This window comes from Lipophrys pholis (genome assembly GCF_963383615.2).
Source record: "Lipophrys pholis genome assembly, chromosome: 19".
In the NCBI taxonomy this organism is placed as follows: domain Eukaryota; kingdom Metazoa; phylum Chordata; class Actinopteri; order Blenniiformes; family Blenniidae; genus Lipophrys; species Lipophrys pholis.
The window spans coordinates 2866006-2935961 of NC_137647.1; the positions used below are offsets into that span (position 1 = coordinate 2866006).

The window sequence follows — 69956 nt, forward strand, 5'->3', positions numbered from 1 at the left end:
TGGGAGTTGTGACAATGAAATGCAACAGGTGGTTCTCCGCAATAATTTGTTCATTGAGTCAAAACTTCAAGAAGGACACGTGACCTCATCAGAAATATGTTCACTGGCTCAAGGCGAATGAAAGTAATCGATATTTAGATTTATATGCATTGCGATCTGTTGCCATTGTTAATAACTATTTGAATATCTACTGTCATTAGGAATGAACTGTGCAACTCAGAACGTTTTGAGAAATATAGTTCTTTGCATTTCTAAAAGGTTAATGAAGATGAGTCACTTAAAAAGTGTGATAAATTCAGATTTAAAAATACAAAAGCCCATATCTATCTATCCCTCTATCTATCTATCTATCTATCCCTCTATCTATCTATCTATCTATCTATCTATCTATCTATCTATCTATCTATCTATCTATCTATCTATCCCATGCACGCACAGGAAGAACATGCAAATCACCCATCAGCAATAAATAAACGTAGAGAAAAAGAAAAAAGGTGCAACTTCTCATATTTGGACGGACTTCAAGCAACGGACGAAAAGATGTTGCAAGCTTGCTCTGTGTACTTTAAGAATTTTTAAAACAAGGAACTATCCCCCTTTTTTTTCTTTTTTTTTTTCCAAACAAACTAAACCACAAACTTCAAAAAAAGCAATAATTACTCAATGTGGGCCGCTGGCCCCTCCCGCCTCCACCCGTCCAGTTCCCCCTCGGAGGGAGGCAAGTGCGTCAGTGCAGGGCTGGAAAAGAGGAGAAGTAAAGCCTTCAGACTTTCAGGAAGGAAACACATCTGGGGAATAAGGAAAGAGAGAACGGGTGAAAAGAGGAATTAGCGCTAGAGGAAGCGCAGCCGGCCAAAAATAGTGGGCCTGTGCGGCAGAGCGCGTACTCCACCTCCTGCCACTCAAGCGTTAGTCAGCCTGACCTCTCCTTCAGCGGGTGACTCACTTCTCCAATGAGCCCCCAAGTCAGGGACCTGCTTCCTCCCGGGTCCTCAGTTTGAGACCCCCCCCCAGTCTTTATTTCTGTAAAACACAACTCCTGTGACGACTGATCGTGAGAACACATGTCGACGCCGATCAGAATGAGCTGAATCTTTTCCGAGGTAAAACAGGAGTTGAGAAACCGCGATAGGAGTTGTGAAGGAAAAACAGCCGGTGGGGGAGAATGAGTAAACATGTGCATTCCTCTGGCCGGGAAGGCGTGTAGAAAAACAGGAACTCTGACCATGTCGAGCACGGTGGTGCCAGATGTGAGGCTGGTGTCGTGGCTGGGCCGGGCCGGGCTCGTAACGAGCGGGACGCGTACTTCAAACCTCCCGCAGGTGTTTGAGTGACACTGAGTCGCTCTTCTGGGGCCGGCCCAAAGCAAACAGGAAGCGGTGGGCAGCGTTGGAGTTTGACTTGTGGCTGCGACACTGCAGCAGGGAGGAGGCGTGAGAGCGGCCGGCCCGTCGATAAGGTGGAACGGGCGTACGTGTGCAGTGGCATGTTGTTATATCCAGAAGAAGTCTTCTGACAGAAACCTGCTAAAGTTACGCCACACATGATCGTCAAGGAGTCAGCGCGCTAAAATCTAGATTCCAAGAAACACGATTCATCTCGGCCTGATGAGCCATAACATTAGGACTACCGGAAAGTACAGTGAATGAAATTGATGTTAAAATATTGGCTGTGTTATCAACAATATATTTCTGTGTTAGAAAGCTTTAATTGTAAATACCTGCATAATTTATCTTTTCTAATTGACCCTCACAAATAACACCCAGCAAGAAAACACTGGTAATAACAAAATATTAGCAGTTCAGCTGGAAACTGTATCACCACACAAATAAAGGAATATGTGGCTTTAAATCCACAAGAAGGTCAAAACTGACCTGATGGTGTGTTTAACCAATTCTTAACCCTACAATGATGTCATCATGTCAGCTTAATTTCGCAGCGTGTTACGTGTACCCTGCCTTTGTGAGTTGCACTAATGTTGAATAAAGCAGGTAGACGTTGGATTGAAGTTAATGCCCGCTCCAATCGATGTGTCGGGAGGCCCATGCTGACCTCTGCCTGGACCTTCTCTCGTCAAAACTCGACCCCGGATCAGCGGAAGTAAGCGGGCCGATCTGATGAATCACATTTTCTCTAACATCCTGAAGAGAGTTGGGTTGGTGTGAGTCGCTTATCAAGGATGGAAATGGCAACAGAGTGAAGGAATATCGGCTTTCGACAAACTTTAGATATTCATGAGCTTCTTACACTGAAACATACGCCCTCTCGAACAGTGTATGGGTCTAGATATAGACTGGAGCTAAAAACAACGGTTGATATTCAGCCAAAAGCAGATATAGCGCCAGAAAAGTTGGGCAAAGGAAGCTCACTACTGTCTGTCGAGACAATATTTGTGTTGCTTTGCCGCTGTGTCTTCAGAGCAGTGTGTTGTTGAACTCACGCAGTGAGGTGAAGCTCCAGGGAAACCGGCTCTGCTTCAAGCTGTGTTCTGCTGCTGTTTGTCAACTAGAGCCATCCAGTGGTGCTTTAAGGAAATCTGACCCTGGGTTCCTTCTCAAATAAAAAAAAAAAGAATCCGACTCTTCTATACATTTTTCTGCATTAGGAGTTGAGGGCTTCTTTTTTTTTTTTAATATATGAGAAAACGATGCATAAATCTCTATAATTTACTGTAATTTCTCTTCATTTAAATTTTTCTCTTCCAAAATATTTTCAAAATGCAGTATTTAGGGTGCGGCTGTGTTTCAGTTGGTAGAACAGGTTTTGAGTCCGAAATTGAAGGTCACTGAAGGTCAAACACGTGTGCATGTAAATGGGTGAATGTGACCATTTATACAGCATCACGGCAAAGTCAAAGCGTTTTAAACTCTCGGAGTTACGATGTGTTTTCTGTTTCTAATACCAAGATCAGCGTCTGCTCATTACAATCTCAGGTAAGTAAATGTAACAGCCATCGGTTATCGGTCAGGGCTGTCAAAAACATTTTAGTTCGAGGGCCAGATATGGCCCAATTGCATCTTCAGAGGGCCAGATGGGTAAAATAGTGTCATACTAACCTTTAAATGTAAACTTTAAAGGTTTTTTGTTGTTGTTGTTGTTGTTTGTTTTTTTGCTGTTGCACCAAACAATTACAGCAAAGAAATACTACAATCACAACATAAATCCAATTTTAAATATACCCTGTGAACTGTCTAACAAACATCCAAAAACCATAAATCACTGTTTTCTCTAAAGGTTTTGCAATTTGCTTGGTGGTTTTTTGGGCCCTTGTTATAGATGGTATAAAACCTTCATTCTTCAAACATTTCTCACCTTTTTATCTCTCAGAAAAGCTGCAGACCCTTAAGGAATTTTTCAGATTGCCACAGTGGACCATTAAAGATGTCATATTATGCAAAATTCACTGTCTAATGGTTTTCCAACAAATAATTGTCCCCATACCTGGACTGACGCCCCAGAAGTGAAGACAGTCTGTCCTCTCGCTCCCTGGCTTGTTTCAGGTTTTTAAAAGTGTGTTGCTCCAATCACCCAATCAGAAATCAAACCCTGTATAGTGTCATCAGGGGTTTAGCCAATCCCAATCAAGGTAGGCCCTCCGTTTGACTCCTCCCACAATTAGGCAGCTCTGCTCTGGAACATGGCACCACGAGAGGAAGTACTTCCTCCTCTTCCCAAGATGGACATGTGTGGGCGGAGCCAGTCCAGCTCACACAGACACAGCAGATTTTGAATGCAGCTCCTGTGATACAATATTCAAATGGAGGAAAATCAAGGAAAAGCGAGAAACTTCGAATACAAGGTTTCTGGACCAACAACACCCATGTGAAAGTGTTGAAAAGCTGTACAATAAACAACTCAATAAAATGACTGTAATGTTCAGCGGAGAATTATTAATTTCCATATTGCATTTCCATAATGGCGGTTACCTCTGCGTGTGTGTATATATATATATATATGTCATTTTACAAATGTGATATTTCAAAAATATAAATAATAAATCCAAATTTATATTTACACTTTCTGATGATAAAAAGTAATTAAATTATCGTTTATGAAAATATAGTCATACAACATCTATGATATTTTTTAAGTATATATCTAATTAACATGCCTGAAAAGGAGTAGGAAGAAGTAAACTTATCAAATCCTACAACTTTTCCAATATTCAATTGTTATATTTTATAATCATCTTTCTGTAGTAACAATAGTTAGTATTATTATACATGTAAATATTGCAATAAGAATGTTATCTAATTTGTCCTAACTCATTCATTGAGACACGCGGACCCGAGCGGTAATCGGTTCCCATGGAAACGTCCCGCGTACGGAAGCCCGCTTGGATAACAGGAGGCGAAACGCGAAGCGGGTTTGTTTCTTGTGGCAGCGGGGAGGCCATGGCAGCCGGAGAGTGACTGACGTGGAAGTAAAACTTCCAGGGTGATATTTTAAGAAAAAAAAGTGTCGAGGTCAAGAAGCCTTCTTCTCCACAGCGGGTTTCTCCCCCCCCCCCGAGCAGGGCACCATGAGTCTGGACAAGGCCGAGCTGTGCGACTCGCTGTTAACATGGGTGAGTTTTCTTCTCGCCGACTTTTCCCCGCGGCTAACAGGTGACGGCAGGTGTTCGCCGAATAACAGGAGACGCAGCTTTTTTTTTTTTTAAATTTGTTTAAACTTGACGGGCTCACGCCGTCGATAAACGGTTAGTTTGACGTGTGGGCAGCCGGCGGAGACGAAGGTTGTGTAGCTGGGGAGCTACCTGGTTAGCCAGACGAGCTAACTAGCTGGGTAAACATGAGAAGTTGGATCCAGACTGACTGTCGTGTCAGTGACTGGAGACAACAAACACGCAGCTTCAGGCCAGAGAGAGGCTTAAGAAGTAATGGAAGGTATCTGACACAGTGACTCTCTCTTGCAGAGGAAGATCCACCTGTTTTGGCACCTTCTCACCAGAGCTTTTAGAGCTAAACTGAGCCTGCAGCTGTTAGTAACATCATTCTGATGTGTCTCGATTGGATTTAAAAGTGTTGAATTGCTGTTTTAACTTGAATGTTGCTTCAGGTTCTAGCTTCCTTCAGTCCCCTTGCAAGCGTGAAACAGGTTTGTGCTGATTTGTGTTTGGCTGTCTAAATCAGGGCTGTCAAACATTTGAGTTGAGACTGTGTTGTATTTGGTGCTATATAAATAAAGTTTAATTGAGTTTCAGGGGAGTGGAGGTGATGGTGGGTGAAAGAAGTGAGCAGCCTGATGTTTGCAGACCATGGAAGGACACCAGAGACAATCCATGTGCAGAAACGACATGCAAACTCCCACATAAGGCCGACAAACACAAGGCCCAAAACTGGTCCTCAGGAAGCTCCAATCTGGCCAAACTAAAGAGTAATAGACACAACAATGAGACCTGAGATATCGGTGATGCTGCAATGAAAGCTATCAAAAAGAGTCATGCTGTCAGTTTGACTGTAATAAAGAAACATGCAGAATGCAGCAGCTTTTAGCAGAAGTTTATTGGACATTTCACTGCATTTTGCACCAGAATGTTTCATTAGAAATGGCTTCATGTTAAGATTGGAGCAATTTTCCAAAATAATTGTTTGTTTGTTTTGGTGAAAATCGACATTTTCATCACATTAACTCAATGCTGCAACAAAGAAAAACTTGAAAGTTTAAATTTAAAGGTTTAGAGTATCCACAGGAAAGCATTTACAGTCATGTTAATATCAAACATTGTCACGTTGGATCAGCACGAAGTTGCTGCACGTATGTGGTTAATTTTAAGATGCGACACTGCACGACACTTTGTCTGAGATCAAACACACTCCGGGGAGACAGACCGGTAGATTAGTGATCAAATAATCTTTAATTTCAAACAAACTTTTTTCTTTGTTATGGCGCAAAGTATACATGAGGAAAATGTCTTTTTTTTCACTAAATCAAACGATTACTCCGAAAAATTATTTCAATGTCAACATGCTATGTTTCCATACTTAATTGCAAACATTTTGTGATTTAATCACAATTAACTAATTAAAGGAGTTGATTTGCGGTTGTACTTATTTTTGTAGCTTGTGGCAACATGTCAGTAATCAGACGCACAAAATTAAAGGGAAAAAAAACAAAAGCATCCAAGTTGACAAACTCATCAGAGGAAAGAAATTAAAATCCTGAGCTTGTAGAAGTTGGGGGCAAGAGAAGGATCCCTGTTACCATTAAGTGCTTGTGTTTATTGCAGTTCTCTCCATTTTGCAAATCGCATGTTAACCCAACTTTTATGTTTTAACCCTTACACTTCGGTGTGGTTACCTCTGCCCAGATAGATGTGTGTACTTCTCACCACTATAACTCTCCGGCCATTCATGATGTCGACAGAACTACAACAGATATTTATGAGTTACTGGGAAGTGGGAAAGAATGCTTTTAAACGGAGCAGCTTTCCACTATGAAAAGTGTAGGACTGAGGAATCCTCCAGGAGCCAGTCTGAAGTCATTCAACGTGGCTGGGATCCTGGTTTCAGTGGAAATTGAGAATCGTACTCGCTCCGTGTGCAAAGAATTGATGTCATCACTCCCTCTCACCGCTTCAGTGATGTCGTGCTGCTGTTTGTAACTATAGAGCTCTTCTGCTTTCAGTAATCCCTCCGTGTCTTCTCTCCCAGTTGCAGACATTTCAGGTCCCATCATGCAGCAGCAAGCAGGACCTCACAAGTGGAGTGGCCATCGCACACGTCCTGCACAGAATGTGAGCTTCAAGTCGCATCGTTTCAATTTCTTTATTTCAGCTACCCTGTATGATCAATTCAAGATGTTTTGTTTCTGTGTACGTTTGAACGTTTGTTTTTGATTTTTTGGGATTTTTTTTTTGGAGTTTATTTTGAAGAAAATCACTTCAGCTCAAGTCCCTGACAAATGTTTTGAAGTCAAACTGTTTCCCATTAATTTGTAGGTCACTTTATTAGGTCTTCAGCGTTTCTCTCATGCAATGCAGCTTTAATGAACGTTGATTTGCCTAAATGTCAGTGAGCACAGAGCAAAGTCCTCGCTGCCCCGTGGCCTCCTGTGAATCTTGTTATCTGGAGTCTTTGGTTTGCTCTCATTAACAGAGACCCCTCTTGGTTTAACGAGACGTGGCTGGGCAGGATCAAGGAGGAGAGCGAGGCCAACTGGCGCCTCAAGGTAACTTGTGAAGCGGCAGGATATGACAAAACTGTCCCATGGCTTCCCACAGGGACCAAAACGTCCTTGATTTCTCCTTAAGAATGAGTATCAAGGTTGTCGCTCTAAATTTCGTTTCCCCCTCGCAGGTCAGCAACTTGAAGAAGATTCTCAAAAGCATGCTGGAATATTATCACGACGTAAGAAGATTTACATTTTTCTTTAACCACGACATTCAGGAACTTGTGACGTCTTGGAAAAAAATTAAACAAAAATAAAATATTTAATCAAGTAGAAAATCCATTAAAGCCAGAAATTCATTTTAAAATGGAGCGGCTGGAACGTGGACATATGAAACGCTCCACAAAGGAGAATTTGTCTTCTGTATTTCACTTTGTCTCTTGAACCGGTGACCTTTTAGCGACGAGGTGAGAGCAGTAACTCCACTCACTACTGTAAGTGTGAACAAGGAGGAAACATTTTATTATCACAATATACACATTCCCACTGTAGTATTGCATTTTTTTCTCACCTTTTTTTTTCATGTTGCTGGCGTTAAATTTAAAATGAGGCTTTGGTATTTCAAAGGTTTTATGGAATGTGTGAACATTTTGTAAAACTAACACCAAATATAAAAATGTAGAATGTTTTAATCAGTCAAGACAGAATGTATGAAGACAAGAAATTTAGTTAAAATCAATTTAGTATACAATTAAAATAATACTTATTAAAAGGTGAGCATCCATGAAATATTTGTAGTTATTGCACAGAAAATATTCAGATAATTTTCTGTGTTATTCATTAAAGTGTCGGCTTATAAATTATAACCTATAGATATTATAGGAAAACTATTAGAACATTTAATAAGGTCAGTTTAAAAGAAAAAAAATGGAATCCATTATTCTCGCAAAAAAAAGAAATGCATGAAAGTTTCAAGTTTGATTGTAAAAAAAAAAAAAAAAAATAAGTGACATGATAAACTTTCTAATTATCTTCTACTGCTGGAGCAACGTTTACCTTCAAAACAGGTTTATTTCACGTGCTCATAGAATATAAAGTCAGATGATTCCAGGGTTCAAATAATGTGTCCATGTTTGGTTTTCAACACAACATCTCCACTCTTCTGGAGGACCGTTTGTCTTCTTCGCTGCCTCTCGTCCTTTAAAGCCCGAGTTGTTTGTCCTCACCAGGCGCTCGGTCATCAGGTGTCTGATGAGCACTTGCCTGACGTGAACCTCATCGGGGAGCTGGGAGACGTCACCGAGCTGGGCAAGCTGGTCCAGCTGGTGCTGGGCTGCGCCGTCAGTTGTGAGAAGAAACAAGGTCAGAACGAAAGCAGAGGCTGTGGAAATAACTCTGGATTGGACTGAAAGTCAAACCATGTGGCGGAGGCGGCGTCGCAGCGCTGCTGGTGTGCTAATCTGACTCTGGCTGCACCTTCAACACGCTGTTGTCTTCTCCCAAACAGAGCAAATCCAGCAGATAATGACACTCGGGGAATCTGTCCAGCACGTTGTGATGACGGCCATTCAGGAGGTGAGCGAGCCTCCCCGCCGATCCGCTCCACTCTCTCCGCTTTCAGTTAATCCAGCTCTTAGTCACGGCTAATTCACAATCAAAGAAGTCAGTCTGGGTAAACATTGGAGTTGAGCGGCATCCCGGAGACCGTGCTCACGACTGTCTCAAGTATATGTCGTTAAGCCTTTTAACAGACAATAACAGTGCTGTAGGAGCACAGAATTGTGGGTAATATGTGGTCAATGTTTTACCAGGGAAAGGAGAGAAAATAAACCCTCTCTTGTCACATGTGTAATTCGAGCAAGTGTCTTTCAGCGGCTCTTTCTTTCTTTTGTTGTAGCTTTTATCAAAGGATCCTTCATCTGAACCGGGAAGCCCAGACACCTACGGAGACTTTGACTACCAGGTGAGCCTGCGTGCCGCCACTCCAGCGCCGCCTTTCTCTTCACCCCTTTCTTGTGTGAATGTTTACCGCCTCCTGACGTTCCTCTCTGTGCATTTGCAGTCCAGGAAGTATTATTTTCTAAGTGAGGAGGCAGACGAGAAGGACGACCTGAGTCAGCGCTGTCGAGACCTTCAACATCAGGTCGGTTGACAAAACAAGGTTCATATTCTCCAAACAAGCTCAAATGAACCCAAAAGATATGGACCACAAGGCCGTATAATGATAGAAATCTCCTCTTATAGTAAAATTCATTGATGTGAACAGAGGGAAGATCTTGAATGTTTCAAAAACAAAACATAATTTCACCAGGTTGAGACACTGGTTTAAGCCAGAGGTATCAAACATAAGAAACCCTGGGCCAAAACCAGCCTGCAAGACGTTCCACCCACCAAGAACATCTGAGACTGGAGCTGATATATCTGTGATGCTCTCATTAAAATTGAGAATCTTGAGATCATAGGAATTAATAGATATTTTCATCACGTATACTCGGCACCACAACAAGGAAAAACTTTGACGTTTTAGATTTAAAGGTTATTATGGCTTTATTTTCCCGGTCTGACCCACTCTGGATGAAATGGGTCTGTTTACGAACCAGGAACAAAAATGTGTTTGACACCCAGAATCTGACTCAGCAACTTTTTTCAAACACAGACTTAATGTTTTCACAGTGCAGAGACACAAAATTGTTGATATAAAGGGTTGTTTTTTTTTCCTCATCGTCACAATGACTGTCTGTTTTTATGAAATACCAGTGCAAGTAATTTCCCACACAGGTTGTCTGTTGATTGCGTAAAAAAAAAAAAAAGATCTTCCTTGTGTTGGAACAAAAAGCCTCACCCTTTCTTTTTCATGTGGGGTTAATTTTACCAGCAGTAAGACGCATTAGCTTCCAAAAGCAGTAATTTAATATGTGAAACTGTGAGTTGGCAGTATTTTTGACTTTGTCATCAAGTGTTTTTGAACTTTAAAGGTGTTGATGTGAGACGAGCTCAACCAACGTGTAGCTTCAGCGTACAATCGGGGTATTTTCGTGTCGATCTATCCGACCTGTGGTTTAATGGAGGCCACCGATGTACTTTGCTTGGAGCACTTTGTTGAATGTGTATGTGTACAGCTTTTGTGCTTTGGCTCGTATTGATTAGGCCCGCCGGAGACTTTGTTTGTGTTCCTTTGGCTTGTTTTTGCACCACTGACTGTGAAAGGACTAATTTAGCTTCTTTTCTTTTTTCTTTTTTTTTCTTTCCTTGAAAGCTCCATTCGAGTCGATAGTTGCATAACATCAAGATAAAACTGACACATTGCCTTGGGATGGAGCAGTAGCCAACAATAATTTGTACTGCGCTCTTCCCACCTGTTTGTTTACTTACCCGGCCCACGCGTTGGGGATTAGTCATTTGTGTTGTTTTGAAAGCTATTTACTGTTACTGCTCCGGCGCTAAAGCATGCAATCTGTCCTTAAAGTTCAGTGTAGGGTTTTGCTGTTTTCAAACTGGAGCCATGTCGCCAAGGTAAGTATCCACTGGCCTTTTCTTTTTTTCGTTGAAATCGGCCCTCATTCAACTCCACCCCCCCCCCAGTTGAACTGCACTCAACCTCATCAGCTTGAATCTTTTAACTTTCGTCTCAACTTCGAACATAAAGAGCAAAGACCTCAGTGGGCTGTGCAGATCCGTCTCTTTTCATTGTGACGATGTGGATTGTGCCTGGAGGGTCGCACTAACAACTGCACCACTGAGCGAGCGCCAGCTGCCTGAGACCACTGCACACACCAGCTGACTAACCAGAGCATGTGAAACAAGAACAAAGCATGTGTTTAAGGACCTATTTGCATTGAAGGCTCTCGATCTGTTGCTGTGCATCTCGTCCTCTTCCTCTGCCAGCTTGTCGGAGTATATTTTTTTTAAAAGATTGGTCATCGGTGAGGACTTCTCCAACTCTGCTGATGTGTTTGATCATTTTCTACCCAGAATTCCGCCTTTAAGCCCAGTTTTATTTTTTTATTTTTTTATTTTTTGCAATGTTTGTGTTGTGTTGTTGTTTTCGCCTCCTATAGCTGTCGGTGGCTCTGGAGGAGAAATCGTCCCTACAGGCGGAGACGTGCTCCCTGAAGGAGAAGCTGAGCTGCAGCGACTCTCTGGACGCCTCCGCCACCGCCATCACTGGCAAGAAGCTGCTGCTGCTGCAGAGTCAGATGGAGCAGCTTCAGGAGGAGAATTACAGGTACAAGTCATCCGAATACACTCTCGCTTGACTCACCGTGGTGCCAAAAGCTTCAATAGTGCACAACAACCGTATCAGTCGGACACGTTTCTGAACAGTTTAGATCGTTTCCTCCAAGTCGCATATCACCTGACATTATAACGACTGTCTTATCGGATGCTGCTGAGTCATCAGGTTTCCCTCAACATCTCACAAGAAGTCCACCCAGTTACATAAACGGCTTTGAATCTCAGATTGGAGAGCAGCAGAGACGACCAGCGTGTGCGGGGGGAGATCCTGGAGCGGGAGGTGACCGACCTGCAGCTGAGGAACGAGGAGCTGACCAGCCTGGCGCAGGAGGCGCAGGCCCTCAAAGACGAGATGGACATCCTCAGGTGAGGCCCGGATCCATACAAATCCCACCCGATCGGGTCGAAAGCCGAGCGTGGCCGTTATAGAATGAAGCATACGGGGCCTTTATGCAAAACTTAACAAGTTTGTTCTCGGCAAAACTGCAGAAAGTCGCACGTGGTGGGCGTTGAATCACATGAACGCTGAGGGTTTCTCTTCATGCTCTGCAGCTTTTTTTTTATTTTTTGCTTTTTTTTATTTTTTATAATGCAGTTCATTCATTTATCAGTACTTAGTGATAGTTTCCTCTCTGGGGGAATGTGAGACACATACACTGTAAACTTTGGCTCGTTGGGATTGCCGAGTAAGTAGCTCAGCGGTTGTTGTGAATGAAACCAGATAATCCTGTGAAAAGTCAAGTGATCCTGCTAACGAGTGTTTAATGGAGCCATAATCTTAGAGCTCCAATCGTGTATGAAGAGATAAAATATACACCATTGTGTACAACGGTATTCTGAAAACGTGATGAAAGCTATAATATAGCAGATAGAAATTCTAAGTTTCAGGACAGTTTTTAAGCTTTTTATTTTTGAAAGAAGTTAAAGGGGACTTGACTTAAAGAGAGCTTAAAGTACGCTGCTTTTCCATGTTTCCTGTCCCGTTTAAAGAAAATATTACAAGTTCTGGTCTCACACTTGTCAGTTTGGACAAGCTGGTGTCAACATCTCATGTATTTCTTTATATGATAAACACATTGAGCCTGGGGTCAAATAACGGCGGTGTAGTGGTATGCAAGAAGTTCTTGGGTTTGTATTTGGGCCCGTCTGTTTTAAAGTCTGAGTTTCTTCAAACCGTTATGAAACCTCAATAACACACTTTCATTGTTTTCATGTTGAAGGCTCCTGCTTTTCTCTGTCTGTTTTTGACTTCACTGTGACGTTTTAAAGAGCGAACCACTCCGGAAAAGAGTCTGCAGCCTCATTTTGACGTCATCTGGGGAGCTACTATTATAAGGGCCACTATAGGGAAAAATCGACATCTTTTCACCTGTGAAACACAAGCAAACTCTAAAAATAGACACACGTCTCCTTTTAATAGAACTTGGTGGGCTGAATGCTGTGATAAAGTGCAACGTTGAAGTTTTGAAAGAGAAACTAACACGTTGTTAGTCTTTCTGAGGATTTGTTGACAGTATTTATAAAAAAAATTAATAAATTTGAATCTCACCAGCCTTTTCTTTTTAGGCAATAGATCTATTATCAATTTGCTCTCACAGAAACAACCCCCACGCTGCCCACACACAGACGTCCATTCAGCTCCTCTCCCTGACATCTGTGTTGATAATATGAATTTCATGCATTGACACCGACTTGCGTCAGAGTTGTTCGGTTCTCACTAGTTAAGTACATATCCACGCGGATGTGTTGTGTGTGTGTAACTAAAAAAACATGGTATTCCTGTACTGCTACTCGACGCCTCCCACACGCTCCTCTCCTCCCCCTCAGGCACTCGTCCGACCGGGTGAACCAGCTCGAAGCGCTGGTGGAGACGTACAAGAGGAAGCTGGAGGATCTGGGAGACCTGCGCAGACAGGTGCGCCTCCTGGAGGAGCGCAACACCGTGTACATGCAGCGCACCTGCGAGCTGGAGGAGGAGCTGCGCCGAGCCAACGCCGTCCGCAGTCAGCTGGACACCTACAAGAGACAGGCAAGCTGCGGGCCGAGAAGAGGGGGAGAGGGAGGAGGAGGAGGAGGGAGGAGGGTGATGCTTGTTCCTGTATTGACATCCAAGTGATGTTAAACACCGTCTGGCTCGTGCACGTGTTTGGAAAGCCTGGCTGTTTTTCGTGGAGCGCTCTCACAGACCGCGTGCTTTCTGACTTGCAGGCTCACGAGCTGCACAGCAGGCACTCCACGGAGGCCATGAAAGCTGAGAAGTGGCAGTTTGAGTACAAGAACCTGCACGACAAGTACGACGCGCTGCTGAAGGAGAAAGAAGTGAGTCGGTGGACTTCGTCAACTCCCATGTTCCTCATAATACAATGTGCCCAGCACCCACATGGAGCTTTTGCACGCCTATTTTAGTGACCGCCACGCTGCTGTTGTGTTGATCCACTTTGACCAACAAAACAAAACAGTCCTAACCCATTGAGGCATAGAATCCACCAAGTATGCAAACACATTAGGGAGCGAGATGTTAGCGGCAGGTCCTTTTGAATCCTGGAGGTTGTGAGGTGTGGTGTACACGTCCTGCAGGTGCTTGCTTGGATTGAGATCTGGATCACTGGAGACCAACGAAGCACAAGTCTTGAAAGAGTCCTGTGTTGTGGCACTGGACATTATCCTGCTGTGTTTATCTGTATACAATGCTTCAGTAGCTGCTACGTGTTCAATGGGCCAGTCCTGATCCTCACATGCCCCTTGTTGATATTTTCTTTCGGTGAAAACTCTTGATGGGTCATTAAAGTGTTCTGCACTGTGCATTCCAACACTTTCAGATCTGAACCAGCATCAGCTTCTGCAGCGGTTTGAGCTTTAAAGACTCCTCTTGGAAATTAAATCTCTACATGTAGCCCATCATATTCTTCATTACTCATGTGCATCAGTGAACATTTGCTAGCTGTAGTCGAGACTCTCTGATGTTTAGCGTCACTGTTTGGCCCCATTCAAACTCAAATCTTTTACAATTGGCAATTTTATCTGCTTTGAATGCATCAACAGAACAAGATGTTCTCCTTCCCTCTGCCACCCACCTCCTAAAATATCACCGTGATGAAGAGACCATCAGTTATCTAAGTCACCTGTCCGTGGTCATAATGTTAAGGCTGATCGCTGCAGTTTGTTTTCAAGCAGCGGGTAAAGTAGTGCAGATCAACTTTGGTTGTGATTGCTTCAGGACGCGCTCGCCTGCAGCAGGGACGGTTGCCAGGCGAATATTGTACTATTCTTCAGCGGACTCCCACATCTCGTGTTAATTCTAGCACCTCCTGCAATCTGACGGGAGTGATTAATGTCCTCGGTGACTGGTGGGAGTAATTAAGAAACGCATAATGTACCGATATGAAGTGTGCATTTACATTTTCCCTGCGCATGTGATACTAAGAGCTACACGGCTCTGGACACAGAAAACCCCTCGATACGATACGTGGGTTTGAGTTCTACTGATTAGTGTGTCTTTGCTGAAATATAGAATGACTGTATATCACATATGCAGAGCACAGTTGGGTTAATGTAAACAACGTAAGGAGATGTTTGTTTAAAACGTAAGGTTCTCATTATTATGCTTACCCGCTGGCGACGGCGTTACATAAGATCCTTATGTTTCTGTCGGCCATCAATTTGTCGCGTTCGTACAATATGACAGGACCACTTCTGAATGAATTAAGTTTAATCTGGGACTCGTATTCATGCTCACTCAAAGAAGAACTTCTGGGATTTTCATCAGCGCAATATTCCCAGAATATTCTCAGGTTCATTCCAATGAGCTCATTAGTTCGATGCTGGCGCTCTTCTTTGCTCTCGCTCAAGAAAGAACAGATGGGATTTTATCGCATGTCACTGTAACCTCAAGTAATGCTCACGTCTCTGAATACAATGTCCACTTGGTAATCTTTTCATGTTTTTGGCTGTTATGTCATTTCTTATTGATTTCCTGCAGCTAAACTGTGTAGAAAAAGCTAAATTTGTGTGGTTATTGATGAATCTTTCAACATTAGAAAGCCTGACTATTTCTCATTTTAAAGATTAGGAATATGCAATAGCGGGAGGTGCAACAGACGGTTGCACCAACAGACGGTAAGTCGGTTGTCGCCATGGAGAGTCGTCCAAATCTTCACTCGTAGATTTTCTTTGCTGTTTGGTTATTGGATCGTTTGTTTGGTGTGGACAGGTAGAAGATGGGTCTGCTCACTGCAGCCCTTCAGACTGCAGATAGTGACGAGTTAAAAATGCTTTAAATCTGGGTTGTCAAGTATATTTCAGTTCAGGAGCCACAAAGTCCAATTTCATTTTTTCCATTTCATTTCAAATTTTTACCATTTACTTGTTGTTGTTTTTTTTTTGATGAGCTGGGCCTTATTTTCCACACCTGCTTTAAAGTAAATTCTCGGAATTAACTGTCTGCATATAACCCATAATATTCCTGGTTAACCTGAGTGATGATCATCTGGCTTTCCTGTGGCCTAAGATTTATTTCCAAGAAGCGTTGTAACAACAAAGCCTAATCTAATAAACACAAGTCCGTTTCCACGCATTGTTCCTTTATCATTTGTTGGTAGTTTCATAACAGAACGCATATTTTGACACCAGTGGTTTGCTAAAACTGCCGTTACCCTGTGTTTTCTTCTCCAGCGTCTGATCTCAGAAAGAGATACGCTCCGGGAGACCAACGACGAGCTGCGCTGTGCTCAGGTCCAGCAGAGATGCCTCAGTGGAGCAGGTGAGCCGACGTCGTTTCTCTTGTTTCCTCTCGTGCTTGTCGAGTTAGCCGAGGTGCTAATTTTCATTTATTCTGTTTTATGCACCGATTGCCCGTTTTTAAAAATAGATCAGGGACCACATATGAAACTGTGGCTCGTTTATGAGCTGTATGCCAGACAAGTTCTTACATCTGTGCAAATAAAAAAGAAATGAATGAACATCTTGTATGTAAGAAAATTATTTGTAGAAACTTCAGTGTTTCAAATGGGAGGAATATATCTGTGCTTTATTGATACGGATGGATATTTTATTAATCCCAAGGGAAAGTCAAATTTTTATTGCATATGGGTCCCAACAGCTGTTAACAGTGACATCCTATCCAGTAAAACATATCATGTGGGAAAAAAAAACCTAAACCTAATCACATACCTTCTATATATAAGAAATCTTGTAATATAACTGTTGTATCTGTGTTTTCTTGGACAGTATTCTGAAATTCATCTGATATTGTTGTGCTGTTTTTGCTAAAGATCCGATTCGTTGACTCGTTATTGAATTTTGTTGTGATGAAAATGGGATTGTTGTTGCGATCCCAATGAAAAGACGAGAGAATTCCAAATTGGCAAATTTTAGTTTCGCCTCTAAAAAAAACCAAAATAGCCTGGACAATCAGCGAAATGTCCAGCTGACGCTCGGCTTTTCTCGTCTCGTCTCCGCAGGGGGCCTTTGTGACGACGGCGCCGCAGTGGGAAACCTCGCCGCAGAGATCATGCCCACTGAGCTTAAGTACGTCTATTATTATTCCTTCTGTCTTTTTGTTCTGCCGTTTGCATATTAATGTTCGCACTTTGATCGAATCGATGCAGAACACAAAGTTTTCCTCCATCGTGTGACCGAAGTTCACTTCTGTGCTGTCAATAGCAGGCTTTTGTTGGAATTCGGTCACCAGAAAAGTTTATTAATAGCCGGTGAATGTGAGATTGGCCTCTGAGATGGCGACACATGGCAGCGCTGCATGTTTGGCCTGGGCGTATCTGAGCGGACTGCAGCAGGCGCCTTTGGCCTCTCCGGTTTTTGAGCTCTCTCTTCGCCCTCGTTCTGATCTTGCCTTCTGGTGATTCTCGCTCAGGGAGACGGTGGTGCGCCTGCAGAGCGAAAACAAGATGCTGTGCGTCCAGGAGGAGACCTACAGGCAGAAGCTGGTGGAAGTTGAAGCCCAGCTGGAGAAGGCTCAGCGCAGCAAGAATACCCTGGAAACCCAGAACAGGTAGGAGCTCCGGGTGGCTTCTGAAGCCGCCGCACGGCGCGTTCCGGCCTGTTTGGCTGAGGGAAGGAGCGAATTCTGCCTAAATGTCAAATCACCCTCTGGACTGTGTGTTCGACGGAGCTGTGTGGGCTGGACTGGAGGACAGACAGCAGAAAGCCAGATTGAGTGAGTGAGTGAGTGAGTGAGTCCGTCAGAAAGAAAGAAAGAAACATCCTCAGCAACAGGAGGAGTGGAGTGAGCATGCTCAGTGGAGCGGCGCATTGAGCGGTCAGGCAGCCGACAGCAGATGTACAAACCCAAGTCCAAAACATTTCGAACGTGAAGTAAATCTGTCAAAAAAAAAAAGATGAGATGTAATGCAAATCTTAAAGAAAATATAGATTTGTTTCTAAGTGGTGGGTCAGCCGGCTGAGCAGGAACGACATTCACTGTGAAAAATAAGCAAGTCTATAGTAACGTGTTAATGGAAATTGACTTTACTTACCGCGACCGGCTGTTTCATACACTCACACACTGCTGCCATGCAAGGTGCTCCAGGACACATGGACAAGATGGGTGATGGAACCACTGACTTTTGACACTGAAGAAGATCTGCTTTTCCAAACTGAGCCACGTTCCCAACTCCTCATCTAATTCACAACATGAAATTCAAGAATGGATCGTGATGTTATTTCACCGTTTCGATCACATCTGGGATGGAATAGTTTAGTTTGATTTCTCAGTTACCGTCAGGAATCCATCGCACCACACGCTCTTCTCTTTACTTTTCACAAAATGTTCAGACTTTTTTTTTTTTTTTTGGGGGGGGGGGGGACTTCAGCTGAACGTGATGTGACCTCATGATCCACCACTAACGTTTCTCACTGTAAACGTCTCGTCTCAGACTGAACCAGCAGCAGATCTCGGAGCTGCGCCGTCAGATCGAGGAGCTCCAGAAGGCTCTGCAGGAGCAGGACAGCAAGAACGAGGACGTGAGTGGAGAAAACCCACATCCTTCCTCCTCAGGAGTGCAAATTAGTTTTCCAGTGAAGCTGACGGATTAGTGAGAGCATACACTGTGTGCAAGCGATGCATTGTTTTGGATTTCAGGAGGAGGTGAAGTGAAGAGGACATGATTATGACGAAAAGAAAAACAAAAGTTATTAGTTTCTCTAAGTGGTGAAAATAAATCAATGATCCTCGACCAGTTATTTTCTCCGAGTTACAAGAAAAGCTTTGAACCCAAAGTCAGTCTCATAAACGTGAAAACGATTGGCGGTGTTCCAGGTCTGTTATTGAGTCTCAGAAGCTACAGAACAGGCAAAGTCTTGGGCTTCCTCGGGGGGGGTGGGGGGGGTCACTAACACCCCCCCCCCCAGATTGGGAAGCACAGGTTCAATAAACTCCTCGTGTTGTAAAACAATGTATTTGCTTGGCGCACTGGGTGCAGTGGAGGGATTCCAGCTTTGATACGTGCCGTGTGGGACTTTTAACCTTTGTTTGCTGTGGTGAGTCGTGTTAACGCCTGCCCCTCTCTGTCTGTCTCTCTCCGCCTGCCCCCACGATCAACTCTGCCATAATCAGGCCATCGTAAGTACGGCCCGCCCTCCATCCAACTGGCCCATGATTTGTCTCTGACGAGCGTCGCCTTTCACAGCCTATACGTTCTGTATCTGTCTGTGTGTGTGTGTGTGTGTGTGTGTGTGTGTCATTTAGAAAGTACAGAGTTCTTACTTTGGTGACCTTTTCTCTTTCTTTTCTTGAAAGTCCTCCTTGTTGAAGAAAAAGCTTGAGGAGCATTTGTAAGTACTCCTCTGCGTGTGCACCCATTACTTGTCCACGTGGGCTGCAAACAAAAGTGAATTCACACTCTGGGTGTGTGACTGTTCCAGGGAGAAGCTCCACGAGGCCCACTCAGATCTCCAGAAGAAAAGAGAGGTCATCGATGACCTGGAGCCGAAAGTGGACGGCAACAGTACGGCTCCTGTTTGATTTCAGGCTCCTGAGTTTCTTCAGTCTCAGTCTCCGGTGAGCATAAATGTATTTTCCATCTCTCTCAGTGGCCAAGAAGATAGATGAACTCCAGGAGATCCTGCGGAAAAAGGACGAGGACATGAAGCAGATGGAGGAGAGATATAAACGCTACGTGGAGAAGGCGAGAACGGTCAGTCCAGCTAAAGGGAACACGCTCTCCTCGGCGCCTGGCTGGAAATGTAGCAGGTTAAGCGAGCACAAAACCATTTTTACACATCAGACTCGCACGTCTGGAGGAGCGTCAGCCAAAGCCGAGCTGCGCCCCTGGTACTACAAGGTCAGGAATGCTGGAATATCCAAAGAGGTGAAACGAGGACGCCCGGCGCTTCACTAAAGACACAAAATCCAGCTCATTTATGCGCCTGATGAGAGAAATGGGTGAAAATAGTGTGGAGATATTGTTAAAGATTCCTGGGAAGGATTTTAAAAGCTGTTCATCGCAGGATGCACTGCTGGTTAAAATGATCATTACATCGTGTTTGTAGTTAAAACATTGAATGTTGAAATGAACTAGACTTGTATAATCCAGGATATAAGCAGCCGTCGTCCGCTCTATTGCTGCGGCTTGTTAGTCGAATTGTAAAATACTGCAATTTATCCAAAAAGGAAAGTTTCCTGAAGCAGATTTCACATGTAAATTAAACATAATTACAGAATCAGGTTTCTTAATGCGTAATGGGCGTCATTGTGGCCTTCGGTGATCAAAGTTCCTCAGTTCTGAATTCTATATTCAATAAAATGTCCTGTTGGATGAAGGCATTGGAGGAGGAGGAAGGTGTGTTAGTAGACGGGAAGAGGAAGAGAAATGACTGAATGTAGGAAGGATGACTGATGATGGGAGAGTTCCTGTTCGTGAAGCGTTTCAGTTCAGCTCTTTAACAAGTTTCATCCTCATCGACCACCCACATTGTTTCACATCAATGCCTCCAGTACATGAGCAGCCCCACACTCTGATGATACCTCCGCCGTGCCTCTCGGCTTCATTCGGTTTCTTCTAACTGCACTGATCCGCTGCGAGGAGTTCTTCCAGTGGTGGTTCCCTCCTCGGTTTATTGTTTGGATGTTGCAGACCGAGAGCCGCTCAGCCTGAAGCTCTTCACATGTTCATTGTGCTGCTTTTAACCTTCACACACATCTCTCGTCCAGTTTCATCGGGGCTCCACATCCAGAAAGCATCCAAACAGTTTTTCAAATGGAGACCTCGGGAGATCAAGTTGAGTTCAGAGCTGTTGTGCTTTTATCTGTTTACTTGTTTCCATACAAGCAAACCTGAACTGGGTTAGTCAGTTCTTTTTGAGGGACTCGCTTCATTCTTCATAGAAATAATGGAGTGATGGTTTCTAGTTTTTTGTTCCATGAAAGAAAAGACACTTATTTGATAGATTTCATACGTACACAAAGATATCCAAATAATGAAAATTAGGCAGAGAGACCAAACAAGCCTGGAATAGCGGGATGAGATGAGCCAATAGAAGGAACTAAAGGTGGAAAATGTTTTAAAACAACTAAAATCATTCTAAGCAACTTTAAAACACACAAGCGTCTGTATAAATCATAATGACTCCAGGACCAGGAGGAGAGATTAGCTCTGAGGTTTCCACACCGAGAACCTGTTTGTAGCTGGAAAAGGCACCTTACTATAGATTTGTGTAGATAACCTGAACGGTGTTATGAATTGGAGTCGAATCTGTGCGCAGGTGATCAAAACTCTGGATCCTAAACAGCCGCCGGGGAGTTTGACCCCCGACATTCAAGCTCTGAAGAACCAGCTGACGGAGAAGGAGAGGAAAATCCAGCATCTGGAGGTGAGGAATCCCGTGTCTTGGCTGTCCTCTCTCATTTCACAATCACAAATATCCAAAGTTCTGAAAAACTGTATTTTCCCTTTTTGCTCAGCACGACTACGAGAAGAGCCGTGTCCGACATGACAAGGAGGAGAAACTCATCATCTCAGCCTGGTACAACATGGTGAGTGTACGAACACACACACACACACACACACACACACACACACACCAAGAGGAAACCTGAACTCACTCCTCCTCTCCACCTGCTCTCCTCAGGGCATGGCGTTGCATCAGAGGGTGTCCGGCGAGCGCACGGGTCCCTCCAACCAGACCATGTCCTTCCTGGCCCAGCAGAGACTCAACACCAACGCCCGCCGAGGCCTGATGAGGCACCACCCGAGATGAGCCGCCCGGCGTGCCGAGTAGGGCTTCATCTCAACCCCTCCAACGTTTAATGCCTTCACTGGCTTTTCTAGCTCATGCTGCTGCTGCCCCCTGCTGGCCGGTAATGATAGCAAAATGCCTCCTGGGGCTGGTGGAGAGAGAGAGACTGAGAAAGAGAGAGAGGTACGACTATCACACACAGATAACTGGAGTAGACGGAGGTGAAGGCCCTGAAAAGAGACTGCCTCACCTTGTAAGGTGATTTTTATTTTTATTTTTTTTGTTTGTTTTTCAACGAGCCTGTCGGAGTCACTCCAGTTTCTCTCTTTTAATTCTTTTTAATGTTTTATGTTGAACACTGAGATGCAATGTGAAATAGAGCCGTTAAAAGGAGCAGATTTGATGCGAGGAGGCTGCGGTCGGTGCTAAACGACAAAAAAGGTGATTTCTATAGTGTGTAGACTAGATGATCACTACTGATCCTGTAGCGTTTCAGTATTTTATAATAATGTGAAGGACCTCGTCAAATATCTTAGCAACGCTCATGACGGTTTAATTTCTATCGTCTTTTTCTCCGTTGGTGAATTAACGTCAGTACAAAATACACCAAAGCACTTTCTCTCGCGGAGGGTGGGTTTGTTTAGTGCCTCGCAGAATATAGAACCTGCCTGTTCAGATGAAGGTTTAAATGATTTCAAGGTTAAACTTGGATTTCACTTAAAAACTCACACTGCAGGTTTGTGTTGGGTGATGTCCACCTGCAGGTGATTTGTCGCTGATTTGTTGCCTATAGATGTAATTACCCCCCCCCCCCCCCCACAAAGATTGAAACAGGGCTTCTGGCTGTGGGTACGACATAATTGCACACACCACTTTAGTTAAAAGCCTCCCAGTTGACGATGAGAACGGGACTCATTGGGAGAGAGTTCCTCATAATAATGACTCAGCTAATGGCTGTTTACTGCTGCTAGGCCTCATTTTCAGCTTAACTGGAAGGAAACGTGAATGCTGGAATATCTCCTGCTGACGGTAAGCCGCGGCAGAGAAAACAAAAAGTACTTTAATTAAACACTACATCTGCCTTCCATCACTACTGACCCCCTTCCCTTTTTAGATCGTCGGTCCCGTTTCAGAGCTGCTGTTTTTTTTTTTTGTTTGTCCTTTAGGTTCCTGTGTTGTGTTGTTATGATCTACAGAGACCAACATCCAGCTGTCGCATGCAGGTTTTGTTTATTTTTTTTCTTTCTGTTTGACTTTCTATTTATGGTGTCATGTTTGCGGTGCGTTTGCATGGGGGGTACTTCATTCTAGCTTTCGAACTGTTTTGTATGTCCGGCTCATGTAGATCGTAGCACGCGACATTCACACGGGAAACTGAAGCAAATCAAAACATTTGTAGTACTTTCTTCTACTTTTGCACTACAAATAAACGGGATCTTAAAACAATGGTGGCCCCTGGTGTCCATTTTCCTACACATTCACATTTATACGATGCAGTGGGTTATACACCTAGTTGAAAGAAGTGAATTCATAAGAAATAGATGTAAAATGTACTTTAACAGTGGGATAGGACTTTAGAAGCGGCCACTCCTAGCCGACACAGGCTTGTAATACCACTTTCCACCACAAGATGGAAACTGACAAGAGGTGAATAAGTTATCTTGGCGAGCCAGGCAGCAAATGAACACTTTCTCCCCCAAATGTGATATTTCAGAAGAATTGATATAAAAAAGCAGAAGGATTTCAGTGATTTTTCACCAAGAAGAGAGTTGCAGCTCCTGTGTGGCGCTCCCAGTGTCTGCTCGCATCCTGATACCACAACTCGCTTTCCGAGGCTTAGTGTCGCCACACGTCGTTTTAAACTGGCCTCCAACGGTGGTAACTGGTTCATAATTCCTCCTCCGGGAGGACCGGACCAACGTTTCTGTCCCCAGTTTCTGTCACCTTGCTCCCTCTCTTGGGTAGTACACTTCACTCCCGTCACAATCTAAAGGCCAAGCCGATTAGTCAAACTTCTCACATCCTTTGTGCAACTGTCGACCGGCTGAGTGAAACGGTGAAGGCATTGTTTATCTGTCGCACCACTTTCCACTCGGCGGTTTGCAGAGAGGCGGCGAACCCCGAACGTAATCACGCCTTCATTTGTAGGGAGCTATTCATGAGAGGTTGAAAGATTAAACACAGACGATGCCAACGTGTTGGAGGGTTTTTCAGAACGTCCCTATGGTGACTGCTGAAGCTGTGTAACGTCAAATCACTTTACTTTTCACTGATGATGACGGCTCCCATACAAGGTTAACAGTTCTCTTTCTCTTGCTCCTTTTTCACACTAGACGTGATTAATCCAAGTTGGGGTTTTTCTGTCTCGACGTTTTAAAAGCAGTTTGTTCAACTGGTTGTTTTCGGGTCATTTTTGTGACGCCTCCAGGTATCAAAAGCTTTGTGTCCTCCTATGAATGACGAGGTCTGGTCCAGAGGTGCATCTCCCCACACAGCATTTCGTGTACTGACCCGGTGGTGTGGTGGTTAAAACTCTCGCCTCACATCGAGTACAGTGAGATTGCATGGTCTCGGTGTGAGAGTTTCCTGCTACGGCCGAAGAAGAAGCGTTTGTGTCTAACTGGTGATTTTTAAATCATCAGTGACTTGATCTTTACCTGTTGCTGGCTGGACTCGGCTCCAGTGATCCTGAGTTGGAAGGAAATCCGAATCAGCTGGATGTTGCGCTGGAGAAGTATTTATAACATCATCGGCCAAAGCCACAACACTTCCGAATTATTTGCTTTTGATTGATTTAGCAGCCAGTAACTCCGTCCGCATTCATCATGCAGCTTTAAATCCAGGTTAAAGTGTGTGGTGTGGTGCCATCTAGTGATGGAGCTGTGTACTGCAGTCATGAAATAACCTGTGCTGTGGGGTAGCGGTGGTTGTCGCTCCTTCTTTGCATGTTCTCCCAGAACCGGAGTCTCTAAACTGCTCGTAGGTGTAAATGTGGCTGAAGTTGCACTTTGCTGTAGGCTGGAGGATGAAGCGGTGTGAAACATGGAGGATGAAGAGCTCCGGGTGACATTTAGAAATATTGTCTTTATTGAGAATGTAAAGAAAAGCACAGAAACACTCATTTCAGCAAACTTAACACAGATCAGACACATCGGTTTCCCTTTTTTAAAAATTTTTTTTTTACAAAACATTTACATCTAACGGTGCCTCACCCTAGAAACGGGACGCAATTATAAAAGAAACACCCACAGTACACCGGGAATACGTGATCAAACTACCAGAGGGACCTCATCTGGAACGACTGCTGCTGCCTCTGCGGCTTCCCTCAACTTCTGAATATCAAACCCTCCCTCGGCATTACGCTTCCATTTCCACCCTCATTATTCTCCCAGATCCCCTCCGCTCAGGCCAGTGGTCTCTGTTAGCAGAACATAAGTTACATTCATTAATATGATTACTCTGCAGGACCTCCTCCACTAGTGTATACTTCATGACAAGTAGACTGCACGGTATGGTATCTCAACAGCAAAGATCTGACTAATGCACAGAGTAACGTCGGCTAGATGGTTAGAGAGAGTCGCGGGGAGGAAGACGAAATGGTGCAGGCGGGTTAGGGGTTCGATCCCGTCGTGAAAAAGTGCTCCTCGGATTTGTTGGATCCACGCAGGAGAGCCAACACTGTTCAGGTCAAACCCAACGGGAGGATTCCTGTCAGACTCACAGATATGATGCGATTTCAATAAGTTGGGGCTCACGGTGAGATTTATACTGCCCTCTAGTGGTTGGAATAATTGTGGCGGCAGCCATGTAGAGAGGACGACGTTAACCAATTCCTCCAGGAAATCGCAATGATTCTTGTGTGTTCAACAAAGGAGTGTGGGCGTCTTCAACTTGAGACATTTCCTGCACTTTTTTGCACAAAAGACCACTTTTCCCTGTAATTCCCACAGATGGCACGAAACATCATGAATCCATGTGTCGACACACTTTCCATTAATCAAACGTACAATGTCGGTGTCAGTTTGACTCTGAGTGTGGATCACTTGGGTTTGAATTCTGGAAGGTTTAAAATACTGACAAAGTCCACAGTGCAAGCTGCAATGACTCCCTTAAAAGGGAGCAGCCACACGGAGTATAAATATTACCATGGCAAGTGAATACATTAAGTTTAAGATGCAAGATTTGAAAAGAGACTTTTTATGTTCAGACTGCCAATTTAGGGAAACAAATCTCCAATTTCACAAAGTGAAACGCAACTTTTTGAGAAAATTGACCCCAAAGTCTTCATTTATTTTCACTACAAACGGAGGAACTGGTTAATTTTGTAGGTTTTAATACACATTTTAACTTTAACTGTGATCATTTCGTCATTCTAAGTTAATTATTGTCATAACCTGGAATCATTTTCATCAAAGGTCTGTTGCACTGTGTTGGTGGTCCTCCGTGACCTGTTGACGGATGAGAACAGCTATTCTTAGCTTATCTCGTAAAGTTGAGTAATATTTAACTGAGTCACGCGAATAAATGGTAAAAAATAAAATTAAAAAAATTGATAGCGGGCAACAAGAATAACTGTGCAGCCCTGAAGGTTTATCATCGTTATAATTCTTAATAGAAACCAGAGCCCTTTATGATTGGAGGATTTTGCTTTTAAACACTCTGATTCAGCGCTGGTGTCTTTAAAAGCATATTTAATAATCATGGATGTATACAGGGACTGTTAGATGACCAGACCTTAGGGGGGAGGGCAGGATCTCTATGTTAGGATCTAGACTATTATCTCTAAATGTTTCCGGCTCTCGCCATCACCTACAGTCCGCTGCCGCTGCCCTCCACGTCCTCCACCTCCACCGAGCGCTTCCGCAGCACCGAGTTCCCCTTCCTGCCGCTCTTGGCGGGCGCCGGCAGCTTGGTCTGGCAGGGTGCTCGGTACTGGGGCAGGCCGGCCTTGGTGGTGTCCAGCTCCTCGGGGTCGTCCTGCTGGGCCCGCAGGGCGGCCATCACGTCTTTATCCGAGGGGCTGAGGGTCAGGCAGCCGCAGGGCCGGCCGCCCTCGCCCCCGCCCACTCCCGCCTCCGCCACCTCCTCCGCCTCGTCCTCCACCGTCATGAAGGCGTCGCCCCACAGGCTCTCGCACAGGTCTCTGCCGTGCTGGTACATCTGGAAGTACACAAACACTCCTTTATAGAGAGCGATTCACCGCTTCTGGGGACGGCAGTGCCGCTTAACATCAACACAGTTTACAGTGACATATTAGGTGTTTAGTTATGTACCAGCAGGTATGTTGAGGTTATAATGTCACACCGAGCTGCTCCTGTCTCTACTTTTCCAAGTAGAAATACAGCAAGTAAGTTTATTTTTCTTTTCCCACATAGAATCAAACATATTTCAAGTCATTCTACAAGATGAAGAAAATAATGTGTTGATAGTCTTAATCAAGAATCACAAGTTGCCCAACATTATTAAAAAAAAAAAGGGAAATTCTCCTAGTAATGATAAAAAATGTGAAGTTGAAAAGGGTACAGGGATCTGTGCAGAAGTTACAAAGGTAATGAAAGTTAATGAGTAAATCCTTATACAACCAGAAAATATTAGCTCTTCATTATATGCAGTATTTGTTAGACAGTATTAAAGCTTCAAACAAACTTAAGTGGGGAAATTAAAAAGGGTTTGATCCTTTTAATTCTACCACTAAATTCTAGGGTATTTTTTTAGTTATTAAAGTCATTTTTTTCCCCATTCTAACAAATACAAAACTTTTAATCCTGTGACTTTGTGAAGAGGAGAAAAGTGTGTTTTTATCTATTTATTTCAACTAGTTCAGAGGGGAAAAACACAAGAAGCTACACTGACATGCTTTTGTTTTTTCCGAGTTAAAATACAAAACTGCTGCTGCTTTGAGCTGTAAATTCCCCTCAGACAGGAACAATTTAGACAACCTGTAAATTACTTAGAGACATGAAAAAGAGAAATTTGGACATTTTATCTCAGGAAGTGTTTGGTTCAGTGCCGTGGTCATAAATACATTTTTTCTGTTCATCCAAACTTGACTGCCATTTAAAAATGTAGACGTCACACTGTGCTGCAGCGTGACGTCTGTAATGACAAATCCATCCAACAGAGGGCAGACACGCACTCTGTATTGCTTAGAGAGACTCCCGGTCCATATTCTCCGGGGACTTGGTAGTTTTATTTTGACAGTCACCGTAATAACAGTCCAACTTGGTGGTCTGTCCCCTCCATTGTCCATGTTCTCCTCTTGTTAATGTTTGGAGTGGATCGTTCTGTGCGAGCATGTACGTGAGTGGTTCAATACAGAAACAACTGACATGAAAACGACATATATGAACACGACTAACACTTTCACATGGATCTCGTTAGTCCAGAAACCTTTTATTCAAAGTTTCTAGCTTTTCCTGGATTTTCCTCCGTTTGAATATTGGATCATAGGAGCTGCATTCAGAATCTGCTGTGTCTGAGTGAGCTGGACTGGCTCCGCCCACACATGCCCATCTGATTGGCTGGTTGGAGCAACACACTTTTTAAAAAAATTGAAACAAGCCAGGGAGAGAGAGGACAGACTGTCTTCACTTCTGGGACGTCATTCCAGGTATGGGGACGATTAGTACTGCTGGAGAACCAAGGTGAATTTTGCACAGCGCTGCAGTAGCCACTGGTCTAGATGTTCACTGAGTTACTCACCTGAATGGAAACTACATTTTTTCCAAACTGAAAAGATTAATGTTACGGAGCGGCTTCAGATATAAACCTTCATGATTCATCAGACCCGAGAGGTCATTTTAGACGAGGAGCTGTTCTTTGATGGAACTGCTTTTTAAAAAAAAACAAAAAAAAAAAACGTACCTGTTCAGATTTAATCCTTGAAAAGTTTTTCTTTTCTTTTCTTTTCTTTTTTTTCCAATCATCAAAACATGCTATGTCTTTCCAGCGCAACTTGTTTCGTCCTTGTCGCCCTTCACCCCCGCTACTCCACCTCGCAGCCCACATAAACATCCATCCAAGTAATTGATTTTGCCTCTGGAGGGCAGCCTTGAAAACAAACCGCATCTGCCAGGTGTTACACAAGAGGTGTGTGTGGGTGTGTGTGGGTGTGTGTGTGTGTGTGTGGTGTTACACAAGAGGTGTGTGTGTGTGTACAGGAACCTCGACAGGACAGGTGTTTATAAAATGGCCTTTTGTCCGCCTTCCCTCTCCTCCTCCGACCTTGAACGAGCGTCACCAGGCACAACCTTGGGTGTCTCGCTGCGGGAGTCTGAGCGGACCGGCTGATCTAAACTCATCGGGAGAAGGTCGCCTCTGGCAGAAAGACTCATCACGACGCTCTTCATAGAGTGGAACTTTGAGGCAGAAACCCCCGTTACTGCTGACTTTAGCCGTTTGCTTTCTGGAGCGTGGAAAATCCTGCTCCGCTCTAATAAGACGGGGATTAGACGGGATTCTGCATTAGAGTGCAAAACAAAACAAAACAAAAAAAGCTAATTGGAATGTAAAACTGAAGCTGTTTACCTGGAGATGATGTACGCCGACATACTTTGGACGAGTTGTGGAAGTAGATGGAGGGAAGTTTTTAGTGGGAGAGATGATTCAGTGATGATGATCTAGTTTCGTATATTTTTTAAAAGCAATACTTGTTTCTAATTTATCCACTAGGGGTCGCACTTTCTAAAACGTTTTTCTGTTTCGGGGGGATACAGAGAGTTTCAGCCATATAAAGATTTGCTGAATTTTAATACATGGATGCTGTATTCTCCCAGCTATAAATTTTAACTGGTATATAAGATTAATTTATTTATAAAAAAAAAATTCCTCCATCCTTTAAACTCACGATTCGCCTTCTTCTGCTTCTCTACAGTCCCTCACAAGTTTCTCTCTCACTATTTGTGGAGTGTTTCTCTCAGTTAAATGTAGTTCTAATGGAGGTACTGTGGCAGTTTTCTGTTGTCCTGCAGTGACACCTAGTGGTCACAGGTGAGGTTTTTTTGATGTTTAAGTCGAATGTTTTACCAAACGACGAAAAAAAAAGGGACTTATCTCATAAATACGATAATTAATCGTTTTAATTAGTGGAAATTAAGCTCTCAGTGTAAAATACGATTAAATGACCTTCACGTCTTCAGTTAAAACTTTGCTGCGACAATAAACCAACAAGTAATTAGTTTTGTGTCTGAGCCAGACGAGAAGGTCTGAGACGCGTCTGCTCCTCCTCATCAGTTCCATTTCCACGTCCACTCTCTATCGGGGGCCGTTTTGGGCCTTCGTTGTGTTTTCTTGGCGTCTCCGTCTCTGGAAGCTGCTTCACAATCCTCTATTAGGACGACAAATCACAGTCTCCTTCTCATCGAGCTCAACGTCCACGTCTCATTACTGCTGCGCTTGTTGTTTGTACATCACTCAGCCCCCCCCCCCCCCCCCCCCCCTTTCCTTTTCATCCCCCGTGTGTTGGGGGATTAAAACCCAGACTCTGCGGGCTCTGGGAGAAGAAAACGTATTTACGGCCTCGGAAGGACGACGGGGGGGGGGATCGTGGCCGTTTCTTGCTCTTCCGCGTTACACAAACACGCGCAGTCGTCGTCGTCGTCGTCGTCCTTCGTCCTCCGGCGACGCGCTTTGCTGCCAAAGCTAATTCAGTACGAGCACAAGTGGCTTCAGACGACGTGGTGTTGATCGAATGAGTGAGATAGAGAAATGTCCCCGGGGCTCTGTCCTGTCCTTCCCGTCCTTATCTGGTTTAATTCCGTCTGAAACCTACTGCAGCGTACCTGCTGCGCCAGAGAGGAGAAACACACAGAAATACTTCAACGCCAATGATTTCTGAGCGCAGCCATTGAACCGCAGTAAAACCCTTTTAGGTGAGGTTCAGGGTTTGTTTTTTTTATATATTTCTAAATATAAATGTTCCCATTTTATACAAATATGCAGTTTAAAACCTAAAGAAATTGTATATTAATTGATGATCAAACACCTTTCAATGGTTTCGTCCAAAATGTTTAATTGTTGGTTATTAGGACCTTTTAACCTGCGACACTAGAGCCAATCTTAGGATAGGATTTACTTTATTGATTACGCCAGCTGCAGAGCACATATACTACATATATGTAATGCAATAAAATGAGAAATACATGTGATAATAAACATATCAAGTTAAAAACCGAACGCTGTGCGTGCAGATTTAAGTCCGAACACATAACGTATAATCTTCAGCACCAGGTTCACTCGGTGACCAGCTATTAGTGATTCAGACCAAATACTGGATCCGGACCAGCAAACGACAAACGCGACACGTCGGCCACTCGCTGGTTGGACTTAGGCTCCTAAACCACTTAGAAAGATTAACATCAAGACAATAGTAAGCCTCTTGTGTTCGTGTCAAGTTCCCACAAACTGATTGGTTTCCTGAAAACTTCCCGCTCGGAACGATTCTGCTCCAGGAAATAAAAAGTAAAACTGGTGCAAGTTTTGAGTTCTGTGGACTTAAGCCTCATTCCAGTCTGGATGTCTTCTGATGAAGACGATGATGAGAGGACAATTATTAATTATAAACAAATCGTACGTGTTAGAAATGCTCAAATGAGGCTTTATGAGAAGCTCCAGAAAAGGACCTGAGCTTAGTGAAGATTAACCGTTCACCAATGAGCAGGGAGCACAAACGCGCCTCTGGGGGGTCGTCAGGCGGGGAAATATTCCCACGACACTCTTATCTGGGGTCTCAGCCAGCGCTCGCATAGAATGGAATAACTACGGCCATTTTAAATGTAATTAAACCCAAAAAGACCAATAGTATGGCTGCATTTCTCGTAAATAAAAGATTTTTGTTGTAGTTTGATTATCAAAAATACAGTTTCGAATGTATAAACCGCTTATCTGACATTATTACATAATATTAGTGTGTTTTTTTAAGTTTTACAGGACTCATTTTAGGTGAAAGGGATCTGCATCATTCACTGTTTTAAAGTCTCGGTTAATAATAATTGTCCAGTTTGAGCGTCGCTGAGGAAACTTTTTCCAGGATTTGAGTCGCACTAGTGAATCTAACTTCTGTTTGTGTGAAAACATTAAATGACTTTATATATATATATATATATATATATATATATATATATATATATATATATATATATATAGTCTCTTTTAGAGAATGTATTCCAAGTCATTTAAGGCTCTGAATAGTGTGTAAATGTAAAAAAAAAAAAAAAAAGTTTGAATTTATTTCTGTGATTTTCTAACCTAACCGCTCCACTTTTTTGGGAGAAGTATTGGATTGAAGTAACTTGGTAATGGTGTAATGCGGCGTTCCTTTTTTGGAGCGCTCTTTGCTCCGTCGGATTCCGCTGCTCCTGCAGGAGATGTGTTTTCTCTTCAGGCGTAACCTCATTCCCACAAAACCGGCAGCAGCAGAAAGAGTCTAAAGCCGAGATAAACCAGACCTTGGCTGGCAAAGAATGTCCAATGAGCACAAAGAGAGAGAGAGAGAGAGCGAGGCGCAGCGTGCCAGAGGGAGCTTTGCATGCAGAGGATGTGCCTCGGCTGCCTTCTTTAAATGTATTGGCTTGTTTCTATGCAAATTCACATCCAACGCAGTCAGCGCTTCCTAATCCCGCCTGTGTCGGCGTCTATTTACCCTAAAGACGCACGCAGCCCGGCTCCAGGTTCCTCCACAGCAGGTGAAAACGTGAGCCGGGGGAGGTTTTAATGCGACGCCAGAGAGAGAGAGAGAGAGAGAGGGGGAGAGAGAGAGAGAGATTTGCAGTTTAGCTTTTCCAAAAGTGCGAGCACGTCCGAGGTGGACCGTTGTGGCTGAAATCTCCCGTCTCGGCCGGCTGAGGAGGAAACAAAGTGAAGCGTGACCTCTGAGAGTTGGTCGAGAGGCTCGGTTTGTTCAGGGGGCTGAATGCACCGACTCTCCTCTCTGGATCCAGCCGCTGCTTGAAGCCTGTGAAACCGAGCCGACTGCAGGCTTCTGATGGGAAATCCTACATGTTTCTAGTCTCAGCCTGTCCAGTCTCTGCTCTCATTGGCTGTGTAGTTTGACGAAATGATGCCGCACGGATTTTGGTATTTGAACCTTGTGAAATTATCTCCTTTATTCTTGTAGTTTGTTTAATGTGACGTGAAACCTCGCTGTACTTGAACATGACTGGTGCATTGAGGCATGGCAGGGTTAAAGCACCCTTCTTTTGAGAACTCCTTATGTTTGTTGGGGCTTTTTTGATGAAAAACAGTCAATACAAGCAATGTGGACAACAAAAACACACAATCTGGGACCAACATGGACACTTAGAAAACCAAGGAAAGGCAAAATAAAAAGAAACTGTTATTTGAATGTCTAACAAAGAAATACATACACATAGATTTTTCTATTTTTTTTTTTTGTCCAAAATAAGGCAAGAACAAATAAATAGAAGTGTTTCTGTAAGAGGGGTTCGGCTTTGGAACAAATTGAACAATGAACTTAAGAAACTTGGATACGATTAAAACATTTAAAAGGCGGTTGAAGCGCACCACTTTTGAAAAATATGAGCTCAGGAAGGACGAGATTAAAAGTTACTGTTCACTTAGAGGAGTTTTGATTCTGTTACTTCAGTTGCAGCAAAGTAAGTTTAACTTCAGCCTGAACCCGTCGGTCTGCCTCTGTTTGTTTGTTGTTGCATTAAATTGTTGCATTGTGTATTTGGTTTACCAAATAAACTATTACTACTATTACCTTTACTACTACTAGAGTTCAGGAGTTAATGGATGGTAATTGGGCTGGACGAGTTAAAAAAAAAAAAAAAAAAAAGCATAATAACCTGTGACTGATCAGAATTTACTTAAGAATGTCAAAGTTCAAATTTAATGGACGATTTATAAAGCTTATCATAAACATCAGTGTTACTGCAGCCTTCAATTTGCATGATAAAGAAACTACCCCCCCCCACCCCACCCCCCGTAAAGGATTTGAAATGGGGTGGACAGAAACGACGGCGCGTCCTGTGTGAGACTATTTGCTGCCGGGCTCAGCTGCACACCAGCGCTCTGTTTCTTTTTAAATCACCCACCTGCCCCTGCCCCTGCCCCTGCCCCTGCCCCTGCCCGCTGAAGCAAGGCCGACTCTTTTCACGCTCCGGCACACAGCCGCCGCTCTGTTAACCCTCCGCTCAGCCGCCTCCTCGCTCCCCCGCGCCGCCAGCAACGCCGCTTCACACTTCCTGACCTTCATACCTGCCCATGTGCAACGCTGAATGACAAAACCGGAGGTCAGCCGGTGGGATCGGACCCTTCGATTGGCCACCGGACCTCAGCTGGGGCGCGATCGTGCTCCGCTCGAGTCTCATTCAAACTGCGAGACGCTCTAGAATCTCAAATCTGAGCTCTTTAATCCCGATTCTTCTTGACATATGTAAAAGAAACACTGTGCCAACAACACACTAACGTCAGATGAAAGTGATCATGAGTGAAACTAGATGGCCTCTTCCACTAATGGAGAGTTTCCATTTGTTTTAGAACAAATTTATGGGAAAAAAAGTCCAATTTCAACAGTATTTCATCTGTAATGATGTAAAATGAATCGGCTCTTCAGTTCTGCTGTACCATTTTAAATGTTGCTCCTCAGAGTAACTTCACAGATTCACCTTTACAGAACCACTTGGACTCTTAAACCCTTTTACTGCAGCAGCAGCATCACTTCTCCTCCAATGAATGAATGAATGAATAATCCTTTGCCATGATGGCGTGTGGTGGGAGCTCGTCCCGCAGGCCGGGACCGGCTCTTCAACAGGCTGAGTAACGGAAGACAAGTCCTACCTGCTGATACTGGACGCAGGTTCCACTGCAGTTCTGTCCCCGCGGGTCTCTGGCCCAGTTACGAGCACAGGTCAGGTCCATCCTGCAGGCGTCGAACCTGAAGAAACGAGGAAATGAAGTCGCAAAACGTAAGGACGTAACTCTGTGAATCCCAAAACGTCAAATTCTTAATTTGTTTGTCCTAATTCTTTTTTTTTTTTAATCTGCACAGATGCAAAGATCCAGTGCACTGTTTCCACAACAATTCATGACGTAAATCTGACATGATTTTTGGTTTTTCGTTTCAGAAAAGTTTCACGTTTACGCGGCAACATTTTGAAAATGATGTAGTGAGCATGTAGGGCCACTAGGGGGTGCTGCTTGTTTATTGTCATGAAACTACACACACATGCAGCAGAGAACAAAAAGCTATAAACATTAACAATGGGAGAACACAGGTTGCTATTACGGTGACTGTCAAAATAAAAGCACCAAGTCCCAGGAGAAGATGGACTGAGAGTCGTGACACTCTGTTCATCGTCCATCTACTGAGCATGTGCAGACAAACTATCATCTACAGCCGTAGTGAACATGCAAAAGTGTGTTGCTCCAACCAGCCAATCAGAAATCAAACCCTATATAGTGTCATCGGGGGTTTAGCCAATCCCAATCAAGGTAGCCCTCCTGTTGACTCCTCCCACAATTAAAGAGCTCTGCTCTGGCACATGGCACCACAAGAGGAAGTACTTCCTCCTCTTCCCAAGATGGGCATGTGAGGGCGGAGCCAGCCCAGCTCACACAGACACAGCAGATTCTGAATGCAGCTCCTGTGATCGAATGTTCAAATTGAGGGAAAATCAATAAACTGAACCCTTGGCTGGAGATTGCTAACCGCTACATCGCCGCCTTCATGAGCCACATCTTGTGTTTGCCGTCGCCTTGATAAACGCAACCTTGGCGTCACCTGTGTCGCACGGCCGCCTGCACGTCATTGGCTGCCGGGTCTCAGCGCGGTGAGCTGCTGTCACACAAGATCGAACTCTCCCACGCGGCGGTGGGACCGATAATGATGGTGATTAATCAGTTGTTGACTGTGCGCCTGGCACGCTCACCAGTCGCGGCAGAAGCTGTGGCACAGCGGCACGGCCTGGATGTAGGAGCGGCGCTGGGGGTGTGGCCAGCGGGCGGCGTCCGGGGAGCAGCGGTAGAAACACGACACCCTCTTCAGGAAGCTTTCACACCTGAGGAGACGGACGGAGGTCAGTTTACACAAACACGACATCTTATTTCACCCTCCGTTTATTTCTTCCATCGTTGTTTTGGGGGTTTTTTTTCTCATAAATTAAAACAAATTTAACACCCGGAATCCTCCTGCTGCTCTCTGGTGACCCCCGCAGGAAAGGCGTCCCACATTTTAAGAACCCCCGCCTTGATACTCCCTCAATTCCTCTTTCAACTCGATGTTCTTCGTCACGTTTGCTGCTGCAGTCACAAACTCTGGATTTCAGACGTTTTTTTTCCCTGCAAGTCTACGCCAAGGTTTCTTTTCTTGTATTGAATGTAACAGCGCTACGTTGGAGTCACGACCCGCAGACACGTGTCATTGTTCGTCTCACAGAAATACCAAGGTTCCACGGCTGGAGAGAAGCTTTGGAGAGAACAAGTGTCAATAGAATGAACATACAGCTGAAGGGAACGTTATAAGGAGCAGTAATGTGCAGAGGCGGAATTAAACAGAAATCCTTCGATATCATTCTTACATTTCATCACGATTCTCATCAATCTAATTACCTCTCTTTTGCCAGGTTTTGGTCTCCAGTGATTCCTCTTTCTATGTTGAAAATTTGGCACTATAGATGTTCATTGATATAGTTTTTTGATGAAGCTTCAAGCAAACCATTAAGAGAAACGAAGCTTAAAACACTTTAATACATTTTGTCATTTGTAATCCAAATCCGAAGTATGGCGGAAAACGGGAGTCATGACGATATAACTAAGTTTTTCATGTACGTTTCCATGAATTTATCGACTCGCCAACGAGTCACTTACAGCCAGTTGTGTAATACCACTTTTCACCCCTAGAGGGTATCGCGCGTTGTCTTCAGTCACGGCTGCGTCCATGGTGGGTTTCAGAAGTGTGTCCTAAAATATGGATCGTGACCTTTAGCATTTCAAAAGCAAAAATACCTGAATTTGAAATAGCAATTCATTCATGTTCCAGCTAAATACCAACGCATTGACTTTCATGCAACAAGTCGGAAATTTCTCCCTAATCTAGACACGGTTCCTGCATCATCAGCTGAATAATCCTGTAGTAGAGAGCCACACTAAAGATGGAGACTGGACTCTACAAACTCCTATAGCCTGGGCTGGACGCCACAGCGACCCGTCAACAGAAACGGCACGACCGAAGCTGACATCTTGTTTAGAGAGAGAGAGCGGCGGCGAGACTCACTCGGAGCTCAGAGGTCCACACTTGTCCCAGGGTTCGTTCTTGTTGCTCGCAGAGGGAACGTAGGCGACGTCCTGGATGTGCTCCTCTGTACAGCAGCTGTCTGTCCACAGCAACGACAAACAAAGCAGGTTTAGGTTAAGATTTTCACCCCCGACTACCGACCTGCATGAGCTAGAGCGTTTCTAACATGTCGGGGTTCTGCCCACTTCAATCCCACCCATGAACCCTTCAAACAGGTTGGGGTCACTCACTGTCGGCGTACATCCCACACTCGCTCAGGTGGGGCTCCGGGCCGGGCGTGGCCTTGTGCTTCCCGTCTTGGAGACACACCCCCTCAGAGCGGATTCCTCCAATCAGAGCCGCCGCCAGAGAGACGCACAGGAAGAGCAGACGGGGGTCGGTGGCAGCAGCCATCTCTGGAGGAGAGGTCGGCGCAGCGGAGAGCGTCGGTCAAGACTGCGTTAAAGAGTCCGAGTGGTGCGACCAGGAAGCCCTGCGGTAAAGATCAGATGAAAGCTGCTTCCACGCCACCATCAGAGCTCAGGGTGTGTGTGCTCGCCCTGCTTGTGGTGACCTACAAGTCATAGTGAGGCTAATTAGGAAGGACTCGGGCGCAGTGCTGAGATGGATGACATGCGTAGTCGTTTAATCTGACAAGCGGCCGCAGGACGTGGGGCCTACATAACACGAATTACACAAATCTGCTGGACATGGACGCACGGCGCCGTACAGGCCCAGTCCTGATTTCACCCGACAGACACATAGAGTGACCCACAAAGACGGAAACACGGATCAAAAACAAACAACTGAGGAAAGACCCAGAAAGAAGCTTTTTAAAAATCACAAAGGCTTAAAACAGCAAGAAATAGGTCAATACAATTCTACCCCCTCCCACAAGAAAGGCCAAACTCATAGGAAATAAATAAAGGTTGCGCCATATATATATTTATTTTTTCTTTGTTTGTTTTTTGTTTAAACCATCATAAATAACTTTTAAAAATAAATAAATGGTAGTGCTAGCATAAAAAAGTTTTTTTTAAAGGGTATCCTATTTACACCACAATATATAAATAAATAATTGTTGGTGCCTGCAAAAAATTTTAAAAATCTGATTTAAAACCATAATAAACAAACTCCTGTGGAATGTGTAAATAAGCCTATTTCTAAGTTTCCAATACTTATGGAGTAAATAAGTAATTAAACCAAGAAAGAAACCAGTAGTTGTGTTTTCAGATGTCTTAATTAATCCCAGATTTACTAAACAAATAATCTGTAATAAGGAGGGGGAAAACAGGCTTTTGTGAATTTTTCGGTTTCATGATGATTAATCGACTAATAATCATAACGATTGTTATCGAAAGACTCCAGGGTTAAATACAAAAGTAGCCTTTTAATGTAAACATACATGTTTAAAAATCGGAAATAGAATGAAGACTTGATTTAGAAAATGAGACTTTTAAAAAGTTGAATTTAAAATAAGATGATCATTAATGTTGAAGTGATGCGAGCAGCTCTGTTATCGGTTATTATGTAAGATAGTTTTCCCTCCTCGGATCCACGAGTAGAAGAAGAGAATGGAGGTTGTTTTTTTGTTTTTTTTGTCTTTGTCCGGTACCTGTCGGTGTGAGAGCGGCTCTCGGTGCGGATCAGCGGCCGGGCTGTGCGCTCGGTACCCGGGTTGCGGCGCTGGCTGAGGCGGCTCCTGGCTGCTCGGTCTCCGGTCTGCGTGTCTCTGATGTCCGCTGCCCGGGGGCCGCTGCTCGCCACTTTGTCACCGGTTTATATGAAGGACATTTCAGTCTGTTCCAGTAGGCAGCTCACCCCCTCCCTCTGCTCCATGCTGGGAAGTCCTCCCCTCCCTCCCTCCATCCTCTCTCTCTCTCTCTCTCTCTCTCTCTCTCTTCGTGTTAATCTCCCAATAGGATGTTTACCAAATCCTCCTTGTTGACAGCTTTCCTTCAGGCCAGTCCAAGTGCTGCTGCAGATGGAGGAGCAGAAAACAAATGTATTCTCAGGTGAAGATTTGCCCTCTGCCCTCCATCACAGGTGGTGCTGAGTCACACCTGCCCCCCCCCCCCCCCCCCCCCCCCTCCCCCACTGAGGTCAGGGATTTTTCCAGATGACAGGGTCAGAGAGGAGAAGGGGGGGGGGGCTGAGATTTAATACTGTGCGATATGCTGACGACAGAGAACAACAAATCTCTGCATGTTGCAAAAAACCCCACAGAGGTCACTCCGGCCGGTCGTTCATTCACCTGCCGGCCTCTATGTGGGTCATCGGCGTATCGTGGCAATGGTGAATTATGATTTATAGGATTTGTTTGTCTGCAAAACCTCTGCGCATCCTCTGACTTGCAAGAACATTGCAGTGGATGCAAACGTTGTGTGGCGCGAACTGGGCAGCTTCATGCTCCCTGCTCAGTCGCGGTGTCGGCACCAGGTCACCTGCTCGTCAGCTGAACCTTTACTCATATTACTTCAGAGCTGATCAACCGGGAGCTGTAGTGAAAACAGTGTGTTTTTCCTTGCAGTAACGCTGAAAATTATGTAGTTCTCATGTCGGGCCACTAGTGGGTGCTGAGCGTGTGCAGAACATGCTGACGACACAGAGTTGGAGCATTTTTTTATTTTTTTATTACGAATTTCGAGGCTTTTTTTCAAAAACATAAATTTTCAGGTGCGGCGAGCGCCGTCGTCGAGTGAACTGACCTAAAACGCAACCAAAGTTTTGTGTTTATTCCTTTGAAAACGTTGTCATATGAACAGGGCCTCTATATCTCCGGAAAACAACAACATTTATAACCACTTTTTGGCTCCTGGAGCCACGTGTTTGACATTCTCTGTCTCTCACTCCTGTTGGGTCCATATGAAACGTGTCGGTCCGTCAGGAGATGCTAATTGTAAACGGACCTTTAATTTGCACTCACAAACCAGTGGAACAGAAACTAACTATAATAAACTAAAACCATTGAAGGTCATTGATTATGTGAAGATGGATTTATTATCTTCTCTTGTCTTTTGACCTCACGGGAGGAACGACGTTAAAACGTTATTTCGAGAATGTCGATAAAAAATACAAAATACCAAAGACCAGTTGAGTCGGGGGGGGGGGGGGGGGGGGGTTGGGTCTTGAACCCGTCACACTGGGTCACCAGACTCAGACACTAACCCAGCCAACAGAACCCGGCTCTGTGCTTGTTGAAATAACCCGGCAGTTTACGGCGTGTGCTGCTCCTGGCTTTTAATCTCACCTTGGCTCTGGTGTGCCGACCTAATCCCCGGCTGGATGCACGGCGCTCACTCCCAACGCCCTCCCAAGGCTTTTCACCACATCGGAGCAGATGGAGGGCGTCTTGTGGCCTAGATACGCCCGTCTGAAACCCAAGACTGCGAGATTGGTGACGCGTCTCGACCGTAATTGTTTTTTTGGCGACTAAAACAACGGAGGGACGGGAACGGACCAGACGGATTGGCCATTAAATAAAAGCCACAGATTGAGCGCGGATGGAAGCGAGGGCCCGCCCGGGCCCCGCCGTCCACCAGACTGTTTCATAACAAGCAGGGGGTCACCGCCGCCGCAGAACACTTTATTTCTGGGGAGCGAGGGGGGCAGACAAACAGCTCTTCATCGAGTAATTAGAGGAAGAATAACTATATCCTTTGTGCCGGAGCTATTCAGGGACCAGAATGAGGGGGGACAAAGCGGGCCATCCCCGCTCTCTGTGTACCCTCATCGCTCATTTAACAGGGTTCAACCGCCGCCGGCTTCTGAGACTTCAGGACGGCCTTCAGCTGGCAGGCGGCGGCGGCGGCGGCGGCGCCCTGGCCCGTTGACTCGCTAACTGACATTCCTGTCCAACCTTCAGAGCCTCTTTGATTTGTCACACTGACCTATTTGTCCGGACCCTCGAGCTCAGCGGTGTCGCCCACATTTTAGTGCCGGAGCCACAAACTGCTCGAATTGATTCAGTTGAAATCCTCAAAGAAAAATGTGGGTGATTTTAGGCTGCGTTTAGGCGGTATATTCTAAAAAAGATGTAGTTTTCGTGTTGGGCCACCAGTGGGTGCTGTTTGTTTTGTAATGAAATCACACACACGTTACTCGGAAAGCAATACACTGTAAACGTTAACAATGTGCGTACACAGACATTCATATGGACAGATGACCAAGTTGGATTGTTGTTACTGTCAAAATAAAAGCACCAAGTTGGATTCTTAGTACGGTGAGTGTCAACTGCTACTCCGCTCGGCTGCCGTGAACAGTTGTTCTGCACATGCTCAGTAGATGGACTATCAGAACAACGTTTCCTCCGTGGTGTTTTGACAGTCACCATAATGACAAATAAATGTGGTTTCATTACAAAAACAAACCACAGCGCCCACTAGTGGCCTAACGTGCCAACTAACAATCAATTTCAGTGTTTCTGCTGTTTCTGTGTAAAGGGATGTTTTTTCCAAAACGTTGTACTGTGTAAAACGCGAAATCTTTCTGAAACTAAAACACTAAAACGATGCGTTTTCACTTGAAACGTCGTGTAAACGGAGCCGAAGTCTGATCCAGGATCGTTTTGGTTGTACTTTGCTTTGCTTTCATGTGTAAATCTGATTTTAGTTTCTCGTTTTTAGTCCACGTCGGGTTTCGGGGCTCCCTGCCTGTGTTCAGTACAGGCCACGTTCACACATCCCTGGGTATTTACTAAACAGTGATATTTCTCTGCGTTTGGGCCTCGCATTTACACATAAACACACAAACGAAGATTCCTGAAAACTCCGGCCACAGTGGAGATTTAGAAAAACCGTCTCTCTGTTTGCATCTGAAGAGCGGTAGGCCGAGCTTCACCTCACAATTTGTGAAGATCCTTTTTATCCAGGATTATGATTGGCTATCGCGGCTTCATGCTTCTCGTTACACTGCCCCCTAAAGGTTTGGCATGCTCATAGCAGCTCTGAACCAGGTGTATATGTTTTATAAAGCAATTTGAGCTGCTGTGCTAAACAGAACCAGAGAACTTTCTAAAAGAAGTTCTCTGGTTTTAAAGAGTAGGAAGAGGCTTCTGATTGAACCAAATTATATTTGTGACTATTGAGTGAATATATATATATTATATTGTTGAGAAAACTAACTCGTGTCTTAAATGACTTTTCCCCATCAGAAAAGATCAGAACCTTCTGGCTCATGTAGAATTTTGTATGGTATTGTTCTACTTTTTGCATTTCAGTGGCATGCAGCTGTCGTCGGCATCACTTTGGAACATTTGATAGTGAGAGAAGCTGCTGGAGTGAGATTAGAAACGACTCCCAACAAAAGGTCACATTTCATGAACTTTCAGTTGAAAGAAATGTCACTGGTCGAATACCAAATTTTCCCAAATTACATTGTCGTGTTTAAAGTGTCGGGCCACACGGTGGTTTGGTGGTTCGCAGTCTTGATTCGTAGCAGAAGAGTCTCTGATTTGAGTCTGGAGGGTTTTTTTTTCCTGTGAAGAGTTTGCATGTTCGCTTTTCTCTTAAAGTCTGAAAAAAACCTACATTTGATGTGTGAGTGAGTGTCTCTCTGTGAGTGATGGACTTCTCGTCTTTGCTCATATCTTAGATCGGCTGCAGTGTCGGTTGGATGGAAGAATAAATGAATGAATTAATGGGTCAATGGATGTTCGAAGTGTTGCATGGATGGAAACTGATGCAAGTTTGAGTGTTTAATAATGTTTCACTGTATCCAGAGTAAAAACGAAATTCAGTGTTCTGAGTGTCTCCAAATAATAAATGGGGACAGACGATGATCTGTTTACCTAAAGGAGAAGAGACGCCATCCCTCTCGTCCCTCCCTGTGGTTTCCACAGATACACAGAGTTACCTAATGAAGAACCTTGGCTGAACTGCTCTTTCCCTTTAAATCGTTTATCTATTTATTTCTGTCCTCCGTCCTGCTGTGACCTTTCTGTCCAAGCTCTTGCGATGCGGTCGGCAGCAAATCAATTCAAACCAGAGGAGAGAAACCTGCACTCGGGACGTTTCGCCATTTACTCAAAGTCGGTCGTTTTCACGTCGACGCGGTTTAATATCGGGTGAAGGAAACACGGTGACAAGAGACCAGACACATTTTAAAAGGCAGCTTTATGGCGTCGGTCACAGAAACACCCAATGAAACAACAGTGTCAATCATTCATGGAGCATCACAGTATCTCGCGTGTCCATTGTCTTCTGCTCCCGGAGGAATGTGCTCAGTCATCCCTCAGTCCTGGTGTTTTCAGCAGCCAGTCACAGTCTCCACTGCCTTCGAGTGGCAGCAGCCCCGGAGCGGTGGCAGCTCTCCATCCTGTGGTCACTCGACAGCACTGCATGCAAACTTCACCTCTCTCCCATTCATCAGGAATCGCCACTACTTCCCGCGGAGCTCCACGTCCCCACAGATTAAATCTGAGATCAGACGGAATGGAATGAAGTTCATTCATCTCGGCTCCTCTTGCTAGTTTCCGTTGGGCCTCGCTCGTCGTTCCTGGATGTTTTTGCCCAGGTTCATGCTCAGGGTGGCGACGGCATAGGTGGATAAGATCACAATGGTGCTCCTCACAAACTGCGAGGAGGCTCCCCGCTTCCCCACGAACCTGAGGCCACGTCTGTGCAGGCCGGCGTCTGCAGCCTCCACTGTCTGGGCGAGTTGCTCCATCCCTGCTGCTACGTTCTTCGGCTTCTTCTTTTCTGTCCACCTTCTTCCCCCCATGCCTCTTTATCTACTCCGCCTCAAATCCTCAGATTCCGTCGAGTGCCAGCACATGTCAGCACCACCTGACGGAGTGAAGGATGCCTCCCGCCTGCAGTCCGCGCTCGATAATAATAATAGAACCAACAGAAGGCATTCAGTCTGACCTCCCTGGAGCCGTGACAACAAGAAGCAGAGATAATCTGTAATCTATAACCTAATCCTCCCAACAATCTGCCAAGTCACTCAATGTCCATCATATTGTGCTTCAACCCGATAATAGTCCTGCTGGAACGGGACGCCTTGGGTCGAAACCCGACGACAAAAACATCTAATCTACTCGTGTGGCGCGATCAAGTCGGATCTTAATGTCCTTAACATAAGATGCTAAATGATGTGTAACTCTGCACAGGTCGTTCCATCATGTTTCCCGGCTAGTTTTGGGTGGAAAAAATGGAATATTGTATATTATATTTGTGGCCAAGCAGCCTTTCCCTGTCAGTAATTTAAAAATATGTTTCTTTGGATGAGGATCCCGGTGGAGGTCACAGCCACATGTGTTTAGTGATTTACCACAGCAGGAAACATATAATCTAAGAGATATAGCTATATTTAAGGTATACAGCTGTTGGTCTATGTTTACTGCAAGTTGCTACGCGATACGATTTAGGGTTTGTCCTGTTGCCTCGTAACAAGAAGGCCCCCGATTTCACGCTTGCTGGCTTTTCTGTGGGATGTTTGCACGTTCTCCCTGTGCATACATGGCTTTGCTCCCAAAGTAAAATAAAAAAGGTGTTGCTTAGTTTGACTAATTGGTGCAGTTAATGTAAGTTTGATATGAATTTGAGGGACTCTGAGTTCAGCTTGACTGTGAAGAAGCAGCTGCAGAAGAGAAAAATCCAGAATTTTAAAGTCTGATTTGTTTTTCAACCTATGAACACAGATGTGGAGCTGCACTTCTAACTGGGCAGCAACAATAAAGATATTTCATCTGATCTGATGTCTGGAAAAAATATATATATATCTTGAAAACTCCAGGGGACGTCCTACAACCAGAACTAGCCTTCACTGATTAAATGTAGATTTTTTTCTTCCTCTTCTCCTTTCTCGTACGGCTGAATGTCTTCGTGCTGTTAAGCTGTATCTTTGAGAAGATGCGTCTCTTGCCAGATACCCAGATGAGTTCGGACTCTGCAGGCATGGATGGTAGGCTGAAGAAAGACCCGACAAACGGGGATGTTTTCCCCCATAACTCTTACTCTGAAACAACACCTCAGTGGAAGCCGATCAATAGGTGAGATAAATCTCTTTTTCCACCTTGTCTGCAGCACTTCTGTCCTCGGGTTTACCTGCTCCACCTCTCCAATGATTACCAAAATGCACTCACGTGAACCAAGTCTAAGAATGTGCTATTTCGGGATTCAATCGCTATAGACTACAGGGATGTTCTTCATTACGTGTCACAGGTCAATGACGGCAGTCTGATGTCAAAGCTGCAGCAGTGTCCTGTTTCTGCTTTTTTGGCTGAGTGCTGAGTGCTCCTGCGGGGAGTCTACGTCATTGTAATAGGCTTAGTTGTGAGTTAAGGAAGGTTGTCCAGTTGACTGTTGTAAGGCCTAAAACCTCTGGTTATCTCTGTGCCAACACCGTGTCCCCTGAAGCTGCAACCGATTACTGAATGATGCAAGACTAAAATATCTAATCTAAGACACTATGTTATGAAAAATCCACAAATAAAACTGGACGTCAGAAACTTGGGTATAGGTGAAGTTTGAGAAATGTACAGACGAAACTCAGACTCAGACATAATTTAACTATAAAATCCCATAAAGGCATCAGTATAAGAACACTACAATTAACCACAAATAAAGATTATAAAGATAGATTGATGGATGGATGGATGGATAGATAGTGTAGCTATCTTTTTCACACATATTTATCATCTCAATTAGTTTTTTCTTAACTTTTGTTTATTAATCATAATATATTCACACAGGTTGGATGAACACCTACAAATTTTGAGGGCCAAAATATATTGAAATGAACAAATATAAATGTTTATGACAGCAAATTGTCTATATTGCTTATTTTCTCACTGTATTATGATTAATAAACATCCCCTAAATAAACTTTTCAGAAATGAAATCTAAAACTAATTTATTATTATTATTATTATGATGATGATCATTATCATTATCATTATCATTATCATTATTATTATCATTAACATTAACAATAATATTGATATTGTTGTTGTTGTTTATGTTATTATTATGTAATTTTTTATTTTTATTTTACTTCTATGTATATTTCAGGTGCATGTTATATATATTTGTATTTCACCACAAAATATTATTAGATTTCTGCAACAAAATAACCAAAAAAGACCAAATATAAACGGAATATATGGAACGTAAGAAATATTGTTGTTATTGTTATTATAAACAAAAACATCGGCGTCGCTGACGTAAAGATGAAGCCCTTTCCAAATAAACCTTTCAAACGGAGCACATGCGGTGCGGTCACGCTGAGCTTTTACTTTGAAGCCCCCCCCCCCCTCTCTCTTCCGGTCTGTTAGCTGTTAGCCATTAGCTGTTAGCCGTCAGGTCACAAGGACAGTCGTCAACTTGAACCAGCGCTGCAGTTATTGTCACAGAGAGTCTGCAGGTGAGCTGCTGCCCTGCTTTATCCGCGTGTCTGGTGTCATTTCCTTCATTTGCTTGAAGTATTAAAGATATAAAAAAAAAACAATTTGTTGTCTCGCTCACACGACGAGCTGCCATGCTAATTAGCCACCGTTCGCATGCTAATCCAGATTTACTCCTGTCTGAAGGAGAAGTGATGGGGGGGGGGGGGGGGCGGTGTTAGTGACTTTAACACGGCTTGTGGGGTAATCCCCCACACGTCGGGCGTGGAATGTGGTTGATTTGACTCAAAAAGTCCGTAGAAGTCTGAGGAAATCAAACCAGGTGAGTGATTTTAGCTGTTAGCTGCTACTCCAGGTTTACTGACACAGTTTTGGGAAGTGTCATGTCAGGACATGCTGTCTGGCAGCTATGTGGGTTTTGATCAATTCCAAAATAATTCAGATTTGAAGAGTGTTTCCTCCCCTCAGTCATTGTTTTCCAGTTGGTGTCAGTCCGTGGGGGGTGGTGGTGGTGGTCCCCTGTGGACTCCTCACCTGGAGACTCATTGTAGGAGGAAGTAATGATTTGCTGTCTGGCTCACTGATAAAGTAATCTGTCACAAGTTTATTTTTTGGGGAAAGATGTGTACGATCCCTTCTGTAAAGATCAGAAGATTCAAACTATGTTATAACCCTACTTTCTGACTATTGAGGATTATTACTTCCCCTTGCTGATTGGATCATTCAACCCTTTTAATTCTTGATTTCTTAAAATGTAGGTTTTGCAAAGTATCAGATCACAATGATCGCTATAAACGATAACAATGGGAGAACACGGACATTCTAGTGGACAGATGACCAAGTTGGATTGCTATAACAGTGACTGTCAAAATAAAACTACCAAGTCCCAGGAGGATATGGACTGGGAGTCATGACACCACGGAGGAAACTTTGTTTTGATTGTCCGTCTACTGAGCATGTGCAGATGAACTGTTTACGACGGCTGTGGTAAGCGGTAGAAAAGGTGCTTTTCCCTCGACTCCACAGAGTCAGAGAGGTTTCAAAAAGTTCCACATTGGGGGCCATTTTCAAACAGAAGTGTTTTCAGTGCCTCCGGGCACTGTTGTCGTGTAAACGGACAAACAAAACGCAATGAAAGTTTTGTGTTTTCACTTCAAAACATTGTGTAAACGGTGCCTCAAAAGCAGAATGTGACCACTTTGACCTCCTGCCTGCAAGACGCTCGGTCTTCGCCTGTGTCCACCCTTATTTTCACTTTCTTGTTGCGTCAACGTTCTGTCCTGCAGGTCCTGCCATGCGGAGCACGTACCTCCTCCTCATCCCCGCCCTCCTCATCCTCCTGACCATCCCCGTCTCCAGGGGGCGCTACAACGACGACTTCGACGACGGGGAGGACCTGGCAGACTTCGACGACAATGACTTCGCTGAGTTCGAGGACATGACCGACGACCAGGCGGCCGAGGCGGAGACCGCGCCCCCGCAGCGCGCCTCGCCAGCCTCGCAGCCGGACGAAGACGAGGACGAAGACGAAGCCACCGTGGAGCTGGAGGATGGTCAGGATGGCTTTGAAGACTCAGAGACACAGGTCATTACTAGTTTTTTTACTATATACTAGACATCTTTGTAGGCATCCACTGAAAAATGTGTGATTTCAATCAGTTTTGCTCATTTTTAACAGATTTCTTTATCACACAATGGTGTTTATATTATTCCCATATTTGTTTTTCCTTCATTGAGAATAAAGTCTTAACTTACTTTTATATCTCCACAGGATCAAGACATATACAGCAAATATGACCAGGAGGAGTTTGAGGGGATTGGAGACATGGAGAAAACCAGCCACTCCATGAAAGACCCCCTTATAATCCACACGGTAATCTCATTGTTGAAATCTCCTCAGATGCAGGTCTGGCAGATTGTCTTCTGCTGAGTGTGATTCTCTGCGGCTCTGAACGACAGAAAGGTTTTCAGCGTCTAGGTCGGGGGTGTGAAACGCATTTTAATTCAGGCGCCACGGCTTCAGCAAGGAGTGTACATGAGGGAAATGTCTCTATTTTTGCAGCAAAAAACAAAGACATTACTATGGAAATTGACTATAATCTCAACCTAATGAAACCTTCTCCTGCAGAACACAATGAAATATCCACAAAACTTGGATAACTGTTGTATTATGGGTGTTTTTACAAACTCGCCCTCACGGCATGGATTTGAGATTAATGATCGTTTGCTATTTTTCATGGCGGCATCACCGAGATCCCAGCTCGGGTCTCAGTGTCGTGTCCGCTACTCTAAAGTAATAAGTTTGGGTTTTTTTTTTTTAAATCAATGTTTTCTTCGAAATTTTTGCAATTTGCTTGACGTCTGTTGGGCCCGATTGGAGCCTCTTGTGGTCTGGTTTTGGCCCGCGGGCCTCATGTTTGACACCCCTGATGTAGAGAAATGCTGTCATAACACTTTGTATTTCATGTTGAGATTTTATGGCTCATTAAACAGCTTCTTTTCATGCTAAGAATAAGATCAAACTACTGTAATTAGGTCAAACTCACTGAGCACGAGCCAATAAGTAGTAAATAATGAAAGTTTTAACAGGTGGTGTTTGGAAAGGAATTGGTTCTGATGTCATTCTGACGCCGTCTTCACTCCCCTGTAAAACGGGGAGATTCCACATTGATTAAGGAGTCGATGAAAGTACCAGAGTGAGAAGCAGAATGGCCACAGCGTAAATGATCTCCTATCAATTTCCTTTGTTCATTCGCGCACACGTGTTGACTTCCTCTGCTCCTCTGCAGGTTCCTGCGCATCTCCAGAACAGCTGGGAAAGTTACTACATGGAGATCCTGATGGTGACCGGCCTGCTGGCCTACATCATGAACTACATCATCGGCAAGAACAAGAACAGCCGCCTGGCTCAGGCCTGGTTCAACTCGCACCGAGAGCTCCTGGAGAGCAACTTCGCACTCGTGGGTGAGCTCCTTTGTCCCCGCCATCTCGCCCTAACATTTTACCTGTTGTCGCGGCTCGAGGTGAACTCCTGATTGTCGAACACGTGAATGCGTAGGTGATGACGGCACCAGTAAAGAAGCCGTGAGCACCGTGAAGCTGAATCAGGAAAACGAACACATCTACAACCTGTGGTGCTCTGGACGCGTTTGCTGCGAAGGAATGCTGATCCAGCTCAAGGTACCAAGAGTCACTGTGTTCTTCCACACCACTGGACCCTGTAATGGAGGAACGGCCATATGTAGTAACTTAAGTACTAAAGATGGGCAAAAAAATCCATTTGTAGCTAAGAACGATTTCTATTTTGCAAATTCAAGTTTTTTTTTCCTCCCCACAGTTTTTCAGCATGTTTCCTGGTCCGTTCCACCATTAATTCCTTGTAGGTTTCCATAGTTGCTGTTGCACTTTTGCTAAAACCTGGTTTAAAGCTCGAATTTGTTGAATGACTGAGCCTCATTTACTTTTTATTTCTGGATTGTTTATTTGCATTTTAACTCTGAGGACAATCACAGCAATAAAGTTGCACCTTTGACAATATATCTGACGTGACCGCCGTCATTTTTAAGTTCATTGAGAAAAAAATGAACTCAAATATTTCTTTAATTAAAAAAAATTTAAAAAATCATTGATTTATTGATTTTTTTTCCAGCCAAATCGCCCGGCCCTATTTAGTACAAACCGTAGTACGTTGATATCAGACAATACTTGCTGGCGTGCTAATCCTGATCGTGATGCTAATTCTATGTCATATTTTGAGTTTCTTCTCATAACTAGTTACACATATTGACGTAGAACTCAATGGATCAAATGTATGAAAAGAAGATGATAGAAATCCAGATAATTAAAGTATTACATTGGTCAGTTTGGACTCTCCGATCTGTTTCAGTTTCTGAAGAGACAGGACCTGCTGAACGTTCTGGCCAGGATGATGCGGCCCGCCTGCGATCAAGTGGTACGAGTCGATCCGTTCCAACAAGCGCGTCTCCGGTCGGAGCCTCTGCTGTAAACATGCGTTTCCCTTTCAGCAAATCAAAGTGACTCTGAATGACGAGGACATGGACACGTTTGTGTTTGCTGTGGGCACGAAGAAGGCCACGGCTCGGCTTCAGAAGGAGATGCAGGACTTGGTGAATAGTTTCCTCCCGCTCTTCTGCCTCCTGGATCAAAACGCGCGTCTCTCTCTTGTCTTCTCTCACACTTTGTGTTTTTCCCTCCACAGAGCGAGTTCTGCGGCGACAAGCCGAAGTCTGGGGCCAAGTATGGACTCCCCGACTCCCTGGCTATTCTTAGTGAGATGGGCGAGGTCACTGACGGCGTGATGGACAACAAGGTGAGGCCCGGTCTAGTTCTGTTTATTTTTTAAATTCTATTTCATTGAAGGTCTCATTTCTGCTCAGAGAATAAACCAGTAAACCAAAACAAGACCATCACCACTCAATTCCACTAATTTGCAACCCGCCGTTTCCTAAATCCATCACACCGAAGTCTGCAAAGTTTACAAACAAACCGGAATCTGTAGCCATCAAACTTTGTTTTAGTTTCACTTAACTGACGTCATCTTGGGGAAACCTGCCGCAAGGGATTCTGGGATATCAAAGATGGCGTCATGGCGGCTCAAGGGAACATTCAGTCTGACAAAAAGCCAGACTTCCTCAGAGGAAGAGTCTTCGAGCCTCGAGAGTAGCCTCAAACGTTTGGGTAACTGATCACCGTTTCTCCAGTGTGAATCGAGGTCGAGTGAACAAACGGGATCTTGCTTCTGGAATCTTCGGGCGTTTCAGAAAAACAAGCCCGGATATATTCTGCAGAACTTAAACTCTGTAAATACGTGTTTCTCTGAGAGTAGTGAGGAGTTTTCTTCAAAAAGGTTTTGACGAGGTATTAGAGGCTTACGTCAACAACTAAAACTGGTTCCTATATATGTTAATTTTCCTCCGACTGGATTCTGGTTGAGGAACTTTAAAATAATGTGAAACAGTTCTGAGGATTTCTCATGTTTCTCTTTTGGTTCTTTCTTCTGTTGTTCTTTTGCTTTTTTTTTAGATGGTACATTATGTCACCAACCATGCCGACAAGATCGAGTCCATCCATTTCTCGGACCAATTTTCTGGTCCAAAAGTTATGCAAGAGTGAGTCCGGTCCTCCTCGCCTGCTTCTGCTGCCGTTTCCTGCGCTCCGCTAACAGTTGTGTTGTTTTCCCAGGGAGGGTCAGCCCTTAAAGCTGCCCGAGACCAAGAAGACACTGCTGTTTACATTTAATGGTGAGCATCCCGAAAGCCTCCAGGATTTAAAAACAGGATTCGCCCAACTTGTGTTTTCACGCCGTCTGGCTGTTTTCTGTGTTGCAGTGCCTGGCATGGGCAACACGTCTCCCAAAGACATGGACAGTCTGCTGCCTCTCATGAACATGGTGATCTACAGCATCGATAAGGTGAAGAAGCTCCGTCTCAACAGAGAGGTGAGGACACGCCGGCTCCTCGCTAAACCCCCACACGGTTTGTTTTGTTGTAGTTGTAGTAGTGGTAATCCTCGCCGTGTGTTCAGGGCAAACAGAAAGCCGACAGGAACCGAGCCCGCGTGGAGGAGAACTTCCTGAAGCAGACTCACGCTCAGCGGCAGGAGGCGGCTCAGACCCGCCGGGAGGAGAAGAAGAGAGCCGAGAAGGAGAGGATCATGAATGAGGAGGACCCCGAGAGGCAGCGCCGTCTGGAGGTCAGTAAAGACACGGGGGGGGGGGGGGGGGCAGGAAACACGCCTGGAAGCTGTTGGTCAATCTCGCACTCCCAACGACTTGATGTAGAAAATTATAAGTTGCTATTTGGGAAGGACGAATGTTTGGAAAGAGTTGCTGAGCCTGCGTGTTCCAGCTCGCTAGTGACTGTCAGTCATATTTTAATCCTGTTTAGCATGTAGCCCCGCAGCTCGTTAACGTGTCGGAGGGCGGAGTTACGTGATGCACCTGAACGCATCACTCAAAGCGGTCAGCTCCCGCTTTAAAACCTGACCAACATCGCGGCTCGGACAAAAACGTTCTCTTTTATTACCGAAGCAGTTCAGAGAAATGTATTTCTGGAAACATTGGAAGTGAGAAATAAGCTGTGCAGTTGAAAAGTTAAAACTCTGTCGCTGGCTGACGTCACAACCGAAGTTTTGTTCTTGTTCTTACGGGTTCTAATGGGAGTATAGAGGAGCCTTTAGACTAGTTCTGTTAAATACAGAGTCTGGAGTCATTGTTTCATTGAGTTTGTGATTATTGAGGCGATTTATTCTAATTTCAAGACACTGGGCTTTGTTAAAAGAGTTTGATTTGAAGAGTCTGGGTCTGATTGAAAGAATTTGAGTCAGTTTAAAGAGAAAAATCCCCAAATGTTGAATGATTCCTTCAAAAAAAAAAAAAAAGATCAATGGTTCTAGATATTTCATTGTCATGTTCTTCTTCCAGGAAGCAGCTCAGCGGCGCGAGCAGAAGAAGATCGAGAAGAAGCAGATGAAGATGAAGCAGATCAAAGTCAAAGCCATGTGAGAGATCAGAACAGGGATCAGGATGCAAGCACACGCCGAAGCAGTGCTGGACTCAGACGGGTTTCCTCCAGTCTCTCTCTCTCTCTCTCTCTCTCTCTCTCTCTCTCTCTCTCTCTCTCTGTCTCTGTCTCTGTCTCTGTCTCTGTCTCGTCTCGTCTCGTCTCGGTTCACCCTACAGACAGCACATCCTCCTTCGCCTCAGGGTGTGTCCGGCTTCGCTCCTCATCGCTCCACCTCTTCCACGATCAAGTGAACCGTCTGTCGAACCAGAACAAATTCTCTTCATCAGACTCGTCACCTCTTCTTCCCACCAAGTTGTTTTTTTTTGGGGGGGGGGTTTTAACTTCTTGCTGGCTGTTTCTCATCATCGGAGCAAACATAATAAAATGCACTGGAGTCTATTGGAAAACTGTGCCCTTTGTTTCATTACGGGTGTTGAAAGTCCAAACTCGCAGCGAGGACACAGAAAGTGATCCGGAGCTGATGTTGAAAGCGTGATGGTCTCTTAACAGGCACCGGAGGCGAGCGCCGGGCGGCTGTTGATGCTAAATTTAACTTTGAGATTGTGTCAGCAGTCTCCGAGGCGGATCTGGTTACATCAGTGTGGTCGTTAAGTTACTGGAAGAGTTGTAATTATCCTGTTCAGTCAGAGACTGGATATGAGAAACTTTCCCTTTTATAAATATAAAAGCTCTATCTTATGTACTGCTTTTTAGATTAGAATTACAGTGTGCTGGAGCTGATTACATCTAAGGTCACCAGTTCATCGCAGGACAAACAAAAAGATGCTTTTTTTTTTAGACACGACAGCAGAAACAAAGCATTTAAAGATGTACGTTCAAGCAATCAAGTTTTTATGTATTGAGGTCAATTATAATTCATACGGAGGTCTTACAAAGATGTTTACATTAGTCAAAAACGCGTGTACATTCAGCTTTGAGCACTGTTATTTAGTAACGCCAAAACAATCACACAGGTTTCATCATTAGTTTTAATAAGTCCTCGATCACATAATTCTTTCCCAACATTTATTTTTACTTTCATATCATGAATTAAATCTGTACATGTAAAACATGTAAAAACAAATAATTACACATTGTTCACCCAAAGGCTTAAATTTCCCCATCATACATTGTTCTCAGTCATCCCTCTGCAAAGTTCACGAATTGTCTCAAGACATTCTCAAGTACGTCCTTCTTCCCTCACAGTATATAATTAATTTGTTCCAGTGGTAAAGCTGCCATAATTTGGATTAATAACTTAATCCAATGTTCAATACTCGGTTCTAATGTCTCTTCACATCTTAATGCGATTACTCTCTTTGCTTGCAATAGACCCATGTCGATAAAGAACTGTTTACACTTTCGGGATCTTACATTTTGAAAATTATCAGTCTGATCATGAAACAATTTTAAACGGAGCACTAAATGTAAAGAGAATCCCAAAATAATTGACATTCCCATTAAAATAATGAAGCTACTTCTCTCCAAGGTTTCTTATCATTTTTATTAGCAGTTCTTTTTTTAATATTAAAGTATGCAAAATTCAATTGTAGGAATTCATAATAAATGTTTATTTTTGTTCGTTGCAATATATTGTAGTTAGAATGACCAAACGTAGTTGACCTTAGCTGTGATGTCATTGATCAGCCATTAGGGGGCGCTTTGACAATTTCCCGACCTTTGTTACTGAAAGAGCAGATTCCAGCTTTTTATATTTAAATATCAAAGTACAACAACAAAATAAAAAACATTTTAATGAGTTTATAAAATTTTCACTTGATTTTATCTAACACTTCAGCGCCAAAAAATCTCTTGTCAGCGTTTTGATCTTTATCCCGGTTTGAAGAAAGTGCCGCTCGGTAACCGTAGGCTGCATTCACACACACTGATGGAGAACAGGCGAGGCTTTCAGGTTGGTAACGCGATGGCCGCTCTCTCAACAATATCTGGATTTTAAGGAGAAAACTACGGCTTCGCGGCTCGGGGAGACGTCTCGCTGTCTCGACTAACTACCGGAATGGTAGCGGTATGGTTTTAGCTCGTCAGTGTTGCTTTGGGGCCGGCGCGGAGTCGCCCCGTCCCTGTGTTTTTCTGGTTCGTCTCCCGGGCCTGACTGCACCGTAGCGGCGGGCTGCTACCCTCAGATGAGCGGGCAGTAGCCCTCCAAGAGGCGCGGGTGTCAATTCGGCCTCCCCGGAGCCCAAACGAGCCACCGGAGCTTCTAAGAGAGTCGTGCACCACGAATGTCTCCGGTAAAACATTGAAAATGTCGGCGCAGGGAGAAGAGAATCCTCACTCCCAACTTGGTGCTACCTAGCATTAGCCGTGGGTAGCGGTAACTTGCCCGAGCTTGAGCGCAACTAACTCGGCGGCAGTTGACGTCGAGCAGCCGCTCGCTCCGTGGAGGCGGACAGTATTGGAACCCGAATCGAGTGCACGTGACGGGAAATCCGTGCGCGCGGCGGGGAAGCGCAGTTTGCGTCCCGTGTTGTTGGCGCACGTTAGCCGCTGCTAGCCAGCGGCTAGCTGAAGGGTCCGCTCAGTGACGTAACGCGGCTCATTGTTTTGACAGCGCGCAGCGTCCGAGCGGCGGCGCGCGCCCTCTCTGTTTTGGGTCACTTTTCACGTCACCTCCTGCCCTCTGTCGTGAGAGAGTCAAGTTTGGATTTAACTGCGAGTTCCGTGTTCGAATCCGTCGTTTTCCCTGTATATTCTGCTGAAGTTCTGGGCTGTCCTGAGACCGGGCTGCACAGGAAACGTGCTTTTTTGGTTCTTTTTCTTTTTTTTTTAAACCAAGTCGTAGTTTGCATCCGTCGCATCACTCCTTCTTGGTACACTTGCACAGTTTTTCAAGTCCTTCTTTAGGAAGGTTTGAAAAGTAGTGAACAGTCTTATGTGGATGCAAGTTTCTTCTGTCTGCTCACAAAGTCCCACAGAGACTCAGTGATATTAAGATCGGGACACTTTGGCGACCATATATCAGCTCCCGGACTCCTTGTTCTTCTACCCAGCCAGTGTTTGAACCCATGACCTTAACCAACCACTGCACTTGTTCTTCCTTATGCTGGAAATAATTCCTTGTGACATAAGCTGGATATTTGACATCATCCACGCGGTGGTGTATTATGAATAAGTTGTATTTCCTCACACTTTCCCTTTGCACATCAAGGATCAGGCCAGGGCGCTCCTTCAGAGATTGTAAACTGTCTTTCACGTGTTCGTATTCAGTTGTTTATAATTCTTTTATCAGCTAAGGAAACATCCACATTTCAGCAATCCAGGTTGGGATCCAACTGTGGTTACTTTTATGATACTACACATCCTTAGTTACAAATCTGATATGCATAGCTCTTGTTGATTTAGCTTTTTAATCTGCGTGGATCTCTATACTCTCTCTGATCCTTGGGTGTGACTTGTTTCATGAAAGATCAGGACAGTACCCACTATTTTAACTTTTTTTCTTTGACTCTTGTTAGTGACTTTAAGTTACTTGTTACTTTCTGTTCTTAAAGGTGTGCACGTTTATAAATGCAGTGTTATAACCTATAATGATCTACTTCTGCAATTATACCAAGTAATTCACTGACTCAACGATACCATCATATTCAGATTGAGCTCAATTACCCTCCTGTTTCCTCCATCAGTGTTTTTTTTTCTAGAAGTCAGATATAAGACCCAGATAACCTTCCTGTTGGCCTTGAAGTTAGTCTGTGAAAACATACAAAGCTTTTTGGATTATGATTGTTTGGTTATGTAGACAGTGGAGCAATTTCCTTTCCTTTCTATGATGCATTTCAGTTATTTGTTTTGAATGAAGCACTGAAATGTTTTCTGCATACAGTGACAGTTTAAAAAGGTAATTTTGATGTCAATGGGGTTTTTGGAGTTAGTTTCTAAAGCATGGATGGATGTCAGGCTGTGTTCTTTCTTTTGCACTTCTCTGACTCTGGTTATTTGTTGTGCTTATTGGTGTTCTAAGTTAGCCAGACCCTGTGTTGTGACACAGCTTGTCTTGTTTTGTAAGCACACAGAGCCCGGGGTGCTCTGTCTTAAGTCAGTGAGTTTTGTTCCATACCTAAGTTATTAAAGCTGAATCCTTTTGTCGAGTAATGTGGCATTGTTTTCTGTTGCCCGGCGAAGTAATACGTTTTGCTTTGCTGCCCAGTTGTAGGATGGATCCAGACGGTGGGGCAGAAACACAAAAAGCTGTCAGTTTGCAGTGGAAAAGCTACAAGCTCGTTCAGGACCCAGCTATCCGCCGAGTCACACAGAAAATCTACAGATACGATGGAGTGCACTTCAGCGTGCCAGTGAGTGGCGTTTTTGTCTTTTTATCCTTTTTGATGCACTTGTCATCTGCATCGTATATTTGAGCTGTGTCGTCATCTCTCCTCAGGACTCTGGATTTCCCCCGGTGGGCGATCTGCGGGACCCCAGACCTCGGAGGCTGTGGTCCAGCAGGTACGCAGAGATGTCCCTGCCGGTGCCCAAGTTTAAGGTAAGAATTGATCAGTCAACATCCATTGTTACAAATCTTCATATGCCTGTTTGATATATAGAAAGCTGGGATGTCGACATTGCATGCAGCTGAAAGAGCCTGTTTGTTTGTCCTTTTCTTCTGAATAATAGGAAACATTTTCAATGCCTCCATACGTCGATGTGACGGTGGCAGACGGCTGACTGAGGCCGCAATTCAGGCATAACGGCAGTTCTATGTCACACAAAGAGAAAAATAGAGCTGCAAAATGTAAACGATAGAATTTACAAGTATAAAGACATGCAATAATATTTACAACATAAAAACTATAAACTCCTCATGAAGAAATGTATATATTCATAATAATTACAGGTGAAAACAGGTGCCCTGTTTTGCATGAAGATTGGAAAGTCGATTCACTGGTCTGAATAATGTTTTGTAGCTTCATCTCATGAAATGGCTAAATTAAAAGCAAATCTCTCCACTCTCATTGTGTTTCTCTACAGCTTGATGAGTTCTATGTGGGTCCTATACCGCTCAAAGAGGTGACCTTCGCCCGACTCAATGACAACATCAAGGAGCCCTTCCTGGCAGAAATGTGTGCCAAGTTTGGCGAGGTGGAGGAGATGGAGATCCTGTTTCATCCCAAGACCAGGAAGCACCTGGGTCTGGCCCGAGTGTTGTTCACCAGCACCAGAGGAGCCAAGGACACCGTCAAGCAGCTGCACAACACCTCCGTCATGGGGAACATCATTCATGCTCAGCTGGACATCAAAGGTGAGCCACAACTTCTGCTCACGGATGCATCAGAGTGGCACCTCACCGCCTTTATACCTTCATGTGTTCAATGCGTTGGCGGGGACAATTTGACAGTCTGTCAGAGGACGATGCTGTGAATCTAACAAACTGGAATAAAGTACAAGAAGAATAATGTTCCACTCTACATCCACACATGCTTCCTGTACAGAGGAGCAGCCACAGCTGCATGGACTATCATCACTCAAATATTAGCTTTTTTTTTTTTTTTTTCTTAACCTAATTCTTCTCCTTATCATTGGATTATACGTTGTCAACTGTCATTGCAAAACAACGTTAAAACGGTCTTGCGCAGGTTAATATGTGTAGCATCCATATTGACCATACTTCGTCACACCTCTTGCAAAACAAATCTGAATGCGTCAAGACTTGCTGTGTGAACGTATCCAGAGTAGAAAAATACTAATCTAGTGCCTTTATTCACAAGGAATCCTTCAGAGCATCAAAGCACCCAGTGTATATATTCCTCCCAAGGCCTCAAAATGTGATCTTTAATCATTTAAAAGTTCATTTTCTATTCCTTCTGTATATGTATACACGCAGTAATACAGTCATGTGATATAGTTGCCTTTTCTTTGCTGGATGCATTTATGAAACTGTGATCTTAGGAAGATTGAATTTAATTTAAAATCGAGAGGTTGGTGTTATTAATCCACGCGTACATGTTTGTTTTCAGGGCTATATCAGAAAAGAATAGTTTGCATTTTGAAGCACAAATGATTTTATATCAAGTCTCCTTATTGGATCAGTTGGGAATATTGTTCATTTTCTGGAGTTCATGCTGTGTTTCATATTCATTTTGCATCAAATGTGACTCCTTGAAGTTATATGGGAATCATTCTTTAAGGCAGTTGAAACCTGCAACATAATGCAGTTATTATCCTTCATTAAACGCCTGATGAGAAGTCCTGACCGTTTGTATCTGTTAAGCTATTTTCCCGGTGTCCATCCATGACTGTGTGCTTGGTGTGATTCCTGCAGGCCAACAGAGGCAGAAGTATTATGACCTGATCGTGAACGGGTCCTACACACCTCAGACGGTGCCTCTGGGAGGAAAGGCTTTAACTGACCGGCTGCAGCCTCAGGCCCCGGCACAGCCGCAACCACAGCCACAGCCACCGCCACAGTCACAGTCTCAGTCACAGTCCGACACGGTAAAGTTTGTGTCTAAATGAGCCGTGATGCTCGCTGTGTGATTATAGATTGGCATGGACCTGCTCAATTATTATTTTATTGTGCATATTTTTCCCATAGTCTGCAGAAATCCGGCGGAGGCTTTCCACTGAGCTGGCAGTTTTGGCTGCAGGGGTCCAGGCACTCGCGTCAGGAAGCATCACGCCTGGTTCTGGAGATACTGGCTTTGCTGACCAGCGTCTCGACGCCACACCGTCCTCCATCACGGGCCCCTTCACACCGGGCTCCTCCGCTTCCTCACAGGGCGGTGGAGGAACACCTTACAGCTCCAGGTCCGGGACTCCTTTCTCGCAGGACTCGGGCTACACTGGCAACAGGTTGGTTATTTACCTGTCTTTCATCCGATGAGGCAGGAAAATGCCCTGTGCAAGTCGGCAGTTCATTATGACACAAATTTAGAGTAGATCTTGAGACACTGCAAGAGACTCACGCACACAGGGAGAACATGCAACCTGCACAGTGAAAGGCTCCTAAATGGGCTTTCTTCTTCTTGATATTTCCACTGTGGTGTTGAAGGGCGAACAATTCACAACCATGCGGTCACTAATTAAAAACTACTGCTACCTCAATGATGTCTACTACTCAATATCTTAATTTCTGTTAAATTTTTCTAATGTAAAATTTCTTATAACTTGTGTTGCAATTCTGTTCACATTTAATTACGTTTTTTTTTATGCAAAAGCACTTTGATGAATTACTATTGCGACAACACATCATCAGTCGGGTAGAAGTCACCCATCTCATGAGGGTCTAATCAAGCCTTTTATTGTTGTTTTTGTTATTATTACCTATCTGTCTGATGACTGTTTGTTTTTTATTAAAAGACTTACACTCACAGCTATAAACTTTCAGTTCAACCATACTCTTGTCTGACTCCCGTGTTGCAGACATGCTGGCTACAGTGCCGGGAATATGGGGAGCGGCTACCCTCCGCAGGACATGCTGCCTTCCTCCTCTTCATCTTCTGCAGTCTCATCCACTGTCGGAGGATATAAAATGTCCCGCTACTCTGATGATGCACAGGATCCTTCAGTGTACCACCGAGGTCGCCCCATTTACCCCCCAACCTCCTCGTTCCGTCCCAACGAGCCCCCGTGCTACCCCCCCTACCCCAGCCCGGGAGGACCGGGGCCACACGCGGCACACCACTCCTCGATGCCCCCGCCGCCCCTCGCCAACCAATATGAGCAGCCCCCCGTGCCCGAGAGGGAGCGTGAAAGAGACTCAGGGGGGCGGTATGGGGCCGGGGCCGGGGCCGGGGCCATCGCCTCCAGGAGGTCATCTTACCATCACCAGCAGGACACAAACTCTTCCTCAAAGTACCATTCCCATCACTCCCACCACCACTCGGACCGCAGGGACGACAGGGGCTACCGGCGAGACAGCCTGGGCTCCCGGCCGGCTGAACATGGCCACCAGAGACACCGCAACCATCACCACTCTCACAACCACCACGGTGGCGGCAGCAGCCGCAGGAGGAGCAGCCACGACCGTGACAGGGACCGAGACCGGGATCGAGAGCGGGACGGCGACTTCTCCAACAGCTCGGACCCCAGATACAATTCCAACTCCTACCGCTCGTCCTCAAACAGCATGTCCCCTCCCCCGTCATCATACTCCACCTACTCCTCCTCCAAAGAGCCGGCCCCAGCACCTCCTCAGGGATTGGAAGTTTCCGCTCGACTCGGGGGCTCGGGCCTCGCAGAGAGATGTCCGGTGCCTACGGTCGGTGCTGACAAAGACTACCATGCTGGTCACCACAGTGCTCTGCCTCCCCCTCCCCCTCCGCCACCGCCGCCACTCCCACCAGCCTCGGTCATTGCAGCAGCTGTTGCTGAAACACTCGGAACACTGGATTTCAACCAGGACAGTTCTGCTCGTGAGGAGCAGTGGACTAAGCCCAAACGCCGTCCCAGCACACCGCCGCCTCCTCCCAAAACACCGCCACCTTCGTCCCCGCCGCATCCCTCCATTGCCTCCTCCTCAAACTCCCCTTCCTCCATCTCCCTTCCTCACCATCTCCCCTCTTCGTCCAGCTCCCCACCACCCCCTCAGCGGGACTCCAGCTCCCCCGAACCGGATTCCACCAATGAGAGCTTACCATTCGTCTACCACAGCAGCAGCCTCGACTCTCGAATCGAGATGCTCCTCAAGGAGCAGAAGGCCAAATTTTCTTTCCTTGCTTCGGACGAAGAAGATGAGGAAGACAGGAAAGAGGAGAAGCAAAGAGGTCGAAGTGGAGACGGGGTGGAGCGGAAAGGTGGAGCGGGCGATGCGATGGGGGAGCGCGATCTGCCGGGGGACAAAGGGGAGAAAGACCATCGGAGGAAAGGGGAAAGGGACAGAGACAGGGGAAGGAAACGGGGCAAAGGTGGAGAAGGCCGAAAGAGTCCCACTGTGCTCAACGCGGCCACACCCCCCACCTCCACCTATTCCCCCCACATCCCACCACCAGAGGAGCCCCAGCTGCTCCCGGTGGGCCTGCCGGGGATGGGGGCTCTGCAGGACGAGTCTTCTCAGGCCGCCTCTGCTGATTCCCGAAGCAGGACAGGAGCACACACACCACCTTACAACGGGCAAAGTCAGGTACGATGGCTTGCTTTGAAAATAGAAACTTTTCATTTTTGTTTGTTCGTGGTTTTAGATTTGACAGATTAACTTTGTAAAAACGTTCCGTTTCCTTTCAGGCCTCACCTCATTCCTCGGGTGAAGACATGGAGATCTCCGACGAGGAGGAAGAGGAGACGTCCACCATAACAACGGTGACCCCCCACCAGCCGTCAGTCGCCTCAGGATCCTCACCGTCCTCGTCCCAGTCTGCCCTGCCTTCACAATCCAATGACCCCTCGTCCTCACCCCAACCCCACTCTGACTCTGCACAGCACTTTGGCACCTCCATGCACCCCCCCATACCTTCTTACCCTCCTCATTTACCCCCACCTCCTCCCCCCGGGTACTCCCTCCAGCCCCCGCCTCCACCAGGAATCCCTCCCCTGCCCCACATGGAGCTGCACCCCGAGTACCCCCCTCCCATGCCCCACCACATGTACGACTACGCCACCTCCATGGAGCTGATGAACCAGTACAGCGGTGGGACCCCCATGTCCTTCCAGATGCAGACCCATATGCTGAGCCGCCTGCACCAGCTGCGCATGTCTTCATCCAACGGCACGCCGAGCCCGGGCGAGGCCGCCACCGCGGACTACACCTCCTACCATCTCCACTCAATGGCGTCACATCACGCACACCACCCGTACATGGACCAAGAGGGCAGCGGGACGGGCGCCCATTATGACCAGGACCACCGCTACATGCCCCCCCACATGCCCTATTCGTACGCCGAGCCCCACGGCACTCAGATACCTCCCCTTCCGCACCACAGCATCCCACCCCCCCACACGGGCTGGCCGCCACAAGTCTTACCTCCACACTACGCCTCCTACATGCCTCCGCCCGGCTACAGCACCATGCTGCCGGGCGACGGAGACGAGTACAGGGCCACGGGGCAGGAGGTGCCCATGCTGCCGGAGAATCCGCACGAGGCCACGGTGCAGATGGTGCTCGCCACACTGATCCAAGAAATGAAGAACATCATGCAGAGGGACCTCAACCGCAAGATGGTGGAAAACGTCGCCTTCGCCACGTTCGACGAATGGTGGGACAGGAAAGAGACCAAGGCCAAGGTGAGAAACACTGAAGAGAGCGGAGACAACAGACGTGTGCTGCTGCTTTGGTTTTACTTCCTGCTTTGTACACGAAGTCATAGAATCTGAAATGATTCTGTGTCATTAATTATTATTGTGTAATTTATTTTTAAATATATTTCCTACTCCAATATTTTATGGTTTTATTTTTTTTTAATTCTGTGTAATTTACTTCTTTTATTACTGATATTTTCTTAAAATTAGTCTCTACACGTGAATTCATATGGACTAAAGTGGAGCTGCATCTTGAGTATCGCTCCCAATTATATCATTACATTTCAACTGAAAAACCAACCCTTCAGTCCTTTGAATTTTTAACATTTTCATTTTATGGCCCAGGGATGATTGGCTGGAAATCTGTTCATTCATCTTTTATTTTCCCTTTTTGCTGCTCTTTTTTAAAATGAAACTTGAACTTTTGTTTAACTGTTAAAAACAAAAACCGGAACCACTGCAAATGATCTTCTCCGTTTTTCAGCCTTTCCAAACGATGGTCAGAGGCGTGTCTGCCTTGCGGGATGACGAGAAAAAAGAGGAGAAGGTCAGCCGTCCTCGGGAGCCTCTCATGTCTCTGGTGGACTGGGCGAAGAGCGGCGGCGTGGAGGGTTTCTCTCTCCGCGGAGCGCTGCGGCTGCCCTCCTTCAAGGTAAAATCAGAGCTGCACATCTGGGTCTTCAGGCTACCTGAATAGATGCAGAGACATGCAAACTTACACATGGGATTAAAGCAGAGTTAATCTGAAAGGAAGGTCCTGCTAGTTTAAGATTAGGACTTTTAATCCTCCGTCAATCATGTTGTGATTTCTGGTCGGACAGGATTTAAAGTGAGTCCATTAGATGGGACATTTGGTGGGAAAATGAGAGATAAAGTAGTTTTGTTATGTAAGCAGAGGAGGGTTTTGGTTAGTTTAAGGTTTATTGATATAAGCTTGATGAGAGTGCGTCTCATCAAGCTTTCTTTCTTATAAAGCTAATTTGCAACGGCGCCTTAAGATTCAGGAGTTAAAAACACAATCTTTCCAAGTAGAAATGATCAAAACTACACAACTGAAGACACAATCTACATGACATCACTGTTACTATAGGATTCTCCACATTAATCATGATTGCAAGATTGATTCCTCTTCAGAAACGGTTTGATTTTAAGTTTAAAGTGATTTCAAACAGTTTTAGCAGGTAGAGAATTCCACATGTTGGGGGGGGGGGAGAGAGAAACACAGTGAACCTTACAGTTCCTACAATGTTACTCAGGCTGACGCTACAAGTGGAACCACAAGGTCACTGAGCTCCTGAGGAGCTTGATTAGATCGGTGATCATGGAGAATTCGGGCCCGTTTATCTGGCAACAATTTCAAGTGAAAATGCTGTTGCATTTTGGGTGTCCGTTTCTATGGTAACTGTGCTCGGGGGCCACTGAAAACTTTGTGAAAATCTCTCCCAAACTGGAACCTTATGAAAATACTCCAACAAGGGGGGGAGACGCTGCTACTGCACATGTGCACCATAGTAAATACTTCTTATACACATGCGCACCATGGCCGTAGTAATCTTATACAAATGCTCAGTAGATGAACAATAAAAACAGTGTTTCCTCCAGAGTGTCATCACTCCCAGCCCATATTCTCCCAGGACTTTGTAGTTTTATTTTGACAGTCACCATAATATCAATCCAACTTGGTGGTCTGTCCACTAGAATGTCCGTGTTTTCCCATTGTAGCGTATTATTCTCTGTGGACTTGTGTGTTTTAAGTGTTTCTGCCGTTTCCACTTAAATGGACATTGTTTTCAGACTGTTGCCGTTTAAACATGAAACTTTTCTGTAACGAAACGATGAATCTTCACTGGGAATGTTGTCATGTAAACGGAGTTTGAGACAGCTCTGGAGAGAAAAGGAAGCTCAGGACAGAGCTGCTAGACAAGAGGACAAGAATAAGACCAGTCAGGAGGGTAATGGGTCGACTGAGGAAGGAATAACAGGTGATGTAGGATAGAGGAGACAGAGTGTTGGAGGACGAGTAAGATGATTTCACTTTTATGTAACTTTGTAGGAAGTAGCTCATAATAGTTAACTAATAGATCAAAATGGTTCCCCTCCAGGTCAAAAGGAAAGAACCTCAGGAACTTGAAGAGGGAGACATGAAGAGGCCGCGGCCGTCCACCCCACCAGATGAAGACGATGAAGGTTCGCTGCACCGACACTTAAGAACATAAATATAAAGTATCTGTTTGTAACTCTCAACCTGTTACTGTTTCCAGCAGCTGATGGGAGATTAACGGAGGCGGACAGGCGCGGAGCTGAAAGGGACAAGAGGAGGAAAAAGAAGCCCAGAAATCGAAAACCCTGGGAGCTTGACAGCGAGGGAGAGGAGACGTCAGACGGTTCCTCCACTGAGAAGGTGATACTCGTTTTAAAACATCACTTACAGCACCAGATATGTTGTTGCTGCTTTTCATCACTAGGTGGCAGTATTTCAGTGTGCTAATTCATTCTGTAAACTTTCATGCGTGTCAGGATGAGGAAGAGGAAAGTGGAAAAGAGTCTGACGGTAAAACATAAAACTTCTTCATCACATCACTATCTCTTTACTCTCAACTTGTTTCTTCATAAAGTAGCATTCTTTTCATCTTTTTTCCTCCTCTTTCTTTCAGACGATGCTCTCAGTGCTGACAGTGACGACGAGAGCCTCTCCTCATCCTCTGACGGCTCTTCCTCTTCAGCATCCTCGTCGTCGTCTTCCTCTGAGGATGAGGAGGAAGGGGAGCGGGCCGAGAGTGAAGGGCCGGACTCCATGGACGAGTCGACCATAGACAGCACAATCGAGAAAGAGAACAACAGGTGGAGCTTTATAGAACTTGTGCCATGTGTGACGAGTGCTGCTGGACAGCTTTCGCTCAACATCACTGAATGTTTGGTTGCTGCTCGTTACATCGTCGTTCTGTTCTCCTCAGGGACATTAATGCAGCTGCAGCACCAAAGGCCGACGTCAAAACAGGTTGGTCACAAGTATCTTGTCAATTTATTCTGCAAATACAAACAAGAAAATCGCCAAGAATTGGAGTAGGAAACTGTGAAATGTGTGTACAAGCAATTGAATCCTCTTATTTGGCAATTGAAATTCAATCCCAGTGTACCGAGATAGTGTGAATATGTGCATTGATTACGTTAGGTTGTTTTTCATCTGAGTGTATATTTATTTATTGTTGTGTTTGCGTTGTGTATTTGACCAGCTTTTCGCAAAAACTACTCACCCGAATTGCATGAAATCTTCAGCGATGATCTGTCATCATCCAAGGACCAACCGATTAGACTTTGGGACGTTAACGACTAATCGTTTCTGAATAAATCCTTTTACGGCAAAAAAAATTCCCAGATAGGAGAGGCGCCTCATAAAGAAGATCAAAGAAGATCAGCATCTGTTGCCATGGAGACGCTCCCTGCTCAGTGTTTCACTCAGTGATGTAGTTACCTGACCTACCTCGTTCGTATTTATATGACCTAACTGCTTCCATGCTAACTCAGTTCCCCAAACAAATGTGGCGTCGGCGAAGATCTGTGCTCTACCGAGTGTAGCTCTAGTCTAATAAAATGGTCGGAAACTTGTTAAATGGATTAATTTTCACCCTGGTATTCTATCTAAACAAATCGTCCACAAACTATAGAGCACAATGTTGCACCCCATAATATGTTGCATGTAACCTAGATATGACTGACTATGACGGCCCATAAATTCAAAAATACTCTGTCGCACAGTTTCACCAGGTTTGTGTACAGAGTGCATAAAATGCAAGTAGTTTAGACATTTAGCATAGAAAACGCTATTACAAGTGAAGCATTGTTGCAGCAAATCTTTATGCGACTTCATGCTCTCAAGTAGCAGTTCCCAAACTGTGGGTCACGGCAGACTAAAAAATCATCAAATACTCTGGGGGGCCACCCGAACATCGATAAAATCTACACGATTCAAAGCGGTGCCACAAGACAACTCGCCAAACTTTATCTGTCGATCTCGTGCACCACTTCATCACAGCTCTACTGTCACTAGGGAAAGGTGTGTTATGGTGGGATTGTATTTGACTTTAAACTCTTTATTTTTCTCGCAGGCGACTCGAAGGACAACAAAGCCGAAGCAGCGTCGGCGCCCACCAAACATCCTCCAGCGTCTCCGTACCCGCGGCCTCCGTCCCCCGTCGTTCTTGTTCCTCCTCTCAAGAAGCGCCGGAAGACCGTCTCCTTCTCCACGGAGGAGATCGACCACAAAGCTCCACTTGCTCCTGCCCCGCTGTCTCCGGCTCCATCACAAGTGGCGGGCGAATCTCCCGTTCTCTCCAGCAAGCTTCCCGACTCCCCGGCCGCCGCCACACTGGCCCCCTCGGCTCGAACCAGTCAGGGCATCCAGCTGCTTCCCTTCGCCTCCAAACCCGGCGAAGGCAACGCCCTTATTTTACCTCCGTCAGGGCGGAGCGGAGACGCAGAGGAGTCCAGGAAAGGACCGCCCCTTTCAGCCCACACCACTCCCGTCAAATCCCCCGCCAAACGTGGCACGGGTAAAGACTCCCCCAAGTCTCCGGCGCCGCCCATCATGGTGTGCCGCACCGTGCAGAACCTGCCGCTGGACCACGCCTCCATGTGCCGGATGGCGTTCGAGGAGGCCCCACCTCCACCGTCGGCCAGCAAGCGGTCCAGAGGCAGACCGCGGACGCCCAGCTTCTCCGCCTCTTGTCACTCCCTCAAAGAGGAAGACGAGGACGAGGAAGAGAGCGAGCAGAGGCTGAGGGTCCGGGAGCAGCTGGGGGCGTCCAGCCTCCTCCAGCTGGCCTCCGCCGACCTTTCCGTGCTGGCCGACGTGGCCTTGAAAATGGACCCCGATGCGGCGGACTCAGAGGAGACGGAGACGTCCGACGAGGCCGAGGAGCAGAAGATGGAGGACGACCACTTTTCTCCAGAGTCACTGGCGCTGATCGTCAGCCCAGGGGGCGTCATCGTCCTCATGGAGCACAACTACTGCAAACCTCCGGTTCTCCCCGCACAACCCGCCACTAAAAGGACTTCCTCCCGACAAGATTCCTCCGTCTTGCTCCCAGCAGACCTCAACACTATTTCTGGGGTGCTGGAAGCCCCGGAGGAGGTCATCGGGGAGGCGCAGCCCCCCCGGGGCGACACCGGAGAGTTCCTGTCTGCAGTGGGTGTGCTGTGTGACTCTGAGGCTGTGGGCCAGGTCGCGCCGGTAACTCCATCACCAAAGAAGAAGAACGCGATGTCCAAGGAACTGGAACAGGACAAGAGCAAGAAGAGGAGGAGAAAAGACAAAGAGAACCTGGAGGTTCATCACACAAAGAAACAGAAGGAGCAGCCGGGGAAGAAACAGAAGAAGCGGAAACTGGAGGTGGGTGAAAGTTTGTTCCCCGTGAACGTTAATGGCGGTCGTCGTCATTCTGGGAGTGTCACATGTGACTAAACTTCTACTAAAATATGACTCATTTGTAGGAAGATTTTCATGTTTCAGCATTTTTGATGAAAGGTGACAAAGAGCCATTGTTATCTTTTCTCACAAAACCTCACAATGCTGCATAAAGCAAACAGATTGGAACCATAAAGCTTCACATCAGGGCTCTGGCTTGTACGCACATCTGGCTGACAAGATTAAACTAGAGACAGAACTTTCAACTTTATAGACAAATACAAATGTCAATAAAATATTCACGTTTTGAGAAATGGATCAATTAGGGCTGGGCCATTTAGCCTAAAAAAAAAATCAGATTTTTTTTTTCAAAGTAAAAATTGAGTTTCGATTCCTTTTTTTTTTCCTCAATGCACTTAAAAACACCTGCACACATCAGGTATATTGTCAAACTTTATTGCTGTGATTGTCCTCAAGAGTTAAAATGCATATAAACAATCCTAAAATAAAATGTAAATGAGGCTCAGTCATTCAAATTCAAGCTTTAACCAAGGTTTTAAGCAAAAGTGCAACAGCAACTACGGAAACCCTAAAGAAATGGTAGAACGGAACGTGAAATATTTTGAATAAATAGATGTACAGCCGTTTACGCTGAAATCCTGTGAACGATATGTGACTTCCACAGACCCTGAATGTAGAAAAACACTAAAAGGCAAAGCTTGTTGACTTTCTGACAGGACTCCGAGGAGGACGTGGACGTGGAGGAGCTTGAATCCGGCGAGCTGTCCAGCACGGACACTGAGGACGAGGCGGCGGCGGCGGCGGCAGCAGTGGAGGAGGTCAGGAAGAGCGAGCGCCTCTTCCTGCAGGAGGCCGGCTTCAGCGCGTCCCAGCGCTGGTCCAAACCTGCACCTGCGCCTGCACCTGAGCTGCCGCCCGTGAAGTTCGACAACCGCAGCGAGTTCGAGCAGATGACCATCCTGTACGACATCTGGAACTCGGGCCTGGACGGGGAGGACCTGATGCTGCTGAAGCGGACGTACGAGAAGCTGCTGCAGGACGACCACAGCTCGGAGTGGCTCAACGACACGCACTGGGTCAACCACACAAATATCCTTTCCCCCGCACAGCGCTGGTTGTTACAAGTGGTCGTGGTTTAAAATATGTCTGTGTGTCTCGGTTGTCTGATATTCTCCTTGACCTTTCGGCTGCACTAACCAATTTGCCAAATCCTCGCCGTAAGAAGAAGAACGTTGACGCGCAGCTGCGTGAGCACGTGACCGGCTGTGCCAGGAGCGAAGGCTACTACGCCATCAGCCGCAAGGAGAAGGACGTCTACCTGGACCTGGACCTGCCGGAGCAGGTCATCCGGGAGGTGGAGAACGTGGACTCGTCGGTAAGAACTTCAGCCTTCTCGTTTACTGACACTTAGATAGATAGATAGAAAGAAAATCTATCTATCTATCTATCTGTCTGTCTGTCTGTCTGTCCATCCGTCTATCCATCCGTCTATCCATCCGTCTATCCATCCGTCTATCCATCTGTCTAGCTCTCTATCTAAACCTTAATTATTTATTCTCTCCAGTTTCACGTGCCTCAAAACAGTAGAAAAGATTGAATTATCATTTATTTCTACACTCGTAACATTTCAGCTAAAGAGTTCAGATCATAATGTATATTTTCCTTCCAGTAAAGTTTAGAAAAATGTAATCTATTGGATAGATTTAT

General features: G+C 45.1%; 4 protein-coding genes across 6 annotated transcripts in view; 3 read left to right on the forward strand and 1 right to left on the reverse strand.

The window, feature by feature from the left end:
* The first annotated feature begins 4337 nt into the window (after window positions 1-4337).
* On the forward strand, window positions 4338-22976 carry hook2 (hook microtubule-tethering protein 2). Its single transcript, XM_080487086.1, has 22 exons — window positions 4338-4567; window positions 6654-6736; window positions 7098-7170; window positions 7299-7349; window positions 8340-8472; window positions 8618-8685; window positions 9008-9073; window positions 9173-9253; window positions 11169-11335; window positions 11569-11709; window positions 13171-13372; window positions 13552-13662; window positions 16015-16102; window positions 16803-16869; window positions 17213-17350; window positions 18234-18321; window positions 19097-19131; window positions 19222-19304; window positions 19390-19493; window positions 21061-21168; window positions 21260-21331; window positions 21427-22976. Exons 1-22 carry the CDS (start codon window positions 4523-4525, stop codon window positions 21553-21555), a joined length of 2133 nt encoding a protein of 710 aa, XP_080343212.1. The 5' UTR covers window positions 4338-4522; the 3' UTR covers window positions 21556-22976.
* A 1623-nt stretch (window positions 22977-24599) lies between these two features.
* Window positions 24600-38571, reverse strand: rtbdn (retbindin). Of its 2 annotated transcripts, none has more exons than XM_080486899.1 (7): window positions 38385-38571; window positions 37021-37185; window positions 36770-36869; window positions 35427-35555; window positions 34336-34432; window positions 26348-26694; window positions 24600-25982 (listed from the first exon to the last, which is right to left on the reverse strand). In XM_080486899.1, the coding sequence occupies exons 2-7, from the start codon at window positions 37181-37183 to the stop codon at window positions 25922-25924; spliced, it is 897 nt and encodes a 298-aa protein (XP_080343025.1). In that variant the 5' UTR covers window positions 37184-37185; window positions 38385-38571; the 3' UTR covers window positions 24600-25921. The 2 variants fall into 2 exon arrangements, with proteins under 2 accessions (XP_080343025.1, XP_080343024.1); XM_080486898.1 differs by having other exon boundaries at window positions 37021-37262.
* A 7456-nt stretch (window positions 38572-46027) lies between these two features.
* ccdc47 (coiled-coil domain containing 47) lies at window positions 46028-53050 on the forward strand. 2 transcript variants are annotated; one of them, XM_080488411.1, is made up of 13 exons: window positions 46028-46437; window positions 47402-47700; window positions 47887-47988; window positions 48905-49079; window positions 49174-49295; window positions 50002-50067; window positions 50141-50242; window positions 50335-50445; window positions 51159-51244; window positions 51318-51376; window positions 51464-51573; window positions 51660-51827; window positions 52558-53050. In XM_080488411.1, exons 2-13 carry the CDS (start codon window positions 47410-47412, stop codon window positions 52636-52638), a joined length of 1473 nt encoding a protein of 490 aa, XP_080344537.1. In that variant the 5' UTR covers window positions 46028-46437; window positions 47402-47409; the 3' UTR covers window positions 52639-53050. The 2 variants fall into 2 exon arrangements, with proteins under 2 accessions (XP_080344537.1, XP_080344536.1); XM_080488410.1 differs by having other exon boundaries at window positions 46029-46135.
* Window positions 53051-54532: 1482 nt separating this feature from the next.
* setd1a (SET domain containing 1A, histone lysine methyltransferase) overlaps window positions 54533-69956 on the forward strand; it is a 20983-nt gene continuing 5559 nt past the window's right edge. Inside the window, exons 1-17 of the mRNA XM_080487200.1 lie at window positions 54533-54551; window positions 56805-56949; window positions 57036-57137; window positions 57623-57893; window positions 58914-59086; window positions 59187-59443; window positions 60014-61712; window positions 61814-62809; window positions 63309-63476; window positions 64927-65011; window positions 65086-65225; window positions 65342-65375; window positions 65479-65665; window positions 65779-65822; window positions 66931-68213; window positions 68966-69373; window positions 69445-69624. Of these exons, the coding sequence (XP_080343326.1) occupies window positions 56812-56949; window positions 57036-57137; window positions 57623-57893; window positions 58914-59086; window positions 59187-59443; window positions 60014-61712; window positions 61814-62809; window positions 63309-63476; window positions 64927-65011; window positions 65086-65225; window positions 65342-65375; window positions 65479-65665; window positions 65779-65822; window positions 66931-68213; window positions 68966-69373; window positions 69445-69624 (6165 nt within the window). The 5' untranslated portion in view covers window positions 54533-54551; window positions 56805-56811. The remainder of the gene's footprint in view (window positions 54552-56804; window positions 56950-57035; window positions 57138-57622; window positions 57894-58913; window positions 59087-59186; window positions 59444-60013; window positions 61713-61813; window positions 62810-63308; window positions 63477-64926; window positions 65012-65085; window positions 65226-65341; window positions 65376-65478; window positions 65666-65778; window positions 65823-66930; window positions 68214-68965; window positions 69374-69444; window positions 69625-69956) is intronic.

What these genes read in the sequence shown, in the direction of transcription:
- rtbdn (XM_080486899.1), bottom strand. Translation starts at nt 37,183, where the DNA reads ATGGCTGCTGCCACCGACCCCCGTCTGCTCTTCCTGTGCGTCTCTCTG. An exon ending in CCTGCGTCCAGTATCAGCAG is followed by an intron (nt 26,695 to 34,335) that starts GTAGGACTTGTC and finishes GTGTACTTCCAG; the next exon opens with ATGTACCAGCACGGCAGAGA. An exon ending in GAGGGCAGCGGCAGCGGACT is followed by an intron (nt 25,983 to 26,347) that starts GTAGGTGATGGC and finishes ATCCGTCAACAG; the next exon opens with GTCACGGAGGACCACCAACA.
- ccdc47 (XM_080488411.1), top strand. Translation starts at nt 47,410, where the DNA reads ATGCGGAGCACGTACCTCCTCCTCATCCCCGCCCTCCTCATCCTCCTG. An exon ending in TTGAAGACTCAGAGACACAG is followed by an intron (nt 47,701 to 47,886) that starts GTCATTACTAGT and finishes ATATCTCCACAG; the next exon opens with GATCAAGACATATACAGCAA. An exon ending in ACCCCCTTATAATCCACACG is followed by an intron (nt 47,989 to 48,904) that starts GTAATCTCATTG and finishes GCTCCTCTGCAG; the next exon opens with GTTCCTGCGCATCTCCAGAA.
- hook2 (XM_080487086.1), top strand. Translation starts at nt 4,523, where the DNA reads ATGAGTCTGGACAAGGCCGAGCTGTGCGACTCGCTGTTAACATGG. An exon ending in AGGCCAACTGGCGCCTCAAG is followed by an intron (nt 7,171 to 7,298) that starts GTAACTTGTGAA and finishes TCCCCCTCGCAG; the next exon opens with GTCAGCAACTTGAAGAAGAT. An exon ending in GTCGAGACCTTCAACATCAG is followed by an intron (nt 9,254 to 11,168) that starts GTCGGTTGACAA and finishes CGCCTCCTATAG; the next exon opens with CTGTCGGTGGCTCTGGAGGA.